At 41.5% G+C, this 71,606-nt stretch overlaps 5 protein-coding genes across 6 annotated transcripts in view; 3 read left to right on the top strand and 2 right to left on the bottom strand.

The window, feature by feature from the left end:
* The window catches only part of usp46 (ubiquitin specific peptidase 46), a 13,300-nt gene extending 10,746 nt beyond the window's left edge, over window positions 1-2,554 (top strand). Inside the window, exon 9 of the mRNA XM_079157699.1 lies at window positions 1-2,554. This exon is cut by the window's left edge and continues 1,970 nt beyond it. The gene's annotated coding sequence lies outside the window, so the exon portion shown is untranslated.
* A 15,279-nt stretch (window positions 2,555-17,833) lies between these two features.
* spata18 (spermatogenesis associated 18) lies at window positions 17,834-25,381 on the bottom strand (the record flags this gene model as incomplete). The annotated part of the gene is made up of 12 exons (XM_079158602.1): window positions 17,834-17,890; window positions 18,098-18,166; window positions 18,817-18,940; window positions 19,641-19,816; window positions 19,935-20,093; window positions 21,280-21,511; window positions 21,604-21,738; window positions 22,373-22,468; window positions 22,816-22,922; window positions 23,104-23,219; window positions 23,793-23,898; window positions 25,295-25,381. The coding sequence occupies 12 exons, from the start codon at window positions 25,379-25,381 to the stop codon at window positions 17,834-17,836; spliced, it is 1,464 nt and encodes a 487-aa protein (XP_079014728.1).
* A 1,251-nt stretch (window positions 25,382-26,632) lies between these two features.
* Window positions 26,633-31,651, top strand: sgcb (sarcoglycan, beta (dystrophin-associated glycoprotein)). The gene is made up of 6 exons (XM_079157546.1): window positions 26,633-26,734; window positions 28,338-28,547; window positions 28,705-28,890; window positions 28,991-29,182; window positions 29,607-29,738; window positions 29,992-31,651. Exons 1-6 carry the CDS (start codon window positions 26,720-26,722, stop codon window positions 30,190-30,192), a joined length of 936 nt encoding a protein of 311 aa, XP_079013672.1. The 5' UTR covers window positions 26,633-26,719; the 3' UTR covers window positions 30,193-31,651.
* Window positions 31,652-36,960: 5,309 nt separating this feature from the next.
* Window positions 36,961-51,258, bottom strand: dcun1d4 (DCN1, defective in cullin neddylation 1, domain containing 4). 2 transcript variants are annotated; one of them, XM_079158510.1, is made up of 11 exons: window positions 51,201-51,233; window positions 49,801-49,871; window positions 49,635-49,674; window positions 49,462-49,549; window positions 49,268-49,356; window positions 49,111-49,181; window positions 48,127-48,218; window positions 47,901-48,009; window positions 46,814-46,918; window positions 45,815-45,917; window positions 36,961-37,257 (listed from the first exon to the last, which is right to left on the bottom strand). In XM_079158510.1, exons 1-11 carry the CDS (start codon window positions 51,217-51,219, stop codon window positions 37,094-37,096), a joined length of 951 nt encoding a protein of 316 aa, XP_079014636.1. In that variant the 5' UTR covers window positions 51,220-51,233; the 3' UTR covers window positions 36,961-37,093. The 2 variants fall into 2 exon arrangements, with proteins under 2 accessions (XP_079014636.1, XP_079014635.1); XM_079158509.1 differs by lacking the exon at window positions 36,961-37,257 and adding an exon at window positions 43,698-45,712 and having other exon boundaries at window positions 51,201-51,258.
* Window positions 51,259-53,022: 1,764 nt separating this feature from the next.
* ociad2 (OCIA domain containing 2) lies at window positions 53,023-56,718 on the top strand. The gene is made up of 7 exons (XM_079158350.1): window positions 53,023-53,225; window positions 53,307-53,391; window positions 54,651-54,704; window positions 54,817-54,864; window positions 55,194-55,317; window positions 55,925-55,999; window positions 56,196-56,718. The coding sequence occupies exons 1-6, from the start codon at window positions 53,127-53,129 to the stop codon at window positions 55,995-55,997; spliced, it is 483 nt and encodes a 160-aa protein (XP_079014476.1). The 5' UTR covers window positions 53,023-53,126; the 3' UTR covers window positions 55,998-55,999; window positions 56,196-56,718.
* The last annotated feature ends 14,888 nt before the right edge of the window (window positions 56,719-71,606 follow it).

The raw sequence follows: 71,606 nt of genomic DNA, 5'->3' as shown, positions 1-71,606 counted from the left end.
ACACCCAGCCCTAGTTAAGACCCTAATGTCTAAGCCGGAGGACATGGGGTGTGTAATACACATCCTGAAAGGAAAAAACTGGTTTTATCACTTTAATTTTGTAGTTTGCATGTCAAATATAAAGATTTGACATATTAAAGGGCCAGTGTGCAGAATTTTGTGCCATCTAGTGCTCACCCCTCCCTCTTCGAGACTGTGGTAACATGAGCCGCCGAGTGCAAAACCACGGTAATGGCGTAACAGCATCCATACCATAATAACACTACTTTAGGAGCAACGGAAGTCAGATGGCGGCTGGCTGTACCGCGGGGTTTAGCGCTCTTAAGGCTCACGTTACCGCAGTTTAACAAGCGTGTCGGAGAACTACGGTGGCCTTCAAGGAACAAAAAAACGCAAAGAGACTCTGGTTTGTCCGTTCTGGGCTGCTGTAGAAACATGGTGGTGCAACATGGCGGACTCCGCCTGGCCCTCCCTACGTATATTTATGAAGAACTCATTCTAACCCTAACGAAAACACAATTATTTCAGGTGTTTCAGGTGATTACACACTAATGAAAACAGTTATGAATATTATATTTCATTTCTGCTCCAACTAAATCCTTCACACTGGCCCCTTTAACGTGACGCAGACCTGCCCGATGTTTCTATTGACATGGAAAAGTGAAAACTGTGCAATAAGAGGAGAAGTTTTCAGTGAAACTAATATAAGGTACATTTAAATGTTAGCAGTAGATGTGTTTCTTAGCGGTTGATCTTTTGATGTGTTTGTGATATCAAAGTACCCCCCCTCACCAGGTGTAATACACACTACCTGCTGTGACGTAAGCTTCAGCGTTCTTTCATCTTTTTTTTCTTTTTTCTTGTGTGTGACCTTACCCGGCAATGTCCTTTCTTTGTTGAACTCCATCTTTTTAGTTTTCTCTTGGTTTATCTCTGACTTTGATGATGTAAACTTGTGTGTGTGTCTTATGTAACACATTGGAATCCTAAATTCGAGCTCCAGTGTTGGTTCATACGATATCTCTTGTAGTGTAGACGTGTTTATTTCCTCTTCGGCCCTCGGGGGGGTTTGTGGCCGTTCCCTGTAGAATAGTGCCACATCAAACAAGTTGTTTTCATGTGAAAGACATTCCTGTTTGGATTTCCATTTCAAATGCATCTCATTATAAATAAGAGGAGAAGTCCCCAACGGGACATTATTTAGCAAAGAATATGTACGGTAGTCGATGGCGAAAGACAAATCTTTTTTTAAATGTTCGTCCTGTTTGAATTGTGCCATGAATTACACATATTATCAATTTAAGAAGAAAAAAATTGCAAGCTTGGTTTATCTCATAATTTTGCACGTCAAGAAAGTCGCATTTTTGTCGTAAAACTAGTAAAAGAAACTGAACATCGGTAATTAGAAAGACTGCACACACAAATGTGCGACGTCATAGATCTGTCATAATATCGTTAAGTTTTGCGTGAAACTGATCAGTGAACTACATAATGTACGACACCAACACAGCTGTTAGCGTGGCTTGCTCGCTAGCTAGCGTAGCTACGTTCTATGCAAAAATTTAACGTTTTCTTACCTGATGTGTTTTTTATCCAGCGACTCTTTTTATCAGACGGGAAGAGGAAGAACGAGTGAGACTTGTTGTTGTGAGAACATCCTGGTACCAAACACATCGTAGCTTCAGAGAGAGACGACACTTTTCTATTTACGTATTTTCAGTTTTACGACAAACTGCGACTTTCTTGACGTGCAAAATTATCTTTTTAATAAACAAACATATCTGTCATTCATGGCAAAATTCAAACAGGATTAAAAAAAAATGTATTTGTATCTTGCCGTTGAGTACCGTACATATTTATTCTGAAATCAGGTCCCACGGTGGTCCACTTAAAGGGGCGGGGCTTCACCTCTACAGGATTCAGGAAAAGTGAATCTCTGGGTTTTGAATGCCGTCTGTTCCATTTAGTCCGTCGCTGGGTGAAGTCACGAGGAAAACGTGCCAAACACGGTAGTCGATACCGACTAAAACATTATTTTTCTTCGTAACGATGCAACTGTACATTTATATTATGTAAGAAAAGAAAAGCACTTCTGGAAATAGGAAAATATTTTTTTAAAGTGAAGATCTTAAAATTTGAAAGACACTCGTGGCAAAGACTTTAAGCTTAACGCCGACCGTTATCGAAACCCTGCTGAGAAATACTGTGCTGTTTTACCGTCACTCGACCACATGATCAGATTCGTCACCATCTGTCATATTATAGCTTTTTATTTATTTTATTATTTGTGGGTTGAACTGAGCCGGGATAGGAAACGGTAGCAGGACTAGTTCAGACCCGGGACGTTGATCTTCCATTAACACTTATGCACTCGCCCTCACTGAGATGCTCAGTCGTTGCACTTGGTCTGATGCGTCTCACTGTGACGGCGCTCCGCCGAGGAAAGAGGCCGTAAACTGAAAGTGCACTTTAACAGTGATGAGCTTCAATACTTTAACATGAAGAACCACAGCTGTAACGCACTCATTTTGAGTTATTTTCTTCTTCTGTTCAATAAAATGACTCTCGACTAACTTGCTGGAGTGTTTGTTGTTATTTCCCCACTGCTAAATATTTATAATATCGGTTATTATCTCGTGAATATCCAACTCACGACAGCTCTTCAGAGCGGGGAGACACTACAGGAGAAATATTTTAACTAATAGATATCACCATGAAACTTTGATCGTTGATTACTGACATTAAGATGATTATCTTTTGTGTTACAAGTTTTCTGACATTTTATGTTTTTTTTTCTGAAATGTGATGTTTAAATATGTAAATGAGGCATTATCTAATGGTAAAGATTTGATGGGTGAAAATAGTTTTACAGTTTTAATTTTTCCAGCTTTGAGCAGCTCTTCCATTTCCACTGTGCATTGCATTGTGGGGGAACAGTGTGCATCAACAACACTTTCAAAAATCAAGCGTACTTTAGAATGCATACTGTGTTTTTTTAAATATGTATCTACTTTATTTGGTCAATTACCAGAGTGATGACACTATTCTGAGAACCATAACAACAACTTCTTTGAAAAAGGAGGATGTTCCCTGAGACTATTGTTCCACCGATTTCTCAGAAAGAAGAGAAAGAAACATTATCAAGACTCCTCGTCAGCTCTCCGGCATCCAAGTCTGTCCAGAAAGCTGAGACTAAAAGAGAAACGTCACTATTTGTTATTGGTTTTCACTGAAAATTAGACAGCACGTCCATCTTTACAGCTATCAGCTCTGTGTCCTCTCAGTCACCCTAACCTCAGCTAATCCCCCAGGAGCCAGTCTGGCCCGGTCTTTGCTGTGTGTTGATACTCCCCCCCCCCCCCCCCCCCCCCCCTTGTTTTCAGCTCTCTGCCTGCATCCGTGGAGGAAACACGGGAGTCCATTATAGCATTCAGGTGTGGAGTCATAAACCACACACACATTTTGCAATATACGTCTTAATGAAAGAGCGAATAAACACGTACTTCAGATATCTGTGATGAGGCTGCAGCGTGTCTGAGGAATGTAGACGTTCACCTGAATCATCCTCATCTCAAAAAATGATAAAGTTACATGATTCCTGTTTGCATCTACAACTACGTTTACCATCAACGTGTGTTTTCTTTCTCTCTCAGCAGCCATCTCCAGTTTCTGTTTCTGTTCCTCTGCTCCTCAGTGAACGAGTCTGCGAGTCCTTGTTTGACCTGAAAGTTATTGGTATAAAAGCTAAATGTGAAGCAGAGTTAAAGATTCTAATAACGGAGGAAGAAATGTTTCAAATGTGTGAGACACAAACGCACCAGTGTGGAGGTGATTCTGCTGCAAGAACTTAACTCACCGTTTTCATAACACCGACAATAAAAAAGCAGACAACTTGCTGCACGACAGCAATGTCGGAGGGTGACCGATCGCATAAATAAGGCTATAATGGAGAAATGTTAATGCCGTTGTTGAAAATATGTTTGGGACGTGAGATCCCGAACACCTGCCCTGTGATGTGTCTCGGGAACATTCTTGGGACGTCTGCTTGATTAAAGCTTTACAGCTTCAGTGGCTGGAAGTTGTCCAACACGTCTTTGTTATGAAAAAGGAAAAAATACATTTAATAGGAAATGACACCAACTTCATGAATGCCTAAATAAAATATATTTGTTTGAATATGGAAATGTTTCCGGACAACTACTCACTGTTATTTTGATTTATTTACATAAACTACTGTATTATTTGTGTAGATGTTGTGTTCTAGCAGGTATTTATTGGTACAGTATTATCTCAGTTGTACATATTTCCTGCTCTTATAGTGCATCACATTCCTGGATGTTTGGTAGAATCGTTTAATGAGGCATAAAGCGCATTATAATGTAAAGAGAAAGGAACCGGAGGTTCACTCTTGAGTCTAGCTGCGTGTCAAAATAACTACGTGGTGGTTTTCAATGAGGAACTAACGCAGAATGAGGCCGTGAGGAAGATATTTAGTAAGTCACTGGAGCTTTAACAGCTATTCTATTTTAATCTATTTTATTCTATTTTAATCTTTTATTTACATTTGTTTTACTAAACTATACTAGACATCCTGATTCACACTCCATACCAGTTGGAGGCGGTAATGCACCGATTCATTGTTTGCCAGTCGCCAATAAACCTCAAAGAAGAAGAAGAAGAAGAAGAAGAAGAAGAAGAAGAAGAAGACACACCTGAGCAAAGACACACCTGAGCTACAGGTGAGGTGACTTAAGAACCAGCAACCGGCTCCATTAAAGATCTGGACGCTGAGGCCGTGATGGACCGGTGAGTATTATCTTTTACTTTTTTTAGCACCTTTTAATCGATGATGGACCTATCGTGTTCTGATCTATAACGCATAACGCATTCGAACATCATTTGTGTGTCTTCTGACTGTATAAAAATATGAATTTGCCCTCTTTTGTGCAGCAGCATGGTGTTGTTACGTGTGTTGTAGTGCACGTACGTGCATTATAATGCTGGTTTGATTGAAATTGCCTCAGAAGTAATTCACCTAGTTTTCAGTCATTTGCCTCAATTTTTGTGAGGCCTTGCTGTGTTTTGTTATGGAGGTTTTTGGAGGTTATTTATCTCACGCTGTCTTGTCTGAATATACCTGTATTCACCCTCTGACACACATTTTAGTGCCTATCTTGTACGTCTTGTGTCTGTGTGTTCACGCCAATGATGATGGGATCTAGTTTACCCACATATTATTAAGGACAATTATGTCCTTCCAAAATAGCCCCGCCCCTAAAGCATCCCCTGCTTTATGGTCTGTGTGACTCTAAATGGACCATCATTTACTAAATGAACATCATGCTGTATTGAAGAAGACTTGAAACTAGAGATTGAGACCATAAACTCATGTTTGCAATGTTTACTGAGGTAATAAATCAAGAGAGAAGTAGAGTCATTTTCTCATAGACTTCTATACAACCAGAGGAGTCGCCCCCTGGTGGACACTAGAGAGAATGCAGCTTTAAACACATGAAGCATCGGAGGTTGGCGCCTGCCTACACCCTTGATGTTCACACTGACTGGATTGTCTCCGCTGATATAAATTCGACACCAAACGCCTGTAAAATCACATTGTTGATGTGACCTGTTGATCACAGGCTTCCCCAGCATGATTTTCCTGGTGATCAAACTGTTGCTTAGTTCCATCTGTGGCACAACAAGGCGAGAGGTGACCGAGGGTGTTTTGTCTTTCCCGGTAATTTGTTGTTAGATTTAGAAATGAAAAGCCGACAGGTGGTCGTGGACGTGATGCTGACTCCTCGTTCTGTTTCTACAGAAAGATCCCCGGCTCTTCTCAGAAACACTTCGTCTCCCACAGAGAGCTGCTCACGAGGATAGACGCACACACACACACACACACACACACACACACACACACACACACACACATCATTTATAACGAAACCCCGACAGTGTCGCGGTTATCAGCACATTTTGGGAGAATGTCTTCTTCTTCTTCCCAGAAACTACAGATACGACGTGAAGTTACATAAAACTCTCTGTGAACAACAGTGAGACGACGTGTCATGTGGTCGGTTCTATTTCTGTACAGAGCGTTCTTTAGAAAACAAAGGAACCAGCAGACTTTCAAATCAGTGCAACGCGTTTATTATTGTGTTCTGAAGAACAACGAGGACATTTTTAGTCACAGTATCGCTCCAAAAGTTCAGTTTTTTTTAAATGGACTTATTTAAATTTTCCTTTATCTGGAGTTAGTGTTTTTATTTAATTCATTCACAAAACTGTTTCCTCTCTTTTTTCGTTTTGTTTAATAATAATAACATTAATACATTTTATTTGTATAGCGCTGTAAAGGTACTCAAAGGCACTTTACGTTGTAAAAACAATAAAATAAAAATGTAATATTGTGGACACATGCTCAGCTCCTCTTCACCTTAAAGCTAAATCTGTTGCTTATTTTCAACCCCAGTTTGAAAAATCACTTTTAAAGGCTCCGTTTCACAGATATCTTGTTTTATAATTCTTTATTTTCTCTCCAGTCGTCTTATCTTAGTGTTGCTGTTTCATACCATCAGAAGTCTTTGTCTCGTTGTCTGTCTCACTGTGTGTGGTTGTCAGTCGGGGTGTGAATCTTTCGGTATCTCATAATTTGATTAAAACTTGAGTACAGATTCAGGACATAACGGTGCTAATGTCATGACGCACACGCTGTGTTATTAAAGGAATGAAATCAGAGTGAAGTGTAAGTTTATTAACTGATGCAATAATAAAAGAAAGGTAGAAGGAAACATGTATTCATGCTAAACTTCCACCAGTAAACATTTGTTACGATTTAAAAAATATATTTTTCAATGACTTAAAGAATAACAAGATCAAGTTCTAAGTTATAAAAATGTTGCCTGTTACAAACATAACACTGGTAGGCTAGCTGCCTCGTCATTCTCAAAAATAAAATACACAAAATAAGTGTAAAACTGGTGTTTTGTTTAATTCTTCATCAAATCATTCAATAATGCGTATTTAGAGGATTATTATCCATCATTAGCGATATCTAGGTTCTTTTATAGAAAAATCCGTTTTATTTCCCTATTTTGCGGTTGTGCAGATGGATGAAAGTGGACCGTTAGTCAGCAGAGGTTCACTCTTATTAGGACTTCAGTGCCAGAGAAATGAAGAGTGTTTACAACAGACTCTATTTTCATCCTGTCGTACCAAATAAAACCAGGCAACGCTATCTTGAGTCATGGATATTTTGGCTACAGCTGTATCGGAAAAGACCGAAATAAACCTGCTGTCTAAGTAATTATTGGAGACCAGTGCTCTAAAAATAGATGTTTGATGTAAATTCCTTTGCAAAGTTAGAGAGAGGAGGGCAACCGGCTTGAACTGGTGTCACCAGGAGCTGTTTTTCTGTCCATAACACCTTCGATATCTTACACAAGACGTTTCATGACCTCAGTACTCGTATTAAACACACCAACAGGTCAGTGCCAAGCAGAGCACTCAGCAATAACAGTCACGATCTTTAGATTCAGACTAAAATAACCACAAAACTTCAATCTGCAGCGAATGTTATTTCTGTAAACTAATGTCGTTATCACAGCTTAGTTATGAGCTGCAGATATCTGACTTCATGCAGACCGAACTTCAATATTTCTTGTGCGTGAGCCTGCAATGGGTTCCAGATAGGACCGGGCATCGGCTCTCCTTTTAAGGTATCATACGAAATAACCTGGTACCAAGTAGAATCTAATCTACTCCAGTCAAACTACAGCTGCTGTGGATCCCTGCAGTGCCCGAGAGAGAATGAGGTTTACCATTTATGTGTGGAAGGACATTTCTCTAAAGTGTGGCCGCCTTTCATCACGTACTTTGGTTAAGCAGTTGTGAATGTATTTGTTTCCAATCAAAAGGTCGTCTTATTCCAGTGAAGTCTGAGTTTCCATGAAAACAAATCCAGCTGAACAAACATCAATAAGCATTGGAGACTCGTGATGCCATTCCTGTAAACATCCAAGGCCTTCCTGAGAACTTTGACTCTCTGTTAGTTTTAAGATCTGTTGTGTCTTTTGAGTCAGACTTTCAGGAAATGTGATGGATTGCATTGCAGGAAAAAAAACGAGAAGGGGAAACTGTCCGGCACCAACGGCTCTTAATTTAGGTTGACCAAAAACAGCCACTTGGTCTTTTAGGGAAATATGGCTTCACAGTAACTTTAAGAAACATGCGTTCATATTGTGAGTGAATGTGAGCAGCCAGTTAAAATGATTTGTAAACCAAAGTTTGTACATTTTAACGATGGTGTCCCCCAGGGTCCAGTTCTTGGGCCACTTCTTTTCTAACGCGTCTTCACTTCCTGCCGCTGTACAGAAAGAAGTGAAGCCGAAAGATCCCTGCAGACGGGATCTCAATCCTCAATCATTGTACGATAAGTCAATGATGTACAAATGATCGATATTTGGACATAACCTAGATCATTTTCACATTGACTTATTGTACCATATATATGGACATGACCTTGATATTGCCCGTTATTCGTGGTCGTTTGCAAAATAATGTCGCCAACATGACGTCAGAATAAACAGCAGGGTTTTCAAATGGTCTGAAATGACAATAAAAACCGATTATTACAATTGTTTCTGGGACAATATATCATCCAACAAAAGTAGTTCTCGTGAACGGCCTAACTGTGACCTTTTGTTTTAGTGAAGAGGAGCTACCACAGCCCTCCTACGAGTCTCCTTATCTCCTCTACCCTAGAACACAATATCTATTTATTGACTGTTGGGCAAACACAAAGATATAAATATGGCAGTAAAAGAAGCACTGAAGCCCTTTAGACTGGCGTTTGGGTTTTAATTCTGTATTTTCTGTGTGTGTGTAAATGATTGGCCCTGTGGTCACATTGTGTTTTTTATGTTTGTAATTCTGCCCTGTTAAGCACTTTGTGACTTATGTCTGTAAAAAGCGCTTTATAAATACATTTTACTGACTTACTTTACTCACTGTGTTCGTTCAGGGACGTGAATCACAGGAGATCAGCTGGAACATGTTTGTCCCGCTCGTACAGTCGGCAGCTTCACGTTCACTGAGAGCTTCTCATGATGAGTTCCGCCTCTTCATCACAGCGGCGCTCGCATTCTATCTCCAGTCGTAGAAAGTCCATTTTCTCAAGTATCATGTTCTTAAGTGCAGTTTTTTAAGTGACTTTTACTGACTTCAGTATTTCAGTTTGACTTCTGCTCCATTACACTACATTTATCTAACAGCGGTAGTTACTTTTGATTATAACATACCAAACAGTAGATGAAGTATTTATAATGGTTACATGTTACAATATTATGTTTTATATAAGAGTACTTTTTATTTACATGCTTTAAGTACACGTTGCTGTTTTACTGCTATTGACTAAATGATCAGAGTTCTTCTTCTGTGGCTGCAGCGTTTGACTGAGAGTTCTAACATGCTGAAGGGAATGATGGTGTTGAGATGCCACCTCGTGGTCACATCTCATTACTGTAGAGGAGAAGATTACATTTCTGTGTCCTGAGGTTGAGAAGTCAGATGTAAAATGTGATCATCCATGATGAGACACAAACAAATGAAGTTATTCATCAATCAATATTCAACATATTATGTGAAATATTACCTATTTATTTATTACTGTCAAAATCATGCACAATATTACTCTTCTGTTCAATTCAGGCTCTGGTGTCAGTATGACTTCTTATACACATAAATACTTTTATATATTTTTCTTAGACTTTTGCCATTTTTGATTGATATGTGGCACAATCATTTTGATATAGTTCTATCTACCCCCCAATGACCAGTTTCATGTCCACACATCTGTTGATGAGAGACAGAAATAGACAGAAGACATGTTCAGTATGTTCGTCCGGTGCAGAGTGAAGCTGTAACTCAAACCTCAGCGCAAGAAAGTTTCCACATCTTCAATAGTTGTGCATGTTCTCTGTGAGGCCTTTGTTATTCCAGCTCTCCAATCTTTTCTTACGTTTTTCTTTTTCTCTCTCTCTCCCTAATTTTCCTCCATCTCTTTTTGGCCGGTCGCACGCGAGCTTGGCGTCAGGTTTGATCGCCTGTTTTTCCGTGAGAGTATAAAACCTGAGCCTGAGTGTAACGAGGCCCAGCGGAGCAGTAACCCTTCGAAAGTCGCACCTGCATCCACGGCACTCTGCCCTGCCAGTGCTGCTCTGCACTGTACATGGAAACGCCTGTTATTCACATCATCCAGATGTGTTTTTACACGGACAATTCCAGCAACCGGGACCAGGGAGCAGGTCGAGTTCACCGCGGTGCACCTCCTGACACAGCAAACCGTGTAATCAAAGCACAGAATGACATCTCTACTTAGCAGCTGTGAGATTCTGCCATTTGAAATCTGAATAGATTTCTCTTCGCCAAGCAGAGCAAAGCCTTTTAAAATCCCGTTGACATGAAGTTGATCTGCCCTCCTCCTCGACAAAAGGTCACGATGGCCTCCGAGGCTTTAATGACGCTTTAAAAACAACTCTGTGGAAAAATGGTGAACCGGAGTCACCTTTTCTCTGGGCTCTGCTTTTTTTGTGTTGCTGCTCTTTCAAGGTCACGAAAAGGCCGGACGCCATGATCACAGAGCCAGGTCTGGACGGCTCGTCAGATGATTATTACCGTTGGACCAGAGCTGGATGGCTTCTGCACTCCAACTGAGCATTTAAAGGGATACTTCACCCACAAAATGACCGTTGTATAACAATCACTCACCCCGTGTTACCTTGAATTGTTGAAGAGGTGTAAAGCTTTGTTTATTCTCTTACTTGGTGCCGTGGAGCGATCCAGCTCCGAGTCTGTACGAGACCTTTATACTCAATGAGCTGCATTATTCTCCTAAACTCCAGAGAATAAAATAAAATGTATCTTTTAAATAGTTTTACTTACATACTGCATCATTTACAAAAGTTTAAGTGTGTTATTGTGATTTTAGTTATACATGTGCAAATCTAATTCTGATATACTCAAGAGCGCCCCTGTGATTTTTGGCAACTTTCACCCAGACCGCAGCCTGGAAACCACTGCTTTAATATGTGAGGAAAGTTCATTAACACATCAACCTTTAGTGAGAAAACACTATTCTCATTTGAGCACTTCAAATCATTCATCTTGCAAATATTCTACCGGCTGCTGCTCGTGAGAGCCCAGATGTGCAAACGGATGATGGAGCAGGAAGAGGGACACGGTCTGGACAAATGTCTGCGTTGGGGGAAAAAAGAAACGTCCAAATTCTCAGTTTTCTCTTTATTTGATATGGTGGTCGTCATAGAGAAAGGGAAGGAAGTGTTTATCCGTGGTACCTCTGGCAGAGGATTCGGCCACTCGACGTATGATCTCATTGGAACCGAGAGGACCGGCTGCCACGCCCCGTTGGGCCTGATGCCTTTAGCCAGGCCTCGGTATGACCTCACGGTCTCGTTAGGTAATCGCCCTCGGGTGTTCCTGCGACGGCCGAGCCTGGGGAGTAAAGAGGGTGTTGTCCGTGCGGTGCTCCTCGCAATCGGTCACATTTAACTTTGCACGGACTGTAGGAAGCAACAGTCTTTTCTGTCTACCTCTGCTTCGTCCCTCCCGTCATAAATCGTGAGGTCCTCCCGTTGCAGAAAACTGCATCCTGCTCTGTTCCAGATGTGTTTAACGGCCTCTCTGGGCCACAGACAAGCCCCGCCTCTCTTGGAGGTACAGAGATGCTTGTCAGGCTCATTGACTCTGTTGAATTGTGACTCCATCAGAAGAAAGATCCACAATCACAGCCTGAGGGTGACTGATAACAAGTGTTCATGTTTAGGTTTTTTGTTACAAAGAATGAGCTATTTTGTGCATTCTCAGCTGTGTTTTTGACAAATTTTCCTTCACCCCCCACCCCCCAATTTTTTTATATTGCCTTTGATTTATGCACTGCAGCCGGGTCACCCATAACCGTGTCATCGTGTGCTGTGATATACACCCCCCATTAATATTTCCCCCTCTGGTCCGGCTGTGGGCTCAGGGGCGGGTACTCATCACGCTCGAGCTACCAGAAAGATGCCAGCATTGAGCACGTTAAGAACGGCCAGAGGAAACATCACACGGTCCAGCAGAGTCGAGTCAGGCTCCTGCCACCAAAGTGGAAACTTTTTTTAGGTGGATTTGCAGATCTTGAGTGTGTTTAGACTGAGCTCCAGTTACTGCTGTCTGTCCGGTTTTGGGCCATAGATTAAGATTTCACTTGGACTTGGACGTAAGAAAAGCACACAAAAATATGCAGCAGATGATTGGATGAAAAATCTGTCAAACTCTTAACAGTCATGAGAAAAGCCTTCAGTGTTCTCTGCTCTTCTTTCAATGAAGAAATGCTCTATCGTAGCATCTACGCTAACGTCTTAAGATTGATTAAGAAGATTGATTGAAGCACCGGCTTACCTGAAACAAAGACATTACAAGAAGCCTGTCAAGATGGATGAAATGGTCCTGATCAGTTTTCTTTGCAGTTTATTGCGTCTTTTTTTAAAAAGGAATTGTTTTTAGGGAACCACCAAACGAGGGCTAACGTTAGCTTAACACAAACCATGAACTATAAGCTACCTAATAGTTAATACAGTTTAAATCAATGAATACAACTTCCCCCGAAATCTCAAGTACTTCACTAATTTGCCTCCTCTTTTTCAGATCACTGTAACTGCGTTGGTAACATCATGTAGCTCCAGGTATCCATCAAAAGTCACCACAACGACAAAAAAACACGTTGGGTGCTCATCAACGCTAAAGCAGCGCGCAAAACGCCTCACTTTCATTGAAAACGGTCACGAAAAGCCACGTCCGGCTGCTTAAACGTGTCCTTTCTGACCGAGGCCTTAAATTCCCTCTCTTTGTTTTTAAATGAAAATACTTAATATGTGGTGAGTGTGTATGCCGTGACAGCAGGAATGGTGCTTTTTATTGCATTACGGCCCATAGAAGAGACACAGTACAACCATTTTGGAACTTTTCCATCCACCCACAGTCATTTAAAACAAACACATATACATACATGAAATTTGACCTCAGTATTTAACCCATGCTGAGCATCAGGAGCAGTAAGCTGCTGTAAAACAGCCGGGGAGCAACTTGGGGTCCACTTCAACTTGTCAAACCGCCAACCTTGTGGTTAAAAGACGACCTGCTCTATCCAATGAGCCACCCACCACTCTGTCCATGACCACAGTTGACCACAACACACCTGAGTAAATACCCCCCCCCCCTACAGTAGAGCTGAGACGCCCACTTAAATCACGGTAGCAGGTCCTGGCCTGTGTCCCCAGACCCGGGACCTCTGTGAACCGCTGCACATCAGACAAGAAGCTCATTGTGTGGAAATGTGATGAGGAAGCATGCCGGAAGTTTCCATGACATGGCCTTCTGCATATTCTACACGTTTCTTTTTCCGAATCTAGTCTCCCAGCATTCCTAATTCAAAGGGTCGACAAAGGATTCTTTTTTATTTTTGTACTTGTGTGGGATGCTAATCATGCTAGCTAACTGTGGCTAGCAAGTTGTGCTTTCTAACAATGGCTGAAGAAAATATGAGTTTCTCTGAATATGTACAGTTATTCACTCTCTGGGAGTTTTACATGAGAAAGTTAACATTAACCAACCGATGATCGGCTGACTGATGGAGAAACCGGAGTCCATTATAAAGAGAAACTGATAGTTACTGGCTGCTATTTTAGCATTAGCAACAGCTTCTTCCACTGAAATAATTCAGTTAAAATTAGTCTAACAATATCAACAAAAGGTTTCAGAGATGGAGCGAAAGTGTTGCTAATAGTTTAGCATCTGCCAATCGTTTTGTATATAAATATTTTAATCTATTAGCAACATATTCTCTCCATCAGTCTAATAGTTAAGTGTATTAGCTCTATTTTCAGTCCATCTCTCTTTAGTACTTTAGTCTTCTGCGTAAGCTGTGAGCTGAAGTTAGCAGAAGGCTAATCTATTAGCAACATTTTCTCTCCATCTCTGAAATGCTTCGTTCTTATTGTGGCTTCATCGTCTCAACGGTTTGCGTTAACATTTCAAGTTGGAGCCATTAAACCTCATTCGATCCTGACACCCAACAACAAAACGAGATGACATTATCAGTGTGTCACTTGAGCCCACTGCTCTGCGGTGATTTGTGTTTGCCTTCAGTCTTTATTTAGTTCTGCCTCCAGCTCACACCGTTGGGTAATCATGACGTCAGCACTGAAATGGTTTACACCTCATTTACAGACCACAGAAGAAGTGACCCCGTTGAGATTGTTCTTAAGGACTCTGAGGTCCTGGAGGCGTGCTAGAGCTCACTTTCTGCTCTGCAGAGCAAATGTCTGACTTAAGATGTTAGATATGGTTTTGAAGAGCCGGCGGTATAATTGGTTTTCCCGGTTGGTGGCAGGCGACGCGGGGCAAAGCCCGGAGAGATAATTAGATGGCTGACAATACTGACACAACTAGTGAAGGCATCACGACTGAGATGTTGCTGCTGGGATTCCCTCAAAGATTTCATCCAGATGTAAACATACTGGTGCACTCGTACACATGGATGATGCACAATGACTAAGATAGCTATTCACATATTTGAATAAAGTCCACTATCAGGATAAACTTTTGGCTTGTAGCATGTTTTTCAGTGTATAATCAGTTTTAAAGGCCACAGAAATACCTACAATGTCATAACCGATCTTTTGGTTATGTATAGATGTCTTGTTAGATTTTTTATGTTCTATATATTTATATTTATCTATATACTGTATGTGTGTATATACTGTGTATATCTATTTATATGAATTTATATATATATGAAATACTATGTGGGATGTTGCAAATGCTTGAAAACACTTAAACACTTTATAAATTAAAATGAGACTGTCCTTCATCCTCTGCAGTTTTCAGCTCTTGGTCTGACTTTCTTGACGGAGCAGCAGCTCCATCTATTGGTCAAACAGGGTAGTAGTGATGCTCTCATCTCAAAATGTAAATTGGGGGAATTATTGAGTCTATTGTGGAAAATTAACGACAGTGGAATCATTTGAGAGCCCAAAATACAAGAGAAAGGCATTCATCATTTACAAAAACAGGTCTGCTGTAAATGTGTTCAATAACATCAGTCTAATTGCATTAGCATGTCAGTCCAACATTGGATATACATAGACTATTATATGGCTAAAAGACATTCATGGTCTATGTTTTTTAGGTGAAGCAGCCATTCTAAACAGTGTCTCAAAGAAAAGATCATAATTCAGAACGAAATCATCCACAAGAAGTAAAAGACTCAACTTGGAGCTGCAGGGTTTGCCATTTATTCTTTAAAAAACAATCATAAAAGGCACAGTTGGAGTATATATTCATCACACAAATCAAATCATTGTGAATTCATCCTACAGCACTGACTATATATGTTTTATATAATTCAAGCCATTGAAGAGCAAAGTATGTTCAGTACTATTGAACAGTGCAAGTTGTAAATGAGGAAAGAATTAATGCAAACAATTTGTATATTAAATGCAGAGAGGCATTTCTGCAAAGTAACTATCTACCGGTTCTATTCTTATACAATAACTAACACTATGGAAAAATCGGATTTAAATATATATATATATTAAACATAAAAAGCAAAATCCAGTTATTGATGATAAACATGTCATGTTAAATATTCTTAAACCTTATTATGTCTCACTTTGTCTCAAACAAATATATGTCAGAATATAAACAACAGCACCAGAAAATAACAGGTTTCAAAAAAGACACAGCAACCACTGACACTAAAAATCTCAGTCAGTCAAGTACTGTAGGAGCTGAAGATAGCACTGATCGTTAGCACTGATCGTTAGCACTGATCGTTATCACTGATCGTTAGCACTGGTCCTTAGCACTGATCCTTAGCACTGATCATTAGCACTGATCATTAGCACTGATTATTAGCACTGATCATTAGCACTGATCATTAGCACTGATCATTAGCACTGGTCATTAGCACTGATTATTAGCACTGCTCATTAGCACTGCTCATTAGCACTGCTCATTAGCACTGATCATTAGCACTGATTATTAGCACTGGTCATTAGCACTGGTCATTAGCACTGATTATTAGCACTGCTCATTAGCACTGATCATTAGCACTGGTCATTAGCACTGCTCATTAGCACTGATCATTAGCACTGATTATTAGCACTGGTCATTAGCACTGGTCATTAGCACTGATTATTAGCACTGCTCATTAGCACTGATCATTAGCACTGGTCATTAGCACTGGTCATTAGCACTGATTATTAGCACTGGTCATTAGCACTGGTCATTAGCACTGATTATTAGCACTGCTCATTAGCACTGATCATTAGCACTGGTCATTAGCACTGGTCATTAGCACTGCTCATTAGCACTGGTCATTAGCACTGGTCATTAGCACTGATCATTAGCACTGCTCATTAGCACTGGTCATTAGCACTGATTATTAGCACTGCTCATTAGCACTGATCATTAGCACTGGTCATTAGCACTGGTCATTAGCACTGATTATTAGCACCACATTGTTTGTTTTTGCCTTTCATTCATTTATATTTATTTTGGAGAGAAAAAGGTGAAGCGTGAGCTCATTTGTAAATAATTAGAACATTCTACAATTAAAAGCCTCTACTCAAGCTAGGGTTAGTAATCTTCTTCAAAATGTAATTACTCATCACATCCTGAAAGCAATCAATGAATCAAATGCTCCGACAGAAAAAGAGAATAAATCCGGTATCTGTGACTTGGCGACTTTCTCGCTAGATGGAAAATGTGAAAAGATTTAGCAACACTAAGCTGTTTAGGTTGTATGAAATTTAAAACCTAGCGTACTCTTGCTAGTTCCTCAACATTATTAGCACTAGCTTTAATTTAAGGAGCCATGAAAGTCATTTTCCACAACACTGTCCTTCAAATATTTCAGAATAAAAGCCTTGAAGCGATTCTGTCCAATGAAAGACACTAGATGGCTTCTATTTTAAAAGTAAACAGGAAGTGTTTGATAATAGCTTAACTTTTTTCATATCTGTAACATGTTCTACAGATACAGACATCAAAACTGTAGTTATGTTGCTGGTGTGATGTCAATATTCTGTCAAAAGATCACTTTAACTGTAAAAGTAGGCAAGAATCTCTAGAAGCTAGCAGCTAACACACTGAGCCACGATGCTAACACAGAGCGTAAAGACTTCTGCTACGTAGACTTTAGGTAAAAAGTAAAAATAGGAGTAAATGTTGAATATGTTTGTTAGCAATTAGAAAAAAATTATCACAAAAATACTGTTTATCTATCTGAGTAAATATAGTCAACTAAGACAACCACTCAGTTAGCTGCAAGGCTAGTTTTGTATTTCTAGACAGTGTCTCCAGCCCGCTAACATTAGCTACTGTAGCTTAGCAGTGTTTACTTAGCTGACATAACTTGCTTCGGCAGCTGAGAGCTGTTTAGGTTCTTCCTGAACTCCTCGACATTGTTGTTAAAAGTAACGTCACAGAGAAAGTAAAAGTATGTAAATTGCGCACATTTGAGGACAGCTTGCATTCAAACTGGCATTGAAACCAGCACAGTGATGGCGACTTGTTTACTTCCAGTATTTCCCCGGCTGCTTCTGTAATGTACTGACCTGTAGTTACTGTCCCATTAAACTGCCCTCCAACAATGTAAACTCTGAGCAGCAGTTGGGCGGTGCAGTGTCTAAGGTTTGAATTGCTTTATTTGGTGAAAGCATACGTTTAACACATGACATCAAACATTTCACTGACATGAGGTGTGATCCGGAGTTCACAGGTGACTAGCCCTGAGACGTTCAGGAGACTGGCGTTTTTTGCTGCTAAATGCCTAAAAGGTTAAAAAAGATGTTGTTAACGACTATTGAGTCAAATATAAAAGACAACACATCCAAAGAAATAAAGCTTGGATTTTGACGTACTGTACCCTTAAGCCCATGGGTGTGCATGCATGTTGTTAAGTGGAAATAATTCTTTGAGTAGCTGATATTAAACCCGAAAAAAAGACCTTTCTGTGTGTCAAATATTAAAGACTTACAAGAGTGCGAGTCGGGCTGAGGGAGCGAGAGCGCGCCGGGCCGTCATTCCTGCTCTGACTTCTACTCCACTGCCATCAAAAGACAAAAACAGACTCATCACCAGCAAACACACGAGCCCTTTAATGCTCTTACTGTACATTATGCTCCAGAGAACACTTTCACCAGTGACTACGTTTACATGCACACTCACGTTCCACTATTATTCTGAATAGGACAATATTCTGAATTTGATATGGTTGATGTATACAGTACATCATATTCCGTTTGGATATTCTGAATCAGGCCTTTTTACAGAGGGAGCATTTTCCGACTAAAACATGTGTGATATGTGGATATTATTCTGGTTTTAGGAGCATTCTTTGGACGTGTCTACAGCTCATTCACTATATGAGACCAGCAGCTCTGTGCGTTGAACACAAACCAACGAGCCAACAGTTAGTAGAGCTGGAGTCGAGATGATGTCCAGAAGAAAAGAAGGAGAAACATCATGAAGGACTTGGATATCAACAGGTTTTTGAATATGAACAAATATCTAAACTCCGACATTTTAGAGAAGGAGTTTGTTAGTATATATTAGTAGAATATTCATTTTCATTAACCATGTAAACAGCTTAGTAGGAATATTGTCTTTTTCAGAATAAGGGCAAAAGAACCTGAATATTTGTTGCATGTAAACGTAGTTAATCGTGATGCGTTTGTAGTATTTCAGAGTCAGTACCACAGCGCCCCGTCGGGTCACAGCCTCGCCCTTCACCACCACAGTGTCTCCTTCCATCAGAGCCGGCCACACGTGGTACATCACCAGAGGAGCCGACAGCTCGGAGTCATAGCTGCGACGGTACCTGCAGACAGACAGGCAGGGGACAGAAAACAGAGGGTGTGAGGGGCACGTCTACTGGTAGAGATCGGCTGTAGTTCTGAGGGTGATGTGTTTCACAATCATTGCACGGTTTCTCTTGGATCAAATCGTTACAGGATAGGCGCGTCTAAAATGTGAATCCCTGGATAATTAAATGTTCATCTGTAAGTTTCTGTCGTAGTCCCAGTAATAATTGTTCCTAAAGTTTACTGAAATATCATCACATGATGCTCGTGCATGAAAATATATCCTAAATATCTTCAAAAGTTTGATTCTGCTGGAAATGCGAAAGTAGATCTAAGGAAAACAAGTCTCCTGGTTTTCACTCATTTAAAAATGAATTTAAAAAAAAAAAATTGTATTTTAAGTAATTCCTTCTGGCACACTTTTAGACGACACTTCAATAAGAGAGACTTTCCTTATTTTGTATATAATTAACAAGCTCTTTTCTTTCCTCTCTAGCAGTTTCGGGAGCACCTTTTTCTTCGGTGCATTGTGATTATTACCATACATTACCACCACATCGGTGTGATGCTGCTGCCATTACAAGAAAAGCTTGTTAGAAAATAGTGTTTTCTATTAAGACAGTGTCAGAGTTGTTAACTTAAACTCTCTATAATTACTGTAAAAGAACAGACTTTGGGTCGCCCTGTTACAGACACGGTAATGTACAAAGGACTGACTTTCTGTCTATGTAAACTTCCTCATCACTTGCGAAGGCCAAGTCGAGCGGTGGGTCCAACGTCTGCATGGCGAACGCCACCCTGCAGGTCTCCCTGATCAGGGTGCTTATGAGGGTAAAGTCAACCTCTGGCGGGAAAGAGATCCGAGAGTTCACGTTCATGGCGTTGATCACATCCTGTAGAGATAAAAACACACACGACAGAAGCCCTGAACTTATTCAGCATCAAACAAAACTACAGTCGTGTGTTCGTAGATGCTGCAGAGGACACATGGGAGGAGTGTTAGATTCCTACGTTGATGCTGGTCTGAATGTCAAAGAGGTCCAGGTTTCTGACGATGTAGTCCACGGCCGCATCCTCTGGACATTCGAGCCCGAATCGGGACGGGGACAACGTCTTCTTCACGCGCAGCTTGAACTGACGGTAGGCCAGTTTTGCTGTCTTAAAGGATTCCTGACACATGATAACACGGAAAGAAAGAACATCTTAAAGTCTATCGTAAGTAGTTTACAAAAGTCCAAAATAAGCCGTGGAGGAACAAACCGTAACATGTGGAACAACTCAAATAGTCACACTTATGTTGTAATTCATTACCACCTTGCTCCTCAGAGTAACCGCAGGACGTTGCATTGACTTGAATGGTGCATTCAAGCTCTACTCAGTAAAGCATTGATAAAGGTAAACTTTAATGCTATCATGATGTGTTCAAATCAAATAAATCCAGAGGTTTTCACAGCAATATAAATAGTTATTAGAGATGAATATCCGTAGCTCTAAGCAGTTTAAAATATTTTTTTAATCAAATAAAAACTCGAATTTCATGTTTTCTGCAAATAAGCACCAGAATTGACAATAACATCGTAAAAAGATAACATTTACAATTGTTGTCTCTTTACGTGGACTTTGGGATGGTCGAAATGATGTCATACAGTTGCCATTCTAGGTCTCAGAAGCACTTATAATGACTTTTTAGGAAAAACAAATACATCGTCATTAATGGTGCAACGGATCATAAAAGTCACGGCTCGGATCGAATCCGCACAAAAGGAAAAAAGTGATCAATCCCAGTCATTGGTGATCCACATTGGCATGTACAGATAAGTGTTGTTTTGTTTTGTTATAGCAGCTGATCTACAAGACTATCTAAAACCATCAAAAATTCTTTGAAAAATGTCTGTTAAAGTCATCTATAGCGTTTAGTTTCTTCTTAAAAACACACAATTCAAATGATTTGGAACTAGAAGATTGTATTTCTATTGCAAAAAATCATTAATAGTTTTGATGTATGAGGTATTATAAGCTGTTTAGAGCTAGTGTTAGGAAGTTAAAGGGTCGTCATTTTCACTCCATCTATTTTATATTACTGTGAAAGCATTTCATTCAAAACAACTTAATTTCACACTGTGGGATCAATCTGCGGTTCACATGCGATCTGTACGGATCACCGATCGACAACATACCGTTACACCACTAACCGTGATGTATACCGGTACCGTCTGTGCTTTAAAACTATGCTGTCATTTAACCTTTAGGCCGTCCCGCCCAGCCTTAAGACCTTGGCCGTCAAGATAACAGATTTTGGCGCTCGTTTTCCCTGCATGCACTTCTTCTGATTGCTCTAAAAATACGTAAGTCGTACCACGACAGCGATGAAGATGATTTTCTGGACCATCTCTAGGTCGGCGATGTAGCATCGTAGCATGCTCTGGGCCTCCAGGCGCTCCACGGCGTGCAGGTCGCTGAAGCGAGACACGAGGCGGGCGTAGCGAGAGGAGCTGGTGAGCTGAGCTCTGGTGGGCGACTCGCTCCTCTTGGGGCTGGAGGAGCAACCGAGCCTCGGCATCGGGCTCGGAGAGCGACTCCTCGACAACCTGAGAGAGAGAGAGAGACACATCGTTTGAGACGTTGTTATGTGCAGTGGTGTCTCTGTCTGTCTGTGTGTGTGTGTGGAGTGCAGGTATACCTGTCCTGCATCATGGCCTTCTCTGTGCTCAGGTAGGACACTTCATCTCTCAGCAGGCGAATCTGCCGCTCGTACTCGCCGACAGCCTCCAGCTTCCTCTTGTAGACCTCCACCTGCTCGTGTGCGGATCGCAAACTGAAACACAAGACACGCTTCTCATCAACAGAGGAGCACAGGCTTTATGTCGCATTTGTAAACAAATATAGACACTTTATTATGGTGGTAAACGTGGTGAAGACGTTGTCTGAACACGTGCACTAACGCTGGCTAGCAAGTTTTGTTGGGTTGGTTTTGAACAATGGCGAAAGACAATATGTGTCTCTCAAATGATGTACAGTCACTCATTTTACTAGAACCCAGAAAAGTCAGTCCAAAAGAATCTTATAATATCTGTAAATCATTTCCGAGTTTAGCTTATGCTAACAGCAGCCAACGGCTCGCAGCTACGGCTACGGTTAGCAGAAGGCTAATCTATTAGCAACATTTCTCTCTAATAGTTTAGCCTATTAGCAACTTGCTGCAGTTGAGCAGCCGTGGCTAAAGAATTATTACCAACAGTTTTTTTCTCTATCTCTGAAACATTTCGCAGATATTGTAGCTTGTAAAGTTTGACATATTTCAATGTTTAACTTCAACACTAATCTGAGGTGATTCCTGTTTCCCTATAGTCTTTTCTTTTTCTTGTTTGCAGCTTCTAACAGCGTGACGTAAGCAGGACGTCGGCTGTAAAAGGTTCTATATTTCTGCAGTGTTTGTCTGTATCACCCACTCTGCTCTCAGTTGCAGTATTTCGTCTTCGGCGGCCAGCAGAGTGGTTGCTGATTTGCTCTTCGTCTCATCCAGTTCCTTCTGAGCATCGACCAGTCTGTTAGAACAAGGTGAGAGGTATAAATGGAAATAACATGTGCAAGCAAAGTTTATATACAATATGATTACATTGAATTAACGATAAATTATATATTGAGTTATCGCTCAGCTCTAACAGCACTTTAGTTAAAAAAATCTATCTCCCATCTATCTCTCTGAGCCTATGCACCAAATACAAAACATATGTATTAATTGAATTACCAGAAAACATGCTATATCATGATATATATTGTTATAGGGGTATGAAATGACCTGTACTGAGAGTTTGGCCGTATCGTCCAGCACTAAGTGTGATTTATTACGTCAAATTATTCCCGTTTGGTCTGAAAGGACCTTGAGACTCACTCTGCTGTGGTGGAGTCCAGCTGCAGGCGGGTGGAGCTCAGCTTCTGCTTTTCGCTGTCATGGGAGGACGAGAGATCCCTGATCCTCTTGTCCTTCTCCACCGAGTCCTGGTGACAAACAATGATCAATAATACGCAGTAACCGCAAAGCCAGAGGGCCAGAAGAGAGGGGAAGGATTTGAATTGGTTGAAAGCATTTTTATGTCAAGTCCATCTACGGTGTAGTGTTTATTTTGATGGATTTATCAATAAGATATTCTGTTATAAACATGGTCACGGGTGATGTCACCTGGATGAGCTGCAGACTGGTGTCATCGGTGGCCGAGGTCCTCGCCATTGAGAAACTGGTGCCAAGCCACGGCAGCAGGCGCTTTTTGAGAGTGTCCACTCCAGCATAGTGTCCGCCTGAGTCAGGGGAGTAAAAACAGAGTGTGTGTGTGTTGAATATCTTACAAATGATTTTAACCTTTGTAACATAGGCTGTCTATAAGAAGTCATGGTGACGTCACCCATTGGTTTGTGGACTGACGTTTTTAAAGCTTCGGTTTGTTTTTTTGCAGTCAATTAACAGGAAGTGACCACATCTGGACTGAGGAGGAGTGACGTAGAGACGCCGTATACGTCTCTGGTAGAGACCTGTCAATCACTGTGTAGCCCCGCCCCTAAAGCATCCCCTGCTTTATGGTCTGTTTGACTCTAAATGGACCATCATTTACTAAATGAACATCATGCTGTATTAAAGAAGACTTGAAACTAGAGATTGAGACCATAAACTCATGTTTACAATGTTTACTGAGGTAATAAATCAAGAGAGAAGTAGTCATTTTCTCATAGACTTCTATACAACCAGAGGAGTCGCCCCCTGGTGGACATTAGAGAGAATGCAGCTTTAACACATGAAGCTTTAGCTTCACTGCAGAACCGGAGGTTGCCGCCTGCTTTGTAAATGACAAAAAAAAGTCTAAACGTGAAGCTCACCTTCAGCAGCCGTGAGGTTGAGGATGGCGAACAGTTGGCCCTGGATCTTGGTGGAGAGCTCAATCAGCTCACAACATCTATTTAGATTCTGGTCGCAGGAAATAATCTGGAGGGTAAATACGACAAATGGGACAAATCTTTTAATTTCTTTCAATGAGATCTTCCTCCTATATTGCCACATTTAAAACCTGTCTAAAGACCCATCTCTTGCCTATTATATATTTTTTTCTCATTTATGACCCTCAAGGACCTTTCGTGGTTGCAGTGATTCACACTTTGTCTAAACGTATTTTATCGACTGTTTTACATTAACTGCTGACTTCTCGCTACTCTTAACTGGCTGGTAGAGGACGCAAAGTAAACAACTGCTTCAGTTTGGACTCTTGTTTCCGCTACGGATTAAGAATTGTCCCTCTCTTGATTTGCAGGTCAGACAAATATTTATGTATAACTATCACTTAGCAAGTGACACAGTAGGAGGAAAGCTAGTTAGCTGTTAGCTGCAGCAGAGTCCTGTGTTTAGCTAACGAAACTCTTAGCTAACAGGGCTAATGCAGCTAACGGAGCTAACAGCTAGCAGAACTAAACACACAGCAGGACTGTGTCGTTGCAGACACACCTGATCTATATTCTACTGAGTACACTTTACCAGTTTCTAAAATGTGCTCTATAATAAATGTGACTGACCTGAATCGAGTTGGTTAAATAAATATATATATATTATATTTCTTACAAAATAAAATAAAAAAGCACTATTTTTTTTACATTTATTTATTTTTAATTATATATTTTAAATTATATATATATTAAAAAAAGCAACCAGTATATAAACAGTATTCATGTTTTTATCTCCGTTTTGTTGCAACAAACTACAACAAAATAAAGTGTAATTTTTTACTTTGACTCTTATAGTATAACTTGCAATAAAACCCCACTATTTGTTTAAGTTTAGACAATTCACTTCCGGTCCTTCCCCCCCATCTGATTTCTACCGGAAGTTACGTGACCGTCTCAACAGCAAAGGATCTTTGGAACGGTCCAACCGGTAGCCATGGCGACTGGCGTCCATAGCAACCAAACTCAACCAAAATAAATCAATGTAATCGAAAGGAGCGCATTCCTTCACTGTAATGTTTCAAAATGAGCTCGTGCATCATTTAAAAAAGATTTAACTATACATAGTTCAAAAAACAATAATACAAAATAAAATGGTGAAAGATAATCACCAGTCAAACAAAACGTCTAATTATTTCTGTAGGAATAAAACTCATGTTTAAAGTGAATGATTGTGAAAAAACAGGTTAAAAAAATGAAAAAAAATCGGGAAAAATAGTCAGGAATATGTAAACAAACAGTAATTTCTGCAGGAATACAACTTATATTTAAAGTGTACACAAATGTAACTTTAAGCCACTAATAACCGTGCTCGGGTCAGATCCAGCTCGGGTCAGATTTAGCTCGGGTCAGATCCAGTTCGGGTCATTACTAATGGATGAACTTACATGGTAGTCTTTGTGCCAGTTCTCCAGCTTGTCCTGCAAGACGGTGAAGGAGGAGGTATTGGTCAGCCTCCTCAACGTGTCGGCCATGATCCGTGTCCACTAATACTCTTTTTAAAGTAACCCCCAGGAGGAAGAGGAGGAAGAGGAGACAGTGCAGTTGCAGTAAAACTGTTTATACGACGCAGATGAGCACCGCCTCAGTTGTGGCAACCGAGGAGCACGTGTCCTCCGCAGGCTTCTGTTCTTGAGGGTGTAGATACCGATTGTAACGTCACACTGCCAAACGACACCAGCTCGGTAACAGATCTGATGTTTGTTCCGCCTGTTCTGGATTAAATTATAATATAATGACACGTTGAATCACTGCGTGCAGAGATGTGTTGTTATGGTTTAAATGTGCTAATGATCGACCCTCACCATGCTGCCTATTTTAATTATAAGTGTGTGTTATGTATCCGGTTATATGTATTACTTTTGTTAATCTATGTTATTTAAAAGAACATTTAATAAATAAAGTTTAAGTTATATGATCATCACTTTGGCCGTGACATATTTATCTTAAAATAGTAAGATAAGATGCTTTATTTTCATTACATGTTAAACACAACAAAATGGTTTTGGCAGCATAGATTAATTAATTAATTTATAGTATACATCTTTTTTTTAAATATATATATATATATATATATATATATATATATATATATATATATATATATACTATATATATACCATACATGGATGTAACATTTATATTACTGTACTATGATAATAGTAATAATAATAGTTAAACAATGGTTAGAAATATTTAACAGCGTAATGTTTTCGAAAATAAAAAATTAAATAAAGTGTAAGGCCAAAACCATAATTAGCTATAAAAGTTAAGCTACATGAATAACTGTTTTATCATTGAACTGCATTTATTGTCCAGATCTGATCTGCAGCAGCACATACAATATTAATATATTAATTAATATATTATATTAATTAATATATTGCTATTTATATCTGCTTTATTATTAGGAATTTAATTAATCTATGTCGTTGACTTTTGCTTTATTTTAATTTTATTTTTTTATCAAAAACTATTTATATGTAATTGTTGATTATTAAGGAGAGCTGGTCAGTTTAACTGTGGAAAATATGAATGGACACGTTTTTTTCTATTTTAAGATCCTTCTGTCATTGGCTCGCTGAATTTGGACTGTACCATCTTTTATAATCCGAGAAAAACGTCCCTTTTTGTCAGCAGGTTTCGTCCAAATAAAAACACACCACGTCTGCTCTTCGTCTAAATATTATATATATATTCATATTTAAGTATCTTTTAGTATAATATCTCACAACATAACCATATATATTTTATTTTTCACCTTCGACAGTGAAAAGTGGTTCGTTCCTGTCACTCTGGAAGCAGGAGTCAACATGGCGTCTGAACAGGTCCGTTATGTTCAATATTTCTCGTTTTTCTTGCGTCTTTACCTCGTTTGTTTGCTAGTAATGTAATGCGTTATGTTCCCGAGTAGCCTGCAGTAATACATACTAACGTACTGTGCTCTGTAGTCGGCTCTACGTGTCGTAAACACCGGCCTCCGCTTCGAAAGAGCATAAGAAGGCTGCACGACAATGAGGCTGTCGACTGTTTTCTGTGCTGCTGCTATAATGAGTGCCGTTTATTTTTAGACAGGCAGTCTGTGGGTCATTTAAGTGAAGATGCATTCCAGAGCAGAGCACAAATAGAAGCTTAAAACCTTATTTAATACACAGAGAAAGCCACGTTTTACAACTCTGGACGCGAAAAAAAGCATGAAAACAGAATATAAAATGAAACTGACATTGAGGAGAGGAACAGAGTATAGAGAGAGAATCTGATTTTAAAATGTCAACTCCGGTCTGGGTGTTATCAGCCTATTAAACTAAGCATGTGTAAGGAAATGGTTGTTTTTGTATTTGTAGGCTGATTCTATAAAAATGAATTATTTCACTTGATTTAAAGGGCCAGTGTGCAGGATTTATAGGGATCTTAGCAGAAATGGAATATGATATTCATAACTGTTTGAATGTGTGTACAATCACCTGAAACTAACAATCGTCGTGTGGTTAGCTCAGAACATTGGTGGCCAAACTGCGTCCCGCTGACCTCAAAGGACCCATAGTGAAGTTTTTAAAGATAAACTAGAACATGGCATGAGCGTATTTCTTTTATTATTTAGTTTCTTATGTGTATGTTGCATTTCTGAGTATTAACACTAGATGTTGCTGCGAAGATAGCGAGTGCTGAAAAGTCGAGAAGAAGTGTGTGTTTAGTCTGCAAGAAATCTGTTGCGGTGATCAGAGACTATAATGTTTGAAGAACCTAGAAACACAGTTTGTTTGCGGTATAAGTGGTTGAGAACTACACCTTTACTGTCAATCACTGTGTAGCCCCGCCCTAAAGCATCCCCTGCTTTATGGTCTGTTTGACTCTAAATGGACCATCATTTACTAAATGAACATCATGCTGTATTGAAGAAGACTTGAAACTAGAGATTGAGACCATAAACTCATGTTTACAATGTTTACTGAGGTAATAAATCAAGAGAGAAGTAGAGTCATTTTCTCATAGACTTCTATACAACCAGAGGAGTCGCCCCCTGGTGGACACTAGAGAGAATGCAGCTTTAAGACATGAAGCTTTGGCTTCACTTGGCAGAACCGGAGGTTGCCGCCTGGTCTACACAGAGTCCGCCATTTATCTACAGTAGCCCAGAGCAGACAAACCAAACATTGGCTCTAGAAAACACCGTACATGTTTTTTGCGTTACATGAGGGCCACCGTAGTTCTACGACGCACTTGTGAAACTGTGGTAACGTGAGAAAGTGTAAAACAACGTGCTACGGCCAGCTAACGTAAAGTTGTGTCGGCCTTTTGCCCAATATTTTCATTGCATGATTGTTCAACCTCTCTAGAGTCACAGATGAACCACAAGGTTTCACAGTAACTGATGTTTACAGCAACATATTTCTAGAGTCATCATGGCTCAGAGGTTGTTTTGCCTTCCAGGAGAGCTCCAACGGGCCCGTGAAGAAGTCCATGCGAGAGAAGGCCATAGAAAGACGTGGTATCAACAAGGAGCACAACAGTAACTTCAAAGCCGGCTACGTACCCATAGAAGAAGAACGTCTCCATAAGACGGGGCTGAGAGGACGCAAGGGAAACATGGCTGTCTGCATCGTCATCCTCCTCTTCCTCCTCGCCTTAATTAACCTCATTGTGAGTTCTACTAATGTCCTCTTGATTACACAAAATGATGATAAAGAGTTGACGCAGTAGAACCCTGACTGTGGAGGAGAACCTCACACACACACTACAGAACATCACTACTGTCTCTTTTAAAATCTGAATCTGAAATACCTCCACCGTCCCTCAGATCACTCTGGTGATCTGGACAGTGATCCGCATCGGTCCGAATGGCTGCGACAGCATAGAGTTCCATGAGACCGGCCTGCTGCGCTTCAAACAGAAGGCGGACATGGGCATCGTTCACCCGCTGCACAAGAGCACAGTAGGAGGCCGCAAGGACCAGGACCTGGTCCTCGTCGGCAACAATAACCCGGTGAGAAACACACAGAGGACACTGAGGAAGATGACGCATTGGTGTGTGTGCACACTTTTTTTTTAAACTCTTCTCTTTCATTTTGTTTCTGTCGGTCCAGGTTGTGTTCCAGCAAGGCACCACTAAGCTGAGCGTGGAGAAGGACAAGACCTCGGTCGTCAGCGACGTCGGCATTTCCTTCACGGACCCTCGCACGCAGACCACGTTCTTCAGCACGGACTTTGAAAACCACGAGTTCCATTTGCCCAAAGGAGTCAAAGTGCTCAGCGTCAAGAAGGCTTCCACAGAGAGAGTGTGTACGACGCTAATAACGTCCGATTATAAAATGAGTTCATGTATTAGTGTGTTTTACAACCCGCGCACAAAGTACCATCAGTGCACAATAACGCATAACTGTCATCTGAAATGATATTTTTAGACATTTAGCGAATTAATAAATAAAGCATTCAATAGTCCCCAAGAACAGGCTGAACTTCATCCGTGTAAAATAGATGAAGGCGCTGAAAACTGATTCTGGAGTTTCTTCAGAATCAGTTTCTGAATGAGTCTGAGGGACCGAACAGCCAGAGAGACGAGGACGATCGGAGAGAATCTGAATTACAAAGCAGGAGTGCAACGCTGATGAATACAAATCTCCAACCTCTGAGAGTTTATCTTAATAATGATAAACTTTCACAAAACAATGACAAACTTTCTTTCATGTGTCTGATTTGTAGATCACGAGTAGCGCTTCATCTGACCTGAACATCAAAGGGGACAGCAAGGCCATCATTCGAGGAAACGAGGGCGTCAACATCATGGGCCGAACCGTCGAGTTCAAGATGGGAGGAGGCATCGAGCTCCGGGCTGTAAGCATGGAGTTTCATCCCGTTCTCTCACCTCTGTATTATCCAACAGAGGTGTACGAGACCTTCTCTAAATAATGACTTAGTATCATGAGATACCTTCTCAATATATTGACTTTGTATCTCGAAATAATGAGAAACTCTCTCAAAACAATGAGAAACATTCTCAAAATAGAAAATGTTTCTCTCAAAATAGAAAATGTTTCACAAACTCTTGCATGAACATGACAGACGGCGTTGTTTCCTCTCTTTGCAGGAGAACAGCATCGTCCTGAACGGATCCGTCATGTTCAACACGTCGCGCATCCCTCACTCTGCGGGAGACGTGTACTTCGACGAGGGCATGGAGCGGTACAAGCTCTGCATGTGTGCAGACGGGACTCTGTTCCGCGTGCAGGTCAAATATCCCAACATGGGCTGCCAGACGTCAGACAACCCGTGTAGAAGAGCTCACTAGACGTTCGGTCCGTCACCACCACTGAGGTCAGATCGAGGTTTTTTTTGCGTGTGTAGTGAAATTCCGTGAGACATTTGGTCGACGACACCTCTGCAGTACGACCGTCGCACTCGGTTTTCCTCATTTTGTGTTTGCCAAACAGGAATAATTGTGTTACAGATCGTTGCCTCTCGCCCCAAAGATATGACAAACGTGTTAGTGCTGCAGTGTTTTCTTGTTTTTTTTTTATTGCAGGTGTGCCAACGTTATCTAAAGAATGTGTTAATGCCGTGACGCTCCCAGATTTAGCGTCGGGTTTACTGCCCATCGATAGCGGTTCAGAAGCTGCAGCGTTACCGTCCAGTATTACTAATACACAAAACCTTGAAGAGACTTTATTTGCTCATTTGTTCATTGTTGCTGGCAGCTTTGTTTGACATTTTCTTTATTATAAACACTACATGATTATAATGTTTATGTTACATTATATTTTCGGATAAACTGTAAAAGAAAGATATATATATATATATATATATATATATATATATATCTATCATAAGCCATCCAGTAATGTTAAAGTCTCTTTCTTAGACTGTCTATCATGCACGTGCCAATGGATTTACAAGGGATGATGAAGAATATAATATATATGTAATAATCACATTTTTACAGCGTGTGTGCACTAAGTTAAGCTACAGATTAATTCTCTTAAAATGTTGACGAATGTCAGGAAAGTTTAAATCAGTGGTTTGGTTTGGAGCTTTTATTGAGTGGTTTGAATTTTGTGCAATATAGTAAAAAAAAATATATTTGAATTTAATTCAGCTTTGGATCGTTTTGTGTGTTTTTATAAATGTGCTGATGTTGAGAAATGTCATGAAGCAGTTTGTTCTCCGAGCATTTCAGACGTGATGACCACGTCTCCGACGAAACAACGTTCCCGAACAACTAAACTCTGGATTGTGTTTAGAGGGAAACGTGTACATGGACACAAAAAGCTACAAAAGTACTCTGTCAGGATTAAAGAAAACATGGAGGTTTGGCTTGAAATGACTACAAAATTGAAACAAAAGAACATGTTTAGACAGTAAAAGTACTTTGTTTGGGCAACACAAGTTCTTTGTTATGTTTAAGCAACACAAGTACTTTGCTATGCTTAGGTGACAAAGGTACTAGTTGGCTATGTTTAGGTAACAGAAGTACTTATATTTCGGCATAAAGTACTTTATGTTCAGGCAACAAAAGTAATTGGTTCACAGACTTTTCGGACTCATTTGAAACTCATTTGTGATTTTTGAAAAGCAAACGCAGTCGAAGGACAAAATCTATTTCCCTTGAAACATAATTCACAAATCAGTTTGTTTGTGTGAGAACGTAGTTTTTAGGAGACGAGGCTGTTGTGAGATCAACTAAATGAAAATAACAGGATTGTCTCAACATTTCATTGCTGTGTTTGTTTCAATAAAGAAACTTGTTGCTACGTGAATCTTCTCATCATTGGTTTCAGGAAATACCTCGAGTGTTTACATTTAAAACCACAAAGTACAGTTTTATTATCTAAAAGTACTTTATGTTCAGGCAAAGAAAGTACTACTTGGTTTACTTTAGGCAACAAAAGTACTACTTGGGTGTGTTTAGGCAACAGAAGGACTTGGTTTAGTTCAGGCAACCAAAGTACTTTATGTTTAGGCAACAAAAGTACTACTTGGTTTACTTATGTTGCCCAACATTTCATTGCTGTGTTTGTGTCAATAAAGAAACGTGTTGCTAGTGAACCTTCTTATCATTGGTTTCAGGAAATACCTCGAGTGTTTTCATGGGCATTTAAACCCATAAAGTCCAGCTTTACTACCTCACAGAATGTGGTGCCATAAACTGTGAGGATCAGAGTTATCGGTCATACATGCAGAGTAAGAAAAGGCCAATCACAGTAAGACATTAACTTCACGTGTAAATGATTGAATGAATCGCATCTTCGGGGTCGCTGCTCGTTGAGCTCGACGCAGCGAAAACACTCCTCAGACTTTGATCAGAAAGTCACAGAGACGGAGAGTGAGACTCTGGGAGCGAAGAGACGAGTCACAAGTTTTCTGTCAACTTGACAGAGTGGACACACGGGTGAGTTTGGTGTTTTTTTTATTATTGTACTTTAATGATACAAAGATGGATGTAAAGATGGATGTTATTGTCTTCTCTCTGAGTGATTCTGTGCTCCGTCCTCTCAGGAACGGGTTTGCGATGGCGGGGACACCGGGGAGGTTCCTGGCCGCTGTGCTGCTCCTCGTCTCCTCCGGACTCCACCGCTCCTCCACCTGTCCGGACTCCTGCACCTGTCCGAGAGCTCCCCTGTTGAACTGCTCCTCCGCCGGCCTTTCCTCCGCACCCAGACTCCTCCGGGACTCCGTGGCCGAGCTGGACTTGTCTCATAACCTCCTGGACTCCGTGAGCCTCGACCGGCCGCATCGTGACCTCAGGGACGTTTGGCTGGGCGACAACAGGATCACGCACTTGTCTCTCTGCGTGGAGACAAACCGCGGACGGACACGTCTCCGGGGACCGAGGACTTGGAGAGGACGGGGGTGCGAGTCCTGGGCCCCCGCCCTGCAGCTGCTATCTGTCGAGAGGAATCAGCTACAGCAACTCCCACAGGGTGAGTCAGTGACATAATGTGATAAAACTCATGAGCAGCAGTACATTCAATAAAGTCAAATCAAAAGTAAAAGTACTAATCTTTTGTTATGTTATTAAGTCATAATTGGATGAAAAAAAAAAAGATTGATCTATAACAGTGCGTCATATTTTAGAAAAAAAAAACATAACATCTTCCTCGTTCCTGTGCCTCTCAAAAACTATTTTTTATATATTTTCTTAAATGTAATGATGTATTTTTTGTAGTCAAACAGGAAGTCAGCGTCACACTGGTTCCCTCCACAAACAGCCAATGGGATTCTCCCATTTGAATTATTGTAGAAAATCTCTGTGGCAAACACACATGATCTAAACAATAAGTGGGCAGCAGGGCCGTCCTTCAATCAGAGGATCGGCTCCACTAGTCGCATGTCGATGTGTCCTTAAGCTCCTGTAGCTGTGGCTACATGTAGACAATGTGATAGAATCTGAATTGTAAGTCACTTTGGATTAAAGCGTCTTGCTAAATGACTTTAATGTAATAATCAGAAGGGCAAACACTTCATTATGTACAGTACAGTGTTCAGTGGACCTGTAGACCACTCCCAACATGCTCTGAGGATAAATAGTTAGTAATGTGTATTGTCTGGGTGTGTTCCCATTATAAACATGTACTGTTGCATCACTCAGGTGTATAAACAGGAGATAAACACACTCAACCTTGAACCCCTTAAAGGGCCAGTGTGTTGGATTTAGGGACATCTATTGGCGGATATGGAATATAACATTCATAACTATGTTTTCTTTGGTGTGTCATCACCTGGAACTAAGAAGCGTTGTGTGAGTCCGCCATGTTGCAAACCAGACACCGACTCTAGAGAGACTTTTAATGTCTTTAGTTATCTGAAGGCCTCCGTAGTTCTCCAACACACTCTGAGAGGGAGGAGGTGTATTCAGATGGGATATTTAGTTGGGTGCAATCTGCAAGCTCACCACTAGAGGCCACTAAATCCCAAACACTGCTCCTTTCAAAGTCCCAGGCCTCAAAAAATGATCTATCCAATATTTCACAAACAAAAGCAAACAATAGGGGCATGAAGATGACTTTAACTTTGTGTATCAGAACTTTTTGTGGGGGGGGGGGGGGGGTCGACACACATGCACAGATGTAATTGCCCTCCGTGGTGTGGTTGAGAAATGTTCTATGAGTCACACCTGAGAGGTATGTTGTTTACCGTGGTCTGAGGTTCACTAATTGGTCCAGATGGTAGAATATGTCTTAAGTTACTGTCCTCACATATAAACAAACCACATGCTTTATCTTTAGTACTTTGCTCCGCTCAGAAATGATTTAATAACCTCCCAAGATAATGACCCTGTTCACCCTTCAGTCACAGCTTTTATTGACATTCCAGCAGCTCAATTATAGGTGTAAACCCGCAGCACGACTGTAAAGTTTCATGTTATTACGTAGAATTCCTGCTGCTCGATTGAACATGTGTGTGTCTCAAAAGAAATGCATTCACCGTCGAGCCTTTTTCTTTTTTAAAGGTGTGTGTGTGTGTGTGTGTGTGTGTGTGTGTGTGTGTGTGTGTGTGTGTGTGTGTGTGTGTGTGTGTGTGTGTGTGTGTGTGTGTGTGTGTGTGTGTGTGTGTGTGTGTGTGTGTGTGTGTGTGTGTGTGTGTGTGTGTGTGTGTGTGTGTGTGGACGGCTCATTTACTGAGCGAGAGTTGACAGTCACAGACTTCTTTCCTTCTTGGTATTCAGCTCACAGTGCCTCTCTAATGAAGCACAGACCCACAGTGCTGTACTCCAGCCCAGCAGTCTCAGGGAGATTGTCTCGGGCTGCTGAAGAAGAGGAATGAACAGCGCAGAAGATACGAAGCTGTAGCGTGTTTCACAGTGGAAATAAACCACAAGTACTAGGATTCATATTCCAGGGAAGGCGTGTTCATTTATTCAGACCTTTTACACTATTAACTATCTGGAAGTCCACAGAGAGAGAGAGAGAGACCTATAACATAAGGTTTATTTCTTGCTCCCTTTGTATGGAGGACTAAAGGTGACATTATAACAAATAAGTAAATAAAGAAAGAAATGTAGAAATAAAAGCCTCACCTATCAAATATGCAGGTAAATTAAAAAAAGATATAATAATATGCACAGAATTAGAAAAAGGAATAACAAACAAAATGCATTTATTTATTAAGTTACTTATTTTTATATTGATTTATTTTCATATTTAATTATATTTATTTGTTATTTATTCAAATGAATAAATACAGTTTACCTAATTATAACGTATAATAAATAGCCTGGTGTACCCTGTTTACATAGACATTGACTGCTGCTATTAATCACTGTACCATGGCATTTGTCTTCAAATTTAGTTTAAATAGTTTCTATTTTAATACAACCATTTTTTTCTTTGTTACTTTCTATACTTGTCATTTATTTCTGTCTGTGTACTGCTGCATCAATAAAGGTTAATCTAAATCGTATTTATTTATTTTTCTATTTCTGTGCATATTTATTTTCAAACTAACCAGCACATTGATTTGATACATTTTTATTTCTACATCTTTCCTAATATCTTGTGTATCTACTTGTTTTCTGTCATCCAGGGCTGGACGGTAGCGAGTCCCTGCAGGTTCTGCAGCTCTCCTTCAACAGGATCTCAACTCTACGACCAGGAGAGCTTCGCCACCTCCGCCAGCTCAAAGAGCTACACCTCCAACACAACCTCATCTCAAGTCTCCATCCACAGATGTTCCAGGAGTTAGTGCAGCTCCGGGTAACACTGATCTTTTAATCTCACTTATTGAAAACATGCACAAAGTATTTCATTTTCCAACAATAAACTCAGTGATGCCACGTATTCTCTGTTCATCTGTCATTTTCAGAAAATCCTCCAATTAAAAGATAATGCAGCTCTTAATTAGAACATTTTTAACTTAATTGTTTAAGCGATCACATTACATGTGTCAACCTCCAGTGTGTCCATATTGTGTTCCCCTCAAAGGTCCTTGATCTGAGCTTCAACATGTTGACCAGCCTCCATCCTTTGACGTACCTTTCTCTGCGTAACATTGGGGCAGACGTCAGGCTGGGTGGCAACAGGTGGCAGTGTGATTGCAGTATGCGCAGCCTAAGGAGGAGGATGGCCTTTGACGGCAGCAGAGGCCTGCAGGCCTGGAGCCTGGTGTGTGCCTCCCCCTCCGTCCTCTCAGGCAGAGACCTGCTGCAGCTGGAGGAGGACGACCTCAACTGTTTCAGTACTGAAAACGGGCCAGAGCTCCACCAAGATGTGACGGTCTACAGGGGCTCTGAGATACTGCTGTCTTGTGCTCCACAAGGTAACAGTCACAAGTGTACAATAACGTAAACATAGAAAACAACGTCGGTATGTTTCTGCAAACCACAGATATTTTGAATGTGGACTTTTTTTGCATTCGGTCAAAGCAACTATCATAATAAATCAAGCAGAGCAAGTGACGTAGTATATTATAGCAACCGTATAATAAAGAGTGCTAAGGGAGGTTTGGTGGATGGGTTGAACAAACACTTTCCATCTGACAGTTGTTCATCAATGTTGACTTAATGCTAGTTACATAACGTTGCTTAAATAAGTTCACCAAGGGTGGTCATTTATTGACACTAATTAAGTGATGTTATTTTGTTACATTGCGTCTTTTTTGCTACATTGTTTTGCTACGTTGTTTCATTAAGGAAGTATGTAACATTGTAGCGTTACGTACATACATTATTATTTTAACACAAACCATGATGTTCCTTAACAAAGTAGTTTTGATGCCTAAACCTAACCAGTCGTTTCAAAACATTAACCATGTGAAATTGTGTGTTTCTGCAAGCGTGATACTAGTCTGATATGAAGAAAGAAAAAAATGTAAATGTATTTTTGGTTCAGAAACGATTACATTCAACGTATCCTGTGGTTTGCAAAAAGGTACAATGCCAACAATTTTTCTGGCGGTTTGAAAACAATGTAGGTCAGTCTAACTGTAAATATTGTCTTTGTTGAAGATTCGGTGTGGTGGACGCCCAGTGGTGAAGCAGCTGTGAGTCAACCTCAGGCTGGTCTGGTCATCAGTGACATCAAGGAAACAGACACAGGACTATATGTGTGTGTGTCTGAAAAACACAAAGTTGTGTCTGTTTTTAACCTCCAAATCAGTAAAGTAGGAGGTGCAAGAAGAAAAACTAGAAGTTTACCCGGAGCCAGCCGACAAATAATCCCACAAGGAACCCTAAACAGGACCGGCCAAGAAAGGACTCAGAGAGCGACACAGTCTGACTTGGCTCTGGCTGTGTGTTTGTCTGTTTTCATCACGTTTCTGATAGCCTTTATCCTGGGAGTCCTAGCAAGACCTTGTATCGATGTTCTTTGGAGAAGGGTCACCACGAAGAAAAGCTCCTCTGCAACCAACTCTGTCTCATCTGTAGAACAAAGACAATATGACAATGAGGCCTATTCCGTCGGTGAGGAACCAGAACACATAGGAACTCACAGGGAGAGGAGGGTTACATTCAGCACTGTGGACTTTAGAGAAGACAGCAATGTAAAATATTACGATACCGTAGCCGCTGGCAATCAGGAACGCACCAATAATGATGCAGTGATTGAATGCGAAGCAACTGAGGCTGAGAGAGATACAAATAGAGCTGGAGATTCAGGAAGTGAAAACAGTTTGCGACAGAGTAGTCCAGAGGATAGCCAGAGAGACCTTTCAGGCTTCACTGATGAAGGCGGCACACATAAAATAGAGTTTGAACACATCCCAGATCCTGTTGAGCAGAGAGGAAGCTTGTCTTCATGCTCAGATTCTTCACTATCTGACAAAGTGACCTGGGAAGACCACTCAACACCAAAGTCTCGTCAGCTGGCAGAGGACGCTGTTCAGCAGAGAGCTGACTCCTCAACAGCTACAAAAGTAGAGTTGCCACAAATTTCCATAGAGGGCACAAGTAAACTTTCTGACTTTTCTACAGAACCTTTTGCCGATTGGTCACCACATACAAATAACACCAACCTAACGGATCCTGATCTGTGGCAGGAGAATGAAGAACAATTTGAATTCAGCGATTCTGTTCGAAGCACCTCTGCGAGGTCCAGCGGTGTGTGCAGTTCTTTTAATGATTCGAAACCCACTTTTAATAAACAGAAGACAGATGATTCGTCCAGCTCCAGCTCACACGTCAGTGAGGATGAGCTGACACAATACACTGTGAACTCAGACCAGGTGGAGAACGATTTAGAAAGAGACCTTAAACAGGATGCTAACTTTGAACAGCAGATCCACGGTGAAGACGCTATCAGGCCTTCAGTGCAATTTAATCAGGGTGATTACAAATATGACACACAAAGGCCTGCGGTGAGACCACAGGACTACTTTTCCTCTCTTTCCAGTGACAGTGATGGTGAGGGGTACACAGTCAAAAAAGGGCAAGTACCCAGTTTGGCCGTTACCAGTCACGGTAAGAGTCTGAATACCGGAGCACCTTCATCCCCTGCAGCTTATTCATCCACTTTAAGCAGTGAGAGTGAAGCAGAACACAATACTGACCTGGATCGCCAATATATCCACAAAATCAAGAGGCGTGTGGATATCAACGCCCCGTTACCGGCGTCTGATTCATCTTCAAGTGATGAGAGTACAACTGAAACGACAAAATACACAAAGAAACAGGGGCAAGGAGAGGTGGACATGGTGGGGCTTCCCATTACAGAGTATCAGTCTGTAAGAAATGATACCATAAAGCCACAATGGTCTGCTCTAGATCTTGTCCAAACAAAGCCCATCAAGAGACGTGCACCATCACCACCTACTGTTTCTTATTCTAGAGTTGAGGGTGCAGATAAAACAATGGACCACATGCAGAAGCCAGGAGAGGCGAGCGTGAAGAGGCTTCCAATTGGAGTATCTCAAACAAGAACTCATGACACAAGGTGGCCTGTCCTTGATCTTGAGGATACTACACGCATCAAGAGACGTCTAGATATCAAAGCACCATCACCACCTCCTGATTCATCATCTAGTAGTGACAGTGAGGATGAAACAACAGACCAAAGAAAAACAAAGCCAAACAAGAGACGTGCACCATCACCACCTACTGTTTCTTATTCTAGAGTTGAGGGTGCAGATAAAACAATGGACCACATGCAGAAGCCAGGAGAGGCGAGCGTGAAGAGGCTTCCAATTGGAGTATCTCAAACAAGAACTCATGACACAAGGTGGCCTGTCCTTGATCTAAAGGCTACTACACGCATCAAGAGGCGTATAGATATCAAAGCAAGATCGCCACCTCCTGATTCATCATCTAGTAGTGACAGTGAGGATGAAACAACAGACCAAAGAAAGAAACAGAAGCAAGAGATGTCCATGGCAAGGATTCCTAGTAAGGTATCTCCAACTATAAGTTCTGACCCACAAACACAGTGGCCTGTCCTTGATCTAAAGGCTACTACACGCATCAAGAGACGTCTAGATATCAAAGCACCATCACCACCTCCTGATTCATCATCTAGTAGTGACAGTGAGGATGAAACAACAGACCAAATAAAGAAACAGAAGCAAGAGATGTCCATGGCAAGGCCTCCTAGTAAAGTATCTCCGACTGTAAGTTTTGACCTACAAACACAGTGGCCTGTCCTTGATCTAAAGGCTACTACACGCATCAAGAGACGTCTAGATATCAAAGCAAGATCGCCACCTCCTGACTCCTCTTCTAGTAGTGACAGTGAGGATGAAACAACAGACCAAATAAAGAAACAGAAGCAAGAGATGTCCACGGCAAGGATTCCTAGTAAGGTATCTCCAACTATAAGTTCTGACCCACAAACACAGTGGCCTGTCCTTGATCTAAAGGCTACTACACGCATCAAGAGGCGTCTAGATATCAAAGCAAGATCGCCACCTCCTGACTCTTCTTCTAGTAGTGACAGTGAGGATGAAACAACAGACCAAATAAAGAAACAGAAGCAAGAGATGTCCATGGCAAGGATTCCTAGTAAGGTATCTCCAACTATAAGTTCTGACCCACAAACACAGTGGCCTGTCCTTGATCTAAAGGCTACTACACGCATCAAGAGACGTCTAGATATCAAAGCAAGATCGCCACCTCCTGACTGTTCTTCTAGTAGTGACAGTGAGGATGAAACAACAGACCAAAGAAAGAAACAGAAGCAAGAGATGTCCACGGCAAGGATTCCTAGTAAGGTATCTCCAACTATAAGTTCTGACCCACAAACACAGTGGCCTGTCCTTGATCTAAAGGCTACTACACGCATCAAGAGGCGTCTAGATATCAAAGCACCATCACCACCTTCTGATTCATCATCTAGTAGTGACAGTGAGGATGAAACAACAGACCAAATAAAGAAACAGAAGCAAGAGATGTCCATGGCAAGGCTTCCTAGTAAGGTATCTCCAACTGTAAGTTCTGACCCACAAACACAGTGGCCTGTCCTTGATCTAAAGGCTACTACACGCATCAAGAGGCGTCTAGATATCAAAGCAAGATCGCCACCTCCTGACTCTTCTTCTAGTAGTGACAGTGAGGATGAAACAACAGACCAAATAAAGAAACAGAAGCAAGAGATGTCCATGGCAAGGATTCCTAGTAAGGTATCTCCAACTATAAGTTCTGACCCACAAACACAGTGGCCTGTCCTTGATCTAAAGGCTACTACACGCATCAAGAGGCGTCTAGATATCAAAGCACCATCGCCACCTCCTGACTCCTCTTCTAGTAGTGACAGTGAGGATGAAACAACAGACCAAATAAAGAAACAGAAGCAAGAGATGTCCATGGCAAGGCTTCCTAGTAAGGTATCTCCAACTATAAGTTCTGACCCACAAACACAGTGGCCTGTCCTTGATCTAAAGGCTACTACACACATCAAGAGACGTCTAGATATCAAAGCAAGATCGCCACCTCCTGACTCTTCTTCTAGTAGTGACAGTGAGGATGAAACAGACCAAATAAAGAAACAAAAGCAAGAGATGTCCATGGCAAGGCTTCCTACTAAAGTATCTCCAACTATAAGTTCTGACCCACAAACACAGTGGCCTCTCCTAGATCTAGAGCAAAATACTCGTGTAAAGCGGCGTCTCGACTTCAAAGTCCCATCACCACCTCTTGATTCATTATTAAGTGGTGGGAGTACAAACCATACAGTGGAAGCTATCAAAATTAGTTCTTGTCACTCATCAAGCAGCTCAGATGAGCAAGAGGGTGTGAAGGATTTAAGATACCCTCAAACAACAGAACCAGAGACAAGATGGCCTGGACTGGACCTCAGCAGTGCCTTCCATGTTAAAAGGCGCCTGGATATCAAGGCACGTTCACCTCCACCTGAGTCCCCTTCCAGCAGTGATCATGAGAGTGAAGGTGGGATTACAAATGTACCTATGAAAGTGGAGAAGGACAGAACTGATGTAGGGATTACAGGTTATCAACCAGAACGAGGGTTGTCTGGCATTAAAGTGGGTGTCCCCCTTGTCAAGAAACGTTTGAATATCAAAGGACCATCTCAAACAACGGACTCCTGCTCTTCCAGCAGTGATAATGAAAGCAAACTTTCAAGCCACACAGTAAAACATGAGAGGGACAAAGGATATGTGGGAATCACAGATCATGAGCATCAGACAAAGTTGCACAAGATGAGCCCGGGTGTCCCCTACATCAATAGACGTCTGGATTTCAAAGTACCATCACTACAACCAGATCCGGTGCTTAGTAATGCGTCTCCAGGCTCTCGACAATCCGAATTAAATTCTTCCGGAAGTGACAGGGAAGAGGAGTACGCTAAACTAGGATTGGGAGTATCTGCCATATCAAAGGCCACTGAAAAGGACTTCATTAGATTGCCAAAGACCCCAGTGTTAAACACGTCTCGCAGTCCAAAGACGGACCACAATATAAAATTAGAAAAGTATTCAGGTATTAAAGATGAAGTGGGGGACAAACCAAGTGGCAACATCAGCACAACACCAGAGATAAACCCAGAACTTCAGTCACGTTGGGCCACGATGAATCTGGGTATCTCCCGCTTCAGAAAGCGCCTTGAAATCACATCGCAAACACATGAACCACCAAACCTGCCCTCATCACCTCCACCTGACTCCCCCTCCTCTTCCAGCAGTGAGACTGGGAGTAAAAGCAGCAGAACAAGACGAAAGAAAAGGGGAGTTGGGATGCAAGGAAAAATACAGACAGAATCATCTTTAACCCCCAACCTCAAAAGCCAAACTGACTCAGCGTGGCCTCAGTTGAGTCTCACCAATATCCCCCATGTCAGGAGGGCTTTGGATATCAGAACACAGAGGGAATCATCCTCCAGCAGCAGTAGCGAGGATGAGACGATAGGCCTCAGTGTTATTGACCTGAGCCTCGGTGTCCCACGCGTTAAGAGGCGTCTGGATGTCAAGAGACCACTACCAAGTAATTCCCCACCTTCCTGCAGCGAGAGCGAGAACGAGGTGACGGGATACACCGCAAACCAAAGCAGACCTGCATCAAACATGTCAGACAATGACTCTCTAATCACTTATAAGCGTGTAATTATGAAAACGTCATTGCTACCAAGGGATTCTTTCTCCCACAGTGGCGAGGGGCAAACTACAGACCGCACAAAGCAAAGACATACAGGGACTGACGGTGTTGCACAAGAAGGTCCATCCTTCGCCCCAAAGAGAGTTCCCAGTATGAGCGTTGAAGATTTGGTGAAGAGAAGGACCGAGCAGCCCAGACACACCACAGGTATGGACGTGCCACCCGAGATACGGTGGACCGGCGTCGGTCGTCAGCTGTCTGACTTTTCCATCCCGAGTCCGAGGAGACACCTGGATGTCGGCTTATCGTCTCCACCTGCAGAGCCACAACTCCCCCCACCTGACTCCTCCAACTCCTCCAGTAGTGAAAGTGATAACACAGAACGAGACAAAGGGAGGGCAGAAGTGCCACTGATGCAGAAATACTCATCTCTTGGTGCCCATCGTGTTTCTCTTGACAAGTTTGACACATTGAAGGCTGCATCCGAAGACGGGAATGAAAGGAAAGGCCTTGGTGCCCTAAAAGCCATGTCATCAGAGAGACGCAAGTGGGACACGACGGATGAAAATCTAGCCAAGAGTGCATCTCCTCTATTTGATGACTACGGTCCACAAGGTGACACCAGGTTTGACTATCGCAAGTCTGAGAAGGAGGTCAGGTCATCAACTTTAAGAGTTACAGATCTGTCGTACGGTATTCCCCGCTACAGGAGGCACGACATTGGAGGTACTGGACCACCGCAGGGGGCTCCGCCTCCTATTCCTGCAACACCACCACCGTACGAAGCCGTAGGGCTGACATGGAGGTCTCCACAGAGCAGCAACACGGAGGAATCTGTCCGTTCCACACTTACGCCACAAAACCTGGCAGCATATTCTGATTTCGCAAACATTAGTGAAGTTTGATTTTAAAAAGTCACAGGCATCCAAAACACAGAAAACAAGCTGGCAATGTTTAATCTTAAATTGAAAAACACAAATATTGTGAATTACAGTCTATTATATAAGTGTTACGCTTGTAATGAAATGGAAATACTAATAATTTGTGTGGAACTGTTGAAGGCATTATTTTATCTTTCCGATTGGCCTCATTCCTATAAATCACTCTTTAAAAATCATCCATCACAGAAATGTCTCCCTGTGATTGATTTTGCAACAAAAATCCATGTCGACTTAATGTTCATGTATTATTAATACGCCTTAATAAAACCAGATCTCTGAACAATAGCTTTCATTTGTGGAAATAAGTACATCTAAAAAGAATGATGGGTACTTTGTAATGGAAAAACTTAACTTAAGAACCCAAATAAAAGCCAGTAAGTTAATAAACCCTTTTATTTATGTATATAGACATTAGGTTATAGTGAAAACAGACATATAGACACTTACATAGTTTACATACATATATACAGTTGGGACAAGGGTGTTCATCCTCCTGCATTGTCATGGGAGAAATACTAAAACATTGATCTCTATACAGTATTTGGTAAGCAAACCTATCTTGAGACGCGACACTGATGATTCGCATCGTTAACGGCATCAGAGGCGTTCAAACAGTTTCAGCTGCAGTCGATTTCATCTTCACAGCAAAACTTTCAATGTGTGTTTTTATGGGTATCATGTAAATAAAAAATAAATAAAACTAGATCCCGGCTGCAGCCACCTGAAGCCGTGTGAGGATGCGTTAAGATGGGCTGAATGCAGGAGGGAACTCCTGCTCCACCGTGAGGTTACAGGTGTGTTCCAGGTCTCAATAGACACAATCATGTCGTTCATCAGAATTAAGAGAACATGATCGTGAATATCAAAAATCAAGCACAAAACTCTTGTACAAAAACGCATCTGAAAAGAAAATTAAAAAAATTAAAAGAATCTCATCCATTCACAAAAGGCTCTGTCGGAGCATGCATGCAAATATTAAATCTCAACGATTCAGCATCACACCACGGCCAAAGACAAAGAATTTATACATGTGTTACGAGAACATTATACTAGGCGAAAAGAACGGCGTAGCATCGTCACGCAGTTCCAAACCGTCAGTTGAACCGATTTAGATCCCAACGAAAGCAAACCTACCTTTCTACTCAAGCCTTTAAAAGGACCTCGTCCTGAGAAGGGTCACCGGTCTTCCACTGTAGTTATTATTAATAACACTGTCGGGGGGGGGGGGGGGGGGGGGGGGGGGGGGGGGAGGGATGCTACTAGTAAGAAACTATCAGTGGACTAAAGGACAAAACAGATGCCACGTATCGAGACCACATGGACACCAACAAGCTCTAAATCGACTCATTACACTGCCCAAAGTCTGAATTCATCCTGAAATAATCCCTGACCACTTCAGTGTGTCTGTGTATGCGTGTTTGTTGTGTGTGTGTGTATATATACATTTGGGTTTGTTGGTATGCGTGTGGGACACACAAAGTGACTTCCATGTTTCGAGGCACAATAATACTCTTACCTACACAACGTAGACGCACGAAATCGGTCGTCAGGGCCGATAAACGCTGATCGGAGCGCGAGTGGCTCACCGCTGTACTGTGATAAGAGTTAGTAAGCAGCAATGCTGATTTGTTTGGTGTTATGAGGTCTGAAGGGGGGGGGGGGGGGTGTAGCAAACTGTTAGCATTAGCTGGAGCAGGAACAGCAGGAAGGAACAAAGAAAAAAAAAAGATAAGCTGGAGGAGGAGAAAATGAAACGAATCACTGGCACAAATTAAAAGTAAACAGCACAGGCAACCAGAAAACCTGCGATCAACCGCTTTTTGACACAGTGTGCTTCTCGAAGAACTTAAACGATAGTTCGAGCCATCTGTCCAGAAAAAAAAAAAAACGTTCCAAGTCCACCATTCATATTATTCTAAATGTGCCCGGAGTCAAAGTGACCCCCCCGTTTTAAGACTCAGACACAAATGCATGAATGGTTTGTTTTTTTTGGACTGGTTCTCCCCCCCCCCCCCCCCACATGTGTGATTTCATGTTATCCAAACACACAGCAATATGACGAGTCACAGTGAGAGAGAGCAATGGCACCCGATGGGGGGGGAGGGGGAGATTGCTGCAAGCTTCTATGCAACTTCGGTAGGGGACATGACTCCGCCTCCCGCCCTCTGCATGGCATGCACCCCCCACACAGCCTCCTAGCCCACCCACAGACCCCCCCCCCCCCCCCCCTCCACAGTCACTGCTTTACCATTGTTGGTATTGTTTACTTGTTGGTTGTTGATTCTCATAGTCGTTTGTTGTCACAGTTGTGTTTTTTTTTTTTTTTTTCCCCCTCTGCACCTATGACATCTGTCTCTCCTTGTACCATTCCACAAACTCGTCCAACAAAACTGGCCCTGACGAAAGAACGAGACCACATTAGAAAACACTCATTGGTGTGACACGTGTGTGTGTGTGTTTGTGTGTGTTTGTGTGTGTGTGTGTGTGTGCTCACTCACAGGCACCGTCCTCGTCGTAGTTGCTGAGGTCCAGGTTGATTGTCCTGCTGAACTCTAAAACATTGCACCATTGGTCCTTGTTGATGACTTTGTACTTGGATTGCTGGGGAACAGTAAAACAAATGAATTACATAAATAACCTTTTTAGTTTCAAACAACCCTATTCAGTAGGAATCGACCTCTTTGGGTCAAGTCCCGCCCCTCAAAATCCGACTAGCCAATCATAGCGTAGCATCAGACAACTATCCGGTTCTGCTCCATAGCAGTGTTCATCTTGGCAGCTATTTTAGATTTAGTCTTTAGATGAAAGTGAAACCGATGCAGAAGTGTCTCAAAACTTGCATTCTCTCTACTGGCCAGCAGGTTGCAAAAAGAAGTCGAGATTGTATAGACGTCTATGGGGAAATTATTCTACATTTGTCTGCTGCTCTCTGAGAATCGTTTTCACAAAAAACTTAGATGTTTTTTCAGTTAGTGAAAGTGTGGGCTCCATGGTAACGTAGCTGTGACAGGTTGACGGAGTAGCAGCGAGGGGGCGGGGCTTAGGAAAGGGTCTATTAAGGGGTTGTTCACATATGGAGTAAAAAAAAAAAAAAAAAAATGCGTGGAAAATGTCAGCAGCCGTTGTTTCATTAACTTATCCAAGGTGCTTTGGGGGGGGTGGCGTATTTCGGATTTCCAGCCCAATGAATCCCTCACAGAAGCTTTACTCGCTGACCTTTCAACCCAATGTTGTGACGTTCATCGACGCCGAAGCAACTAAAACTATTAACTTCTCCTCCATATATTAACCGTAGACTGATATTTATGGAAGAAAGAAATGAAATCTGCCAGCTCTGATTGTTTGTTACTCGTCACATGACTTGCGTTGTGCACGGCAGCTTTTGAGCGCGTTTGTCTGCGTGTCTACATTCACAAAAAATGAATTTTAACAATAGCGACAAGTAAACTTCCCCTAAAACAATCTTTTCTACACACAACCACACATGTGACTCTTACCTCTAGAAACTGATTAAACACAGGAAACAGAGGCCACGTCTTCCCCAGAAGAAGACCCAGCATGCACTTGGCGGTGTTCAAGTCCAAACTCCTCTGATCCTTTTCCTGTCCGATCAAAACGTCCACAGCGTCATGAAAACTCGTCAACCAGTCTAGTAACATCATTACCGTCTAGCTTAACCCCAAAACACACCACGACCGTTACTAAAATATGTCTTCATTCACTACAACAGAGCTGCTTTTCTTAAATCACTGTCAAAGGTCAGGCTGTGTAGTCTTGATAAGCGCTTTCCAAGTCCAACTGGAAAATGATCTTGACCTCATTAGATCAAGAACATTAGATCAAGATCAGATCGTTCCTCCTGAACAAAAGCCTGTGCACTCATTCTAACGAGACCGCGTTGGTTTGTTCATGTTCACTATAATCATTGTGGGGGGAGGGGCTTTGGAGGGAGACCTGTTGCTGACTGAACCGCTACATTTAGCAACTTTTGTTGCTCGTGCCGTTGGCTACTTTCATTGGTAAAGAGTCTGAAACACGGACTGGGTTTTCAAGGTTGGGTGATTTAAAATCTAGCGTACTCTTTGCTAGTTTCTCAACATTGATTTATCAGCTGTGTACTGCTAACCCTGCATGGATGTGATTGCTGTCACTGTTGTGCGTTCTGGCTCAGGTTTAACTCTTTGTAGACATGAATAAATGCAGAAACTAAAACACAGCATAATTCCTTTTTATTCCTCCCCGTTAAAAAGGAGTTTTTCCTCCAACAGGATCAGAGGAGGTCGTATGTTGACAGATTGTAAAGCCCTCTAAAAGGCAAATTTGTGATTTGGGGCTTTTGGTGGGATATTCCAGTGTAAAATATTGCCGGCTTGCTGACATGTTGCTAGCTCTTGGCTAACTCTGCGTTAGCGCCTGCTCGATCGGTCCATCGCTTTTTTTCTTCCAGAGCTGATGATGGAAGTAGCTAACGAGTGTTTCAATCTTTGTTGAGAGTTTTCATGCTCAGTACCGCTCAGGATGTTCGGATCGGGTAGCTAGAGGCGCGCGCCCGTGTGTGTGTGTGTGTGTCTTAGCTCGACTCACCCGAGCGAAATCGAAGGCGTATCTATAGATGAGCTTAAAACTGGTGCTGTCGTTTAGGACAGATCTCAGGTAGTCGAGCGAGTTCCTCAGCCTCTCTGTGGAGTCGCACCTGACAACAGCAGAAAGGAGCTTTAGACAGAATCTACACTTCACTATAAAAAAAAAAGACTTAAAAAAAAAAATGAAATCAGCATGCGACGGTAGAAGAAGTCGGTGACTGACGTACTGCAGCGAGCCCATTCCTCTCAGCCACTCCTGCAGGGTGAAGTAGCCCATACTCTGAGCATCCAGCTTCCAGGCCAGAACCAGCATCACCACCTGGTACACATTAATATTCATAACGGTGTTTTAATCAGTGTTTAATCACCTGAAACTAAGAATCTCAGACATTTATGTCTACATAGTTAGTCCCTGAAACTCTGAGCTAAATGGGAACACGTTCTAAAACCAGTAAACATCCGTTAGCGTTGAGTAAAGTTATCGGTTCTGCTATCGGTACTTTCTTAGTTACAGAGTGAGTCCTCTCTCTGTCTCTTTGTCTCTCTGTCTCTTTGTCTCTCTGTCTCTTTGTCTCCTCTCAGCACAGCGTGAGACTCAGAGAAGGAAACATTGCAGAACTCTGGTCGTCTCAAACACAATGAAACCCTCACAAGTAAGTTCATCACAACATGTGTCTGTTGGTGGAGCAGCCGTCAGGTAACGGTAGTGATGTCATCCGGTAGTGATGTCATACGGTAGTGATGTCATACAGTAGTGATGTCATATGGAGTTTGATCAGAAGAACAGGATCATCAATGAAAGATAATCACTGAGATCATTGATTAGATGAGAATGTGTTTTAAAGATTTCTGAACTTCTTGTGTTGCTGCTCAAGAAAGACTATTTGTTTATTTACAAGAATAACAAAGAAATGACGATTCTTTTCTTAATTAATTGTCTATTTCTCACAAATGTAATAAAAAAGAATCAATAAGAGTAATAGTATCGATAAAATCCTAACGATACTCGTCCCTAGTTTCTACAGCAGCCCAGAGCGGACAAACTTAACACTGGCTCTAGTGAGAGTGGAGACGGTTAAATTAACCAGGTGAAGACGAAAGCACGGGTGTAAATAAGTAGTGACCTAATTATTAATTATAAAAACAAAGCGATGAGAAAAGCCCCCAAAAAAGGATGTTTAACTGAATAGATAGGAGAGACATGTGCTCACGTTCTCCGGCTCCACTCCGATGTCCTCACAGAACTTCTCCATCCCCTCTGGACCCACCACGTCATCGCAGCCTGTTTCAAGACGACACAGGTGTGACGGTGTTCATGGCAACGTACGACGACGTGAGCACCACCTTCAAAACAAACACGCCTCTCACCTGCATATTCATAGAACCACTCCAGGCATCTTTTACTGGAAAATGTCTCCTCCTCGCGGATTTGTGGCGTTTCGTGTTTCCTGAAAACGCTGCAGAGGAAGAAGAGTTTAATTTATTATTAGTATGTCTTTGCAAATATTCACGCACACATTGAACCTCTTTAATAACTCGATGCTCCTGGATAACAGTCACACCTGTCTTGGCGACTTTTCTTGGCCGACATGTCGTCTCCTGCAGAGGGTCTCCTCTTTTTCCTCGGAGGCATGGCTCTGGAGCAACACGCTGGGGAAGGAAGTGGAAGATTTAGAGGCAATACACACATACATATATATAAATATAAAGAGAAAAGACAAAGTCCTGACGTTACCTGAGGGGTGGCTATCCTGTCCAACGTCTTCTGTCAGGTTCTATCAAAACAAGAAACCACAAGCTTGTGAGCAGGACACACGCGTACACACTCGCATCTAAAACACACACATATACATACATATATATATATATATAAAATACACAAGCTGCCAGTGTGCATTTACCAGCCTGTGCAAGGTGTGGTGGATCTTATGGATGCTGGCCAGTGTAGTCAAGTGGGAATTCAGCTGTAAATCTATTTCCACAAGAGAGAGACATAATCAGACTACAGCACAACTCACAGCCTGCTGCTCCCAATTAAGACTCACAATCTTTTGGCACTAAAGGGTACAAGAAGGTGACATCATCGTCAAGAACCCCATCATTGTATTTGTAATGTGCCAGTAATCAATAATCTACTGTTCCAACTTACTTTAGTGTGATTTCTACTTTAAGAGAGAAAAAATACGACAGGAAAAAATAAAAAAAAATGAGGGAGTGACTCTCTGCATTCCTAGAAAAGACATGCGAGCGCGAGCATACGTGGTCGCGCGTGCTACCTTGGTCGCCAAATGTCATCTATGCGCGCACCCCCCTCCCTCCTCGAGAGCTGTCATCAAATCCCGATGCTTAATATTTATTTCTAGGAACAACACACGCACACACACACAGCTGAGCGGATAGCACGAGCTGCATACCTAAAATAGCCGTGCAGACGCGCAACTTGCACAGAGTTTACAAAGTATCTGTAGAGTTGGGCGCGTGGGAGTTGTAGTCCACTTCCTCTAAAAAGAGCCCACTGAAGCCCGTGCTCCGGTTGGAAGCTGGACTACAACTCCCAAGCTTTTTGACAAAACAACTATTTTGTAGCAACCTTCTTTTTTTTTTTTTTTACCTCAACTGATTGAAAGCATTTTACATCGTCTTTAAAAAAAAATCTAACATCGTATGGCTGCTGGCGCACAACCCGTTGCGCAGACGCCTTTTTTCGCAGCAGCAGCTTGGTGTTGGTGCCGCAAAGCCCGACAGCACTGCAGCACTGAAAGATGTTTTTACACAACTGCGTCACAATTCTCAATCTCTGTAATAGTCCGCAGCTGACCAGAAAAATGTCCCGATATGCAGAGACATTCCGTTCGTCCCTTAAAGTTTGAGTGGAAACCCGCACAGTGCATCCTCAGTGGTGATGAATATAAACACCACAACGCGGCCGATTAGCATTAGACAAAAAGGACCCCTTGTGGGTCTAACTAGTGCGCGGAGACCCGCTAACGCTGCACAAACACAATAAATAACGAGTGAAACAAAACCTCCTGCATGTGCGAAAAAGACCTGGATTTACACCCGCTATCCTCCCTTTGTTGTCGCCTAAGAAAAAGCACTGGCAAATACAAAGGGGGCCACTAAAAACAGCACGGAATTCATCCGCTTCTCCTCCTAAATGCTGCAGAAAGTAGGGGTGAGGTAATAACCACGCGGCTTGTTTGCGTCTCTTCGGTTAACACTCTGGAGCGTCCGCGAGGGTTTTTCGCAATTTGATGCAGTAAAAAAAAAAAAAACAAGCCTCTGTAAGGTTACTACTTACTTGCCGCATCAGAGTGCATTTTTATGAAACATACAACTGTCTGTGGGAAGTCCGGAGACCGGCCAATAGGCGGGCCTTGTGTATGTAAACCACGCCCACTGACGACGATTGAACGCGACCGCGCTCGGTCTCCGCCTTCGGTCGCTGTCGATTGGCTAGTCGAGCTGTCGTGTCACGAGAAGGCGGAAGACAGGAGGATAAGCCCCTCCCACGCAAGCATCTGATTGGTCGGAGCTCCCCAAACAGGCTGCGCGAGCTCCGTTACTGATTGGTGTAGAGAGGTTTTTTATTTTGTGAACACGTAACACACTAAAGTTTCCTCGTGCAAGCTTGAAACCCAGCCCACGAAGGAATCTGATTGGTCCCTTCAGTCACTAGTGTAACCGCCCCCCTTGTGAACCCGCTGCTTGAGTTCGTTCAGTGTCAACTCAGCCGGGCGGAGGTTAGTGGCGGTGCGTTTGTTTTAACGTGAGTTACGTCTCATTTCGTGACGGTTTGGGAGCAACGTTGCCTAATTAAATGTTGATGGGACGTCTGGGACGTGTTCAGTTGGTCCTGTCCCCCAAAAAGGCTTTAAAGTTTACCCACCGTGAACACTCGCCTGTCAGGTGACTAGAAATCCGTGACGTGAGTGAAATCGAACGGACACTTTCAGCTGCAGCTACGTTGTTTGGCTTTTAAATATCAGAAACATAAAGATGAATTATAATATTGTTTAACTACTATAATTAATTATTATATATTATATTATATGTATATATAATATATATGTATTATGTTATAATATAATAATAATAATAATATAATATTATTATAATATAATATTATTATTATTATATATAAAAAAATATATTATATTATATTAAATTCAAACCTGATTTATTTTTAGTTTAGAGAGTTTGATTTAATTAATAGTTGTTTCATGTTTATTCTCATTATTATCGACCAAAGATCGTCCTCGCTGTCAGTGTTTTGGTTCAATTTGTAAAAATGAAAATAAATAAGTTGAATGAAATCTTAAGTAAAAAATGTGAAGTGACACATCAACATATGGTTTACATTTTATACATTTTTCATACATTTTTAAAGTGTTTATTGTAAAAAGAAATGTATATATAAATATTAATTATATTCTCTTATATATTTTTAAAGTTTTTGTTAAAGCAAGCACATCGTTTTCTTAATAAACCTTTCTTTGATCTAATGTCTAATAACCTGACCTTTGACCTTTGTCTCGTGGGAATAAACTTCTAATGAAGTAACATATTCAGCACTCCTTTAATGTCTATCACGCACTTTCATATCTAATATAAATGTTATTTAATACAACCAGATTAAATATTTATGTTGGCAAATAAAGTAAACTGTGTTTGATTGTGTGTCACATAATAAGAGATGTTTCACAAACCATGAAAACTAGGACGTGTTATAATAAACATTTCTACCACAAAGACTGCTTCTAATGTCACAGTCACACGTGTCTGCACAGGTGAAATGAATGGTACGATACTATTCCACATTCTTAATGACGCAACAGCACAAAAGAATCAACGACCACAAACACAGGTGTGTCTGACTGCAGGTGTGGGAAGGTGTACACAGGTGAGCCTGAACTCAACACTGTAGCTTCATAATGTGTTTTTTTAGATAAAACATCTCTGTAAGTCAGTTTTTAACTTTTCTTGTACATATTGTGCATTTTTTCCTGCAAAATTCTATATTTTAAAAGTTGTTTTTTAAATGGACAAAGCCTCTAGTGTGTTTCTTTAATTGATTTATTGTATTGGGCGGGTTTATATACACAGGGAGGAGCTATTACAACCAGTATGATAAGAAAGAGAGAGAGAGAGGAAGTATACGAGCCAGACAAAGTTGCGCACTTCTGCTCCAGGAAAAAGAAATAGGTGAACACTTGAAGTTCTGATCATGAGTTCTGAAGCTACCGAACAAACTATCACCGTGAAGACGGGAGGAGATGAACCGGCGGCGGAGGCGGCAGCCGGTCCAGAGAAAGGGGGGTGGAAGGTGAGAGTCACCGCTGTGGACCATCACCGAGCCTCCATGATGAAATGAGACCTGAACCCTGTCCCGTGTGTGTCTTTACAGTGTCCCATGGGGGAACCTCACGTGCACAGAGAAGACCTGAGAAAGGTGTGGAAAGAGTGCCACGAGGAGAGCTTCTGGTACAGAGGTATTATCTAAAATATCTTCACAAATACTTCTTATTGATCATTGTAGAAAAAAAAAGTCAAACCATCAGATGTGTAAAAAGCGGAGTCCACGTGCATTCTCTCTCTGTCCGCCAGGGGGCGACTCCTCTGGTTGTATAGAAGTCTATGAGAAAATGACTCTACTTCTCTCTTGATTTATTACCTCAGTAAACATTGTAAACATGAGTTTATGGTCTCAATCTCTAGTTTCAAGTCTTCTTCAATACAGCATGATGTTCATTTAGTAAATGATGGTCCATTTAGAGTCAAATAGACCATAAAGCAGCGGATGCTTTAGGGCGGGGCTACACAGTGATTGACAGGTCTCCACCACAGCATTGTATGAAAGTTAATTTAAATATTTTTGGTCACATAAAAACACGTCTTGTTCAGCGTTTGGTTGTACTTAGCTCGACCCTCTCGTGTCACTTCTGGTTGATTTAAAAATTAAAAAAAGATGGCGACTGCCGAAATGTTTTAACTCGAAGGCTTCGACAGCAGGCAGTGAACTTCTCACAGTCTATGAATTATATAGTTCCGTGTGTATTTGACAAGTGTTTTTTTGCAGTGTAGCCTGAGTTGCCTGTCAGCACCTTATTCACTTAACGACATGTGTGTTTACATTTCTCTCTGTGGAGATTACTCTGCCGCGCCTAAAACTCAAAGTCACGTTGGTAATGGCGGCATTTTGATTGTTGCTGCCATGTTACAACACATGTTATGTTTAAATAAGCAAATGAGGCATTGTATAGTGGTAACTTTGGTACATTTAGGAGAAATCTACAGACCCAAAAAGACAAAGTAATAAAATAAATGTTTTCTTAGTACAACATCTGAAATAATCAGTGCATGTGAAACACTATGTTTGCCTGTAGTGTCTGACCTTGTTGATAAGATCTAGTTTTAAGTGAGACAGGGAGCGGCCTGAGTTCAACCCGGGTGAACCAAACTGAATCCCTGGAAAAAAAAGAGCTGCAAAACCAACAGGTGATTTAGTATTTGTGTTCACAGAGCTGCTGCCGGACGTCTCTCACTGAGTTACGTAAACATGAAACAGCAACAATTCCTGAGGGAGAAGTCGACTCCGTCCTTCAGACGAAATGTTGAGTTTTTATACTTCACAGGTCAAAGTTCAGTCAGATTAAACTCACAGTCAAGTGATCGATCCGTGACAGGAACGTGTTTAGTCTTAATCTTCATTCAGCTTCTGTATTCAGTGACGTTTGTCCTCTGTCCTCAGCTCTTCCTCTCTCTGCGAGCAGCATGGCCGTCACCGGCGGGCTCCTCTACAAAGGTAAAGACGTTCAAACACAGTTCTCCCGTCATGTCCTTGGGACGCATGTAAAGCAACCATTGTTTTCTATAAATATCCCATTTTGTTTAAGTTTAATTTTATTTCCATGCAGGCATTTGGAATTCGTCAAAGAGATTTGGTCCCTTTCCAAAACTAGCAGGTGTGTATCATCCAGTATTTCTGACTTTCTAATGCTTTTCATATTACTTCTTCATCATCTCTTCTTTCAGACTAGAGGAAAGAAAACATTTATTTTATACTTTGTCTGTTTACGTCTGTAGATTTCTCCTAAATTCACCAAAAGTTACCATTACATAATGCCTCATTTGCATATTTAAACATAACATTTCACTAAACTTGTAACACAATAAATAATCATCTTAATGTGAGTGATGAAGTGGTGACGTTTCATGGTGATGTCTATGAGATATATATGATTCTGTTCTCCTGTAGTGTCTTCGTTCTAATTCCTCGTTCGTTGTGCTCTAGTTGCTGGTATCCTTGGGTACGCAGTGGGGAAAGCATCTTATGTTGGAACTTGTCGGAGCAAGTTTCAGGGTCTCGGTCTTGAGGGTAGACCAGGATATGGTCCCTGGTCTCGTCCTGGACACAGGTAGGAATACACTGAAACTAAGATGCTCAGAAAATCACAATCCGGTTTGTTGCCGGTAAAAAGAGGTCACATAGGTATTTGTTTTGGTGTGTTGGCACATACATATAAAATTACAATTTAAAATACCAAAACATACGATAACAATATTCACAATATATCTGAATTCATATTAAAGAGCCGTGCAGTTTTCTGAAAAGGTTTTGTGTAGAAATCCTGCGTCGTCCTCTCATTTTGTGCTGATGGAGGTTTTTCTTCTACGTGTGATGATGTGTGGAAGAAATATCAGTTCTTATTAAGAGCACGGGAGATATGACTTTAATGTGACATAACTTTATACAGCTTTTACTCACATTTCACCACATACATGACGTTTCTTCCCAACGCCAAAAATAAAACGTGTGCGTGCGTGTGCGTGCGTGTGCGTGTGCGTGTGTGTGTGTGTGTGTGTCCAAAGGTTACCATACACTTCTAAAATGATCTTTAGGAGTAATTTCCTCGCTTAAAAAATGGAAGATAAATTACTTTTACGGCGTTGATTTGATAGTTTCGTTCTGCAATGTTTGTGCTGCGGCAAATAATTTCTAATAAATATCGATCATGCCAACAGGTCCTGCCACCACGTGTGTGAAGAATGTAAGAAGAACGCTCCAGCTGCATCTGCAGAAGAAGTGAAAAGCTAAAGGTGAGCTGATCACACGCTGACGGACCGATTACAAACAAATATACAGCAAAAACACGTTAAAGAAATAAGAAATATGTGCGATACATTCTGGAAAATGTGAGCTCCGATTCCTGTTACCAGTGTGTTTTGATTTATTGACATATTCATGATAAAGTAACCTGAATGTGCTCTTTATTTATTCCACTTTATGTTCCAGCCTCATCAGAAACACTGAAGGATTGACTGTCAGCGTGGATCCGTCAGCTGCAGCTTTTCTGTGTCTTTAAATAAGGCTTATAATTCGTATATAAAGTATATTTTGATATATTGCACGTCACATTCATCCAGGAGAAACCATGCACAACATATCCACTAGGGGGAGCTACTTTCCTGTCAGTCAGAGATCCAGTTTCATCTGCATCGTTTTATCTGCAGGAATACAAAGTCTCTTAAATGAAGTGAAACAAAGAGAATCAAGGACATTTGGTTTTATTATCAGCTTCAATATACTTTTGCAACAACGACCAAACAGAATACATTTTGCCTTAAATATTAAACTGTCTGTATTGTTTTGTTTACCCGCCAAACCAACATAAAGATGTAGGAAATGTTAGCTTGCTAATATAATTACAATCATTGCATTATCTTGAGTAAGGAACAAACAGCATATTTGTCACAAATCTCATCTTTTTTATTGTCTTTTTTTTGTGCAATTATTACAATAAAATATCTAACATATAGAGTGTTTGTCCTGTTTAACCAGGATCACCTTCTCTGTGCCAGTGATGGAAACTTAACAGATGATTCTATTTTTATGTAGGTTTAACGTCTTCTTAGGGAACACGTTTCTTAGCATTTTTAACAATGTAGTGTTTATTATGGAGGACTAAACCTGACGGTGTAATAGATAAGTGATTAAAGAAATTAAGTAAATAAAGAAATGAATGTAGAAATAAAAGCCTTAACTATCAAATAAATGTGCAGGTTAATTTTAAAATAAATAAATATGCACTGAAATAGAAATAATAAAATGTATTGATTTATTTAACATCTTTTTTTATTAATTTATTGTCATATAAATTTATATTAGATTTAAATATTCCCCAATTAATTATTTTCTCTTTACTATTTATTTATACCCTTATGTATTCAAATAAATAGATTTTATTTATTTATTTTTCTATCCCTGTGCTTATTTATTCATTTTTCAATGAATATGTAGATTTATTTTTGTTCTTACGTTATTTTATCTATTTATTGAGTAATTTATTTATTCATTATAATGTCAGCTCTAGTCCTCCACAGTTTATAAGTGGTGCTCAAATAATGTTTACTTAATAGAAGTCTTTATTTCCGCCATGGTTTTTCTCTCAAAGGTGGCTTTAGCTCTTACCTCCGAGTACCCGCCTCCCTAGTACTAGTTCCGGTGTACGCTGGTCAGAATAAAAAAGCGCACCCTTTGTGAACGTCACTCTTGGGAGTAGGTGTGGGGGGGTAGGGGTCCAAGACGTCATCCAATCAACATGTCGTTTATCCCTTTTGATTGGCACGTAATTGGTGAAATAGATGGCTGTGTTTCATGTGGGCGTACACCAATCACAGCCAATCACGACGAAAAGGAGGCGGGACTAAACAGGCTGCCCGTCTGCTGTGTCAGTGGAGCTTCTCCTTAACACTGAAGTATGGAAGCCCATTAGTGTCACTGTGAGGAAAAAAATAAAGATCCTGTAAGTCATAATAATGAGATACTATCTCATAATAATGACTTAGTAATTCAAAATAATGACTTAGCATCGCATAATAATGACTTAGTATCTCATAATTATGACTTAGCATCTCATGATTATGACTTAGTATTTCAAAATAATGACATAGCATCTTATAATTATGACTTACTATCTCATAGTAACGTATCTCATCATTATGAGATAGTAAGTCATAGTTATGAGATGCTAAGTAATTATTTTGAGATAGTATCTCATTATAATGTCTTACAGGATCTTTATTTTGTCCCCACAGGGCTTCCATATTACACTGAGCGAGCGAGAGAGAGAGAGCGAGAGAAAAAAAAAAAATCTCACCACTACGCAAAATCCTTCCAATGGAGGAGGACCAGGACCAGGACGTCCATCAAGCTTGTTCGTCAAAATGAAAAGAAACGTCTGCAAGCTAAGCTAAGCTACCTAGCGCAACTAAAAAAAGGAGAGAGAGAGAGAGAGAGAGAGAGAGAGAGAGAGAGAAAGAGGAAACAAACAAAAAAGTTGTGAGTAACGTTATCTTTTATACGGATATCAAAGTATAACTGAGGACACGGCGGTTTGCTATCTAACGTAGTTAACGTAGTTAACGTTGGCTCGCGTGATTTAACTTTACCGTTAACGTTAGGTTTTTCCCAACTAAATTAGCAGCCGTAGCATGCTAACAGAAGCTAATCGCCTAGCTACCGCTTCAGAATTCCTGTTGTCAGTTATACTTGTAACGCTGCCAAATAGCTTAGCTTGTGCTGTTAGCCTTGCTATCATACTTAGCATGTCGAACTACAACGTTAGTTAGTTGACAACTGGCTGGTTGCTGCTAGCTAGTTAGCCTTCTGCTCAACATTTGCAGTATCAACACCAGGCTAGCTGCTAGCTAAAAGCTACCATGATGGACGTTATAAGATAAGATAAGATAATTCTTTATTAGTTACAGGATTACAGCAATATAGTGTATAGTGTAAACAAGAGACATAGTTAAAAACAAAATCAAACCAAGTATTATAAATAAGTAATAAAACAGTAAAGAATATTAAATAAGTAAAAAGGTAAAAGAATCCACAATAACTAAAATAGTATATATACAGACAGAATAATTGTAGTATTTCAGTGTATATATATTGCACAGATTTGCACAGTTTGGTTATATTCATATGTTGTTCACTTTTAACTTGAGCTAGTTCTCTTTTTTGTGTATGTCTTGGTGGTATAAACTAGTCATGTCAGAGAATAAAAGCCTCACTAAATACTGTAACGTTATGTTAATAAAACACAAATTAAACTCAGTGACCCTTGTGTTATTTGTATGCACTATTTATCTTGGGGCACAAAACAGCGGAATAAAGCTGAGTTATTTATTTGTTTAAATCTTCTAGAGTAGACAACTTTTATTTTTTTAAATTTTTATATAGTGTGTTTGAAGGTACTTTAAGCCATGTGTTTTTTTCATGCACTGGAACAACAGTGAGAGAACTGTCAAGCCTTGTATCTAGCTAACATTCCTTCTGAGGACTTCATTCTCCTTATTTAGAGTGCATCTGACACACAATGAAGCATTTGTTCGTGTTTCTGTAGAGACGCATTGCTGTGGCACTTTGGATACAGATGCAGAGGAATCCGGTCAGTCTGCATGTGCAGTGCTGGAGGTGGAGGATGGCCGAGCTATTTCAGAACAAGCCACAGTGACAGAAGTCTTTACTTTCTGGTTGGACTATGAGAACTTTTTTTGTGCATATTTGCATTAAAAAAACAGCTGGGTTTGCTCACGTAACAGTGTTTGAATATCTTGTCAGATGAGCACTGCAGTAGCACACGTAGTTTAAGCCTTTTATACACACAAGACCTCGCAATGTGGTGCTAGATCGTCGATTCTTTGCAACCGGCTGATCCTACGTCGTCGTCCCTGCCAGGATAAGCCTGTGGTGGCAGTACGGATGCGTAGTGTATTCTCTGACTTGTGCACGCACAAACTAGAGGGAATCCCCCTATAGCTATCTATTTCAGATAATCTGGGGCATAATTCCAGTGAATTAGTGTGTTTGGTTTAATCTGGTTGGACATTAATGGCATCGAAGAGCATGGGGGATGAAAATCCACGCTGTGTAAAACGGCCCCACAGTGGCCCCTCACTAAGCCCCCCCCACACTGTAAGGATTAACTGTTAACTCAGCATTTCAGTGGTGACTACGAACATATTATGTAATACAAAAACAACTCAGTTTGTTGATTGTATCTAGGTCTTGTAGTATGTTATCAACTGACAGGTTTTCGGTGTCTTACTACCAACGGTTTGCATACTCGCAGTTTGTTTTTGAATTTATTTTGTTATTTAAATTTTCTTTCCTTTTCCTAAACTAAACATTTGTTCTGCTGACTTCTAAATTATCATTTGGAGAAGTGCCCTTCTCTAAAAGGTCTTTAAACTAAAACATAAATATTCACACCTGCTTCGACGACCCTTGACCCCGCAGCAGTCAACCTGGTTCCACATGGAAAAGCTCCTAAAGGAACTCCTTGTTTTGTCTTGAGGTCTCCATGTCATACGATGTGAGCTTTCACTTATTTGGCTAGATCTCAGTAAAGATGACCTCTTATCTAGACTGACCAGTTTGATCCAGGTGTGTGTTTGTATTTGCACTCTGCTGAATTATTAACTGGACAACTGAGCAAATAATACTTTGAGGGAATTAAACATAAATTTGGCTGGAAATCTTTGCCATTCATTTAAATATTACCCCCAAACAACTCTTCTGTTTGCCAGCACCCATCTCAAGAGCCACATCGTCCTGCATTGAACATTTAACACACATTTTTTTAACTCTGGAGAATTAGGATTCAACAGCATTGCTGTGCCCTTTCATTCTGTTTTGGGGGGAAATTCCCTGTGAAACGGTGAAGATAAGAATATTCATGAGATGGTAAATGATTGAAAGCGGTGAAGTTGTTTCCAAACATTAAAATGAGTTGAGTTTCTTTGTGTTTATAGTCTAGAAGGGTGGTTGGTCACCATCTCTCTGACCTTCATAACGCTAACCTAGTGCAGTGTAAATTAAAGCACAACATAAGTCACTCTGATTTACACGGGTGAGGCATTGTTTTCATTGATTCAGTTGAAAGACTTCAGCGTAACGTAGCACACAATACGGACCGAGTCTAGCTCGAAATAACTTATAATTGAGCCCTGCTGAGGAAGATTATCCTTGGCTTTGGGAGAGAGGTTTTGGAGCATAATTGATGTTTGGGTCTGCCTTCGCCAAAGAAACCACCCCGTCTTTGCCCTCAAGACGGCCTCAGCTGAGCCTCCAGCGTTTCATGCCTTGTTGAGATCTAGCTGACGGTACAATAATGCTTCATATTGTCTGATTGTACAGTAGACGTCAATCGGAGCGAGTTGAAGATAACAGGAATATCTGTTGAAACTTTGTTATGCTGCACTTCCCTTTCCCGGTTCGGAAGAAGCCGGTAATGTTTCCGCTCCAGAGGTAGTGATTAGAACCGGGCCAGGCCTGTCATTTTGGGTTGGAGGGAGCCAGATATAGGCTCTTCCCTCTTTGTCCACTTTACTGAAGCACACAGCCTGTTTCTGACTTTAAGCCGCTCCAAATTCTTCAAGACGAATGCATCACATTCGACGTCCTTTGGTTTGTTTTTGAAAGAACCAGTTACAGAACAGTCGCAGGCTACTGGAAGTTGTGGCAGAAAAGCTGAAGGGGAGACACAGCGAAATGAGACGGGACAATCTCTGCTTTGTCAGGCCTCTTATTTCCTGGATGGACTATCAGCCTCCTGTTTGCAGCATCTTTACTGTGTGCTGGAAGTTGCAGGGTGATATTAGATGAAGTCTAGTTAACCATTGATGAGATCACTTCTGCTCCCGTGACCTTTAGCCCTTCTCTTGTGTTGCAGTTACACCCAAAATGTACAATATTTAGACGATGAATGCATTGATTTGTTGGAAGAATTGGCGATCTAAGTTGAGATGTGAGATATACGTTTCTTTGCATGCATGTTTGAGAGCCTAAATATAGAGCACGAGCTCATTATGTGGCTGTATTTGCTTCAGCATTCAGGATGTGCACAGGGTTTGGCTTTTGCTGTGGTCACAGTTTTTTTTCTTCTTCAGTTTTTTGGAGTCGCTGAGTTGGAACAGGAAGCCAGATGTATTATTCACACCGTCTGTCAGTGTGAGAAGTGAGTGATTGCATCTTTCGCTGTGTTTGTGGTGAGTGGGATAAAGCTACGTGAGACGGTATGTCGCTGTGTGACGAGACTTTAGGGCCGTGCAGTTTTCTTTGTGTTTAGTTCAGTTTTATTTTGACTTTGTCGACGCTGACCTTTTCTCACCGTCTGTCCTCGGTGTGAGTCGAAGTTCTCACACATCTACTTCTCTGTTTGGCTGCTGTGTGACTCGGTGGCTCGGTCTTCCTTCCTTTATGTTTGACAACGGGTAAATGTTTCTTTTTTAAATTTATAACAGTCTAATCCTGTCACTGGATTATATTTATGTTCTGTAACCTACGTAGAGAAGTTCCTGTTACCCATTCTGAGTTTGTATCGGCCGATGCTCAACTATCGATCTGATACGTTAACAACAAAATGAGTTAAAACGGGTCATAATGTGTTTGTTGCTGCGAAAACATCTCCTTCAAACAACTATTTATTCAAGTTTCTCGCCAAAAACTACATTTTACAAGATTACACTTGAAGACATTACTTTCACCCAATACTCATTTTTAACTGAATGGAGCTTGAACGCATCATAATGTAACTCAATGCAACCTCCGCTAACGTTGGCCATTAGGTCTGTTATTTAGCCAAACAGGGCTGTGCTGTCCACCGGATGCTAACAGCTAGTTAGCGCTCCTCCTGCCGAGTTAAACACAGATTTGTTGTTCACAATGAAGCATTATCAGGGGGACAAAGGGGGTGCACAAGAGTGTTTCTAATCACAGGTGTGTAGTACTAGTTTGCAGACGTGCAGTACGAATCAGGTAGCAAGAGACACATGTTGATGCTGTTCTTGTGTAGCATAAATGATATAACCTGATATCCGATCGGTGCATAGACTCCCGTACTTGCTGATACCTGATCCAGCATTCTAGGCTTTAACTTTTATTGGTATTAAAGCGGCGCTAAAACACACCCCCCCCCCCTTTTTAGTTAATGTGTTGAACAAAAACAAGTTGCGAGTTTGCTTCATTCTGCTGTGAGATGGACAGTAACAATGATTGCATGGCTGGATGTGAGCTTACCTGACTATAAAAGGAGCTTCTTTTCCAGCCGCCGTGATGATTAACTAGAGGGAAAGTACAGTTTTGGAGGCTCTGATCGCTTGCGTAACCGCCTCTTGGCCGTAGCGGGTAATCTTCAGATTATTACTCTGCTCAGGATGTGCTTTTAATCCCGTCACAGTGCAGAGGCCGAGGCCAACAGTCCACCTATCACTGGGACCAAGAGTCTGGACTGTCCAACACTCCGCCTCTTATCAGTCGTTACTGAACACATTATAGAAATGTGTAAATGTATTGATAGGTATATTCTCTCAGCTGCTGATTATATTAGTTTTGTGACCAGTCTGTTTTGTTGTTAAAGACTATTTTTCTGTGCTCTCTCTCTCTCTTTCAGATTCTTGTGCAGTGAACTTTGTGGACCCTCGTGTCTCCTTCCAGCTGCAGCCCCTGCTCTATGGCCTTAAGGTACGTCACACGGGGGTTAAGTGGGTAGTGTTCCACTGTGCCGTGAGCTTCAGGGTTTTACTGAGGCCGCGAGCTAAGTAGTGTGGGAAAGAACAGGGTGTTGGATTTAATCTCTTTGTTTTTCTTTTTGCTGAACGCTGAAAATAGAAATATTCAGTGTTTTCGTGCCGGCGTTCAGTTTCACGCTCCGCTCAGATGACTTCACTTTTATTCTGTCTATAAATGTCGTCCGTGCTGCAGTCATACGTTGAGAAATGCCTCGTATGTTTCTTCTGAAAGGCTAAACGGCAACAGATATAGGTTGAAGCAGAATATTTCGTTAGATAAAAACACATTTCGTATTTTGTAGGACGGCTCCTTCTTAGTGTCGACTAATCGGTTGCTTTCTTTGGTCAATAAGTCGTTTATAATAGTTTTTACATGCTAAATTTACTGGACATTTCTGAGCACATCTCTGGTAAGAGTTTAGATTTAAAGCGTGTGACTCTTTGTGGAGAAACTACAGGTTTGTCGATTTAAATCAATTAGTCGACTAAAACTTCTTTTGGTTGAGGACAGCCGTGGATTTGTTGAGAAATGATAGCATCAACAGTATCTTTATCTTCTAAATGTTCTAAACGCTCTGCAGTTAATGTTTGTTCTATCCACTACCGAGCCTGTTCGTCAGCGGTGTCCTCACTTCACCCGTCTCTCCTCTGCTTAATGACGGTTGGAAACACTTAGTGCAGCTTAATCTTTATCTACAACTGAGCAGAAATAACGAGTTTAAACAGAAATAATAGATGTGAATAAAAAAGAAGCTGTGCAGCATTTAGAACGATAGAATTGCAGCTTCAAACTATTAGGTACAGCACTAATCTCCATAGAGGCCAAAAGCTTTAAAGTAATTCCTGTTAGTGAGTGTGTGTGTGTGTGTGTGTGTGTGTAATGTATATTTATAGGACCTCCAGTATTAAATAGATGATTAAAATGGTGATTTTAAACGCTGCTTGTTTGACTCTTACCCTCGTCACAATCGACTGCCTTTGTACGCAAGTGTTCGCATATCATGTGAAGAAGAAACGGAATGAAGAAGAGCAGTAATCGATGTGAGAGTCAGATGATAACGTTCAGATCTGATACACCAACGTTCTGTAGTCCACTTCCCTCGCAGCACACCGGAGAGAGGTGTGTTTGTGTCGAGCTCTGTGTGAACCCAGATCCAGCTGATCGAGTAGAGCTCCGGCTGGTTTATATTATTTATTAATTCTGAATGTAAAAACAACACAGGGGGAGCCGCCTAAACGTTTGGTCCATAACATGTCAGAAAGTAGTAAATAATGTCCGTCCCAGTTTCTTAAAGTCCAAAGTGATGTTTTCAAATATCAAAGATATTTACTTCATATTGATAAAAACAGAAAAACTTGAAATTTCCATATTTGTTAGGCTGTAAACAGCATTTTCTGCCTATTCTCTACGGTGAACGAAGAATTTAAAAAACCCTGAGAAAAGTGTTGATGAATTTAAGTAAATGCGTTCACGAACTTGTGCAAACAAACGCATGCGTCTGTGCTAAAACCTGACTATTTATAACACATCAAAACACTCACACTACTAGTGTGAAACTGTTTGTGTGTAAGAGTTTTAAGGTTGTTTACTTCAGTCCAGACTCGACAGAGAAAAACAAAGTTTTATTTGAGAATTTATACCAACATGGCGTAATAACTGATATTCAAATGTGCATTATGTGGGTGAAGTCTTCTTTTTAAATATAAAGACATTTTGCATAAGAAGTGGTTGTTGCACCAAGGCAGTCACACGCACGCACGCACGCACGCACACGCACGCACGCACACACACACACACACACACACACACACACACACACACACACACACACACACACACACACACACACACACACACGACTGTCTGTCTGTCTGTCTCTCTTCTCACTCGCTCACAACATACACACACACACGCGCTGCATAAATGTAGTTTTATAGCTTCATAATTTCATGTTACTCTTTAAGAGCCCTGCACATGAAGGCATGTTTGTATTCTTCAGAGTGTGATGTCTGTTTGCTCCACTAGAGGGCGGTGCGGCATCGTTTTGATCTTCATCTTAAGTGACATAGACCTCGACCTGTTTACTCTGACTTCTGGGCCACAGCCCACCAGAGTTTTCCTGTTTTCTGCTGCTTGAAAGCAGAACGAGGCGAGAGGCAGGCGGGTGTGCTGGAACTGGAACGCTGCACATTGTTCCCACAGCTTCCTCTTCCACATTCCTGGTGTGATTGTGATCTGAGGCCTCCTGTGCTGGAGTATTGTTCTGATGACGGACCTGGTCCACACTAAACCACAGCTGCTCCACCAACCATTGTGGTGCTGGGTTAGGGTGATGGCTATCTTCTGCCTCATCAGTCATCTCTATCGTCTCTCTCTCTTTCTGTCTCTCTCTCTCTCTGACTCTCTCACTCTACCTCTCTCTCTCTGACTCTGTCTCTCTCTGACTCTGTCTCTCTCTGACTCTCTCACTCTCTCTGACACTCTCTCACTCTGTCTCTCTCTCTCTCGCACTCTGTCTCTCTCTCTCTCGCACTCTGTCTCTCTCTGACTCTCTCTCTCTGACTCTCTCTCTCTCTGACTCTCTCTGACTCTCTCTCTCTCTCTCTGACTCTCTCTGACTCTCTCTCTCTCTGACTCTCTCTCTCTCTCTCTGACTCTCTCTGACTCTGACTCTCTCTCTGACTCTCTCTCTCTCTGACTCTCTCTCTCTCTCTGACTCTGACTCTCTCTCTGACTCTCTGACTCTCTGTCTCTCTCTCTCTGACTCTCTCTCTCTCTTTCTGTCTCTCTCTCTCTGACTCTCTCACTCTTCCTCTCTCTCTCTGTCTCTCTCTCTGACTCTCTGTCTCTCTCTCTGACTCTGTCTCTCTCTCTCTCTCTCTGACTCTCTTTCTTTGTCTCTCTCTCTGACTCTGTCTCTCTCTCTGTCTCTCTCTCTGTCTCTCTGACTCTCTCTGACTCTCTCTCTGACTCTGTCTCTCTCTGACTCTCTCTCTCTGACTCTCTTTCTTTGTCTCTCTCTCTGACTCTGTCTCTCTCTCTGACTCTGTCTCTCTCTGACTCTCTCTCTCTGACTCTCTTTCTTTGTCTCTCTCTCTGACTCTGTCTCTCTCTCTGACTCTGTCTCTCTCTCTGACTCTCTGTCTGTCTCTCTCTCTCTCTCCGACTCTCTCTCTCTGACTCTTAATGCTGTTTCCTGTTTATTAGCTACTTTCTGTGTAGATTGTAAAGGTTTAAACTGAATTCAACAGTAGATGAATCAAATGTTATGAGTTATCAGAGTCCAGCTCGAACAAGCTCTCTGGTTGTTTGCCATCAAATCTTGCTGAGCGTTTTCTTTCTTCCCAGTGATTTTGGACGTGTCAGTAGATTTCAACACTTAGTGCAGCCTGCTGTGCTTTCTGCCAGATGGCCTCTAGAGGGCAGAGTTCTAGCAAAACTGCTGCGATGCATTTTATCGTTGCATTCTTCCACTATGTGTGCTTACTCTGCAGGCAAGCTTTGGATAAAAGCAAAAAGCAGACACAGTTGAAATGACTGGAGGACTGAGTGGTATTTTGAGACCTCACATAGGAAAAGAAAAGCTCTTGTATACTAAACACAGTTTCATCATCTCACTGAGATTTCCACTCGCTGCAGTCGAGGCTGTAAGCAACTCCTTAATGTGCGTCTGACACACTTACTGGTCTAACACACGATGCATTATTAACTGTGTATCTTTACCCTCAGAAATACTCTTCTATGCATCAGAAATACTTTGACTAAAGTTCTCTTTGAGATCTTATTCGATTCTGCTGTTAACACAGTTCATGCCGACTTAAATGCATAATATAATAAACAATAGTTATGCACAAACTGGAAAGACTTTTGATCTGGCGTCACGTTAAAGTCACTTTAGATAATGTGTTGACTGCATCTTTAGATTGTTTTCTTTCACGTGTTGTCTCGTCTGTGAAGTGAGCATCGCAGCCCGTATGTTGCTGCAGACGTTACATGGATTATTTATCATTATTCACTACAAAGTGCGGTTTAACTTTGGCCTTTTGCAAAGGGGCAGTATTCAATCTACGCAGTCCACAATTCAACATTGGGTAACTTTAGGGAGAGGTAGAGTGTGTACACATAAACCATGAAAAACATCAGACTTGAGAGAGAATGGAATGGAGGCCGATGAGGCTTGCTAAGCTAAAGCATCTTTTTAACTTCTATAACTTCACATCTTAATTTTACAACCATCGTCCTTTTGTTCTAAACCTGCACTATGAGGTTTTCACACCATGTGGCGCAAAATGACGTCAACCGATAGAACAGCTTTCATTTTATTTATTGGTTTATTTGGTTAGGGACGGTGCACATTAATAAAACATTCCTGTGAATGCCAAGAGGCTATTTTTCATCTGTAGTCCCCATGCAACTATCAGCATCTAATTGTCTAATGGGTATCTAAAACATTTATACAGACTCAACCGTAGAGTCTGTGTGTGGCCACAGATCCAACAACAGTGAGAGAAAAGAGCCTTAAAAGCTTTCATTTCATTCTGTAGCACCAACATCCGCTTTACAGTCACTTAGTTCAATATTAATACAGAAATGTTGAATGGAGTTTTAATTGGAGCCAGATAGAACAAGTATTGTGCTGTTTTTTTATTGTTATTCTGGTGCATTGGTAACAATAACTCTGCAGAAACGGCTTTATCTCAAAGGATGTTTGCTGCACACCGGCGCTACGGTCCTCTTTTAATTTTAGCGGAATGTTACGGCATTGTGCTGCTGTTGAGGACCGCTTGTGTTGGTGCTATAACGGTAATGATTTCTTCAGGCAGCAAGCTTTTTTTTTTTACGAGAGTCAGCACAGCGCAGTCCAGCTCGCTCACTCACTCACTCGGGATACTTGGAAGGGTTTGAGTTTGCTGCAGGTAGAAGCTGTGCAGCCGAGCAGAGCGCAGCAGTCTGTCATCACCTCATATCTCAGACCACTTTGCTTATTCGGCTTCTCCTTGTAACGGAAGAAGGCAGAAGTAAAAGCGAGGGGGACGGTGGAGCTCTTGTTGTTTAGGAGGGAGTTAGCAAGAAGGCAAACAAACATTTGTATTTGCGTGAATGCTAAACTAGTAACAACACTGTGACGATGATAAGAGGCTATCGGTAAACACAGGCGAGCCAGAGCTTTCCCCACTTCCTTTACCGCCTGTCAATCTTCCTCCTACTCCTCTTCTCGGCAGGGTGTGGCCCCGCCTCGTCTCTGTTGTGATTGGCCGGGTGCCCCGGACTTGTGTTATCTCCTGTGGAACATGTTTCTAGTTCCACCCCAAGATAGTGTGCTTGGCACTGAAAAAAAAAAAGAAAAGGTAGCCACGCCCCCACACCCATGATGACATCATGACAAAAAAAAAAAGTGGCATGTCTGTTGTTGCCTCCAGGCTGAGCAGACAGGTAAAAGTTGCAGCGTCAGAAAGTTTCTCTCTCCTGTTCTGAACTAACTAGTGGAGGAAGGAAGCTGTTTTTTACTGAAGCCAGCCAACCTGACTAGCTACTTTTAGAGGTAGCGTCTGATCTCGGGGGGGCCACACATACAGGCCCCCGACAGTGAGACGGGGGGTAAATGGGGGTAAATGTGACAGCTGGATTGTTTTGGAGCATGGCACGGTGCAGGCTGTCGGACGACGCGCCAGAGTGAAAGACAGAGAAAGGTGTCGCGGATCATGGACTTTCTGAAGAGCCTGGTTCCGGGTGCCATGTCAGGTGAGGGGCCCGTCGACCATGGGGGGGGCTTGCCCCGGGACACGGGTCCGCGGCTCCTTCGTATAAAGCGCCTGGGCCTGCTGGCCATGGGACAGACCATCGAGGAGTACTCGGTAGACCCGATCGTAGAGGTAGATCCGGGGCTCGGCTCCTCCAAGCCAGTCCGATGGAACCGAAACCCCCTCAAAGGTACAACTGGCTCAGCTGCACAGGGATGCAGCAGATATCTGTTATGATTGTGTCTTCATCTCTGCTAATTAACGAGGAAAATAATTTATGCTTTTAGTTCAGTGTTTGTTAAAGCTTTCTTAACATGTAACCAACGGTTTGGCTTTACCCCTATCCCCCTTTACGCAAACACGCTAACATGCACGAACATTGTATAGATATTGAGCTGCATGATTATGGACAAAAACATCAAGTTCACAAAATATATGGTCCTGTACCGCTAAAACAAACAGGAAAAAGTTAGACTAAATATATAAATACAATGAATATCGGATCACTCTCAGTATCTGCAGCTCATCGCTATCGGAGCGCTAGTATTTGGAGCTGCCTTCTCTGGAGTTTGTAGCCAAAGTTTTGAGAGCTAAAGTATGAGTTGGGCTGACAATGTTAATCCTCTGAAGGAGGTCTACCATTGTGTCTATGGATACAGTAGTTAAAGGTTTAGATGTGTGTACACATACGAATTATGTGTGCGTGCAGGCCGATGACTTGTCGTCTGTATGGCTTCTTTTTCTTTTTTGCAGCACTACCTGTCAGAGCACGCTTGCTCCCTGTTTGTTCGAGGCTAAAACTTACCTGAACTCTGCTCACCTGTCCTCTGAAAAGAGGGCTAGATAAGACCGCTAGCTATGCTAACAATGATGAGGCTGAGTTGTGTGTGTGTGTGCACATGTTGCTTTGGCGATTCTGCGAGCTATGAAAATAGTTTTATCTCGCTGCACTCTGGTTGTTTACGTGTTTGTGTTCCGCTCAGGCCAGCTGGGGATGTTTTGGTATTCATATGAACATTTCTTCCGACATTTCTTTCTTTCCTTTCTTTCTTTCCAACTAGGAAACATCTGTCCTATTAGAAAATTCTCCTTTTTTCATCATGCTGGTGGTGGCAGGGGTCACGATGGTGAGTTATTTAACAAAAGAAGTGATTTTTTTAAGGGAGAGATTTGGCATTCTGGTGTGTTTCATACCTCGGAGATATTTTGTGTTTTAAATCAGAGCGCCACTCCCTTGTTGCAGAACTGGCAGAGCCTGAGTTGGCTTTTGAGGTGGTGCTGCTGCTCTTTCTTTGCACGCAGTGACATCACCCGAGTACTGCCGAGTTCTTGGGAAGGGTTCTTGATTGGGAAGGTATTTGGTTAATGGGTGCAGCAGGGTTTTCCTGTTTGTGATTTGGGAGTGTTTGGAGCCATGTGACTGAACATGAGTGTGAACAGTCCGTAGGGTGTTTATCCAGGCGCAGACACTTATTCGTCTGGTTTTCTGACATAGTTTTTGCCCAACAGTAGTTAAACAAAAAACCCCTTTATGGTGCAGACTCATGCTTTGAATCATTGTTGCTGCTCTTCCTCAATAAATACTCCTCCATAGTGAACAACTCCAAGACAGCTCATTTTAAAGAGGCGCTGTGAGTAATGAGCTGACCTTTTTGTACCTGCATTAACATGATGTTTAATTCACATCATTCCACAGAGACGATGTGCTTCTGACCTAAGAATGACTCTTTGATGAAATGAGGCGCCTCTCTTGATTTTGCTCGGCAAGTCTTAAGAAATGAGTTTGCTCCGTCTCAGTTTGAGCAGAGGAGAAAGGTGTCTGCGGTTAGCAGGAGGAGCTATTTATAAAGATGGTTTTGATTAGTCACAGTCACACAGCTAAAGAGCATCGTAGCTCGGAAGCTGGCTCGGAGAAATCGGCCAATATGTGTAAAAAGTAGGGTCGGGAAGCACCAGAGGCCCCACGATACGATATTATCAAAACCTTCGTCTGACTGTGAGGAGGTTTGTGTCTTTAAAAAAAATTATTCCGAGTATGTTTTGAAAGAGCAGGACCTCAAGGGAGCGTGGAAGTGAGCTGCTAAGCAGGTTGCAGGTGTTGTGCTGCATCCTCAGACTGCTGTGATGGAGCTTAACGGCGTGTCCTCTGCAGCCCAGGCACCACCGGGGAGGTCAGGGATCGAATTACAGCTCCTATCGATTATTGTTCCCAACCGCTGCCCTTCAGAGAGGCCGGGGCAGGAAATGCATCCTCCAGCCTGTGGGCTCCTGGGAGGACCAGCTCCTTCCACACTGGCTGCAGTCAGGCTGGCTAGCTGTCAACCACTGCTCCCACTTTGAGAATGGAGCTCCCATAACTCGCCTCTGTGGTGCATTTAGTTGAGATTAT

This window comes from Pholis gunnellus (assembly GCF_910591455.1).
Source record: "Pholis gunnellus genome assembly, chromosome: 4".
NCBI lineage: Eukaryota > Metazoa > Chordata > Actinopteri > Perciformes > Pholidae > Pholis > Pholis gunnellus.
The sequence above is the reverse complement of the archived record's forward strand: the minus strand, read 5'-3'. Positions and strand labels throughout refer to the sequence as shown.

Coding starts and splice junctions, on each gene's coding strand:
- sgcb (XM_079157546.1), top strand. Junction 28,548..28,704: donor TCGCCTTAATTAACCTCATT/GTGAGTTCTACT, acceptor ACCGTCCCTCAG/ATCACTCTGGTGATCTGGAC. Junction 29,739..29,991: donor GAGGCATCGAGCTCCGGGCT/GTAAGCATGGAG, acceptor CTCTCTTTGCAG/GAGAACAGCATCGTCCTGAA.
- dcun1d4 (XM_079158510.1), bottom strand. Junction 49,550..49,634: donor ACAGGATAGCCACCCCTCAG/GTAACGTCAGGA, acceptor TTCCTTCCCCAG/CGTGTTGCTCCAGAGCCATG. Junction 48,010..48,126: donor AGAGGAATGGGCTCGCTGCA/GTACGTCAGTCA, acceptor TGCTGTTGTCAG/GTGCGACTCCACAGAGAGGC.
- ociad2 (XM_079158350.1), top strand. CDS start 53,127: ATGAGTTCTGAAGCTACCGAACAAACTATCACCGTGAAGACGGGAGGA. Junction 54,705..54,816: donor CGGCGGGCTCCTCTACAAAG/GTAAAGACGTTC, acceptor ATTTCCATGCAG/GCATTTGGAATTCGTCAAAG. Junction 54,865..55,193: donor TCCCTTTCCAAAACTAGCAG/GTGTGTATCATC, acceptor GTTGTGCTCTAG/TTGCTGGTATCCTTGGGTAC.